The 72,089-nt window shown below is 29.6% G+C and overlaps 1 protein-coding gene across 1 annotated transcript; it reads right to left on the reverse strand.

The window, feature by feature from the left end:
* Positions 1-9,043: 9,043 nt before the first annotated feature.
* On the reverse strand, positions 9,044-57,992 carry LOC142222370 (uncharacterized). The gene is made up of 6 exons (XM_075292496.1): positions 57,921-57,992; positions 10,569-10,678; positions 10,288-10,403; positions 10,031-10,218; positions 9,797-9,959; positions 9,044-9,717 (listed from the first exon to the last, which is right to left on the reverse strand). Exons 1-6 carry the CDS (start codon positions 57,990-57,992, stop codon positions 9,245-9,247), a joined length of 1,122 nt encoding a protein of 373 aa, XP_075148611.1. The 3' UTR covers positions 9,044-9,244.
* Positions 57,993-72,089: the final 14,097 nt, after the last annotated feature.

Consider the following 72,089-nt stretch of genomic DNA (forward strand, 5'->3'; position numbering starts at 1 on the left):
AAGTTCGACAAAAATTTCCAGAGAAATAAAATTTTGACAAGAATTTCAATAAAAATAAAATTTTGAAAAAATTTTCTTTAGAAATAAAATTTTAACAAAATTTTCTATAGAAGTAAAATTTTGACCAAATTTCCTATAGAAATCAAATTTTGACAAAATTTTCCACAGAAATAAAATACTGACAAAATTTTCTATAGAAATAAAATTTTGACAAAATTTTCTATAGAAACAAAGTTTTGACAAAATTTTCTATAGAAATAAAATTTTGACAAAATTTTCTATAGAAATAAAATTTTGACAAAATTTTCTTTTGAAAGAAAATTTTGACAAACTTTTCTATGGAAATAAAATTTTGACAAAATTTTCAATAGAAATAAAATTTTGACAAAATTTTCTATAGAAATAAAATTTTGACAAAATTTTATATAAAAATAAAATTTTGACAAAATTTTCTATAGAAATAAAATTTTGACAAAATTTTCTATAGAAATAAAATTTTGACAACATTTTTTATAGAAATAAAATTTTGGCAAAATTTTCTGTAGAAATAAAATTTTGACAAAATTTGTTTAGAAATAACATTTTGACAAAATTTTCTTTAGAAATAAAATTTTGACAAAATTTTCTTTAGAAATAAAATTTTGACAAAATTTTCTATAGAAATAAAATTTTGACAAAATTTTCTATAGAAAAAAAAATTGACAAAATTTTTTATAGAAATAAAATTTGTTGTTGTTTTTTATTGCAGCTTAAAACCATACATTGACTAAACTAAAGGGTGATTCTTTTGAGGTTAGGATTTTCATGCATTAGTATTTGACAGATCACGTGGGATTTCAGACATGGTGTCAAAGAGAAAGATGCTCAGTATGCTTTGACATTTCATCATGAATAGACTTACTAACGAGCAACGCTTGCAAATCATTGAATTTTATTACCAAAATCAGTGTTCGGTTCGAAATGTGTTTCGCGCTTTACGTCCGATTTATGGTCTACATAATCGACCAAGTGAGCAATACGTAAATAAGCAAAATTGCCGCATTTGGAGTGAAGAGCAACCAGAAGCCGTTCAAGAACTGCCCATGCATCCCGAAAAATGCACTGTTTGGTGTGGTTTGTACGCTGGTGGAATCATTGGACCGTATTTTTTCAAAGATGCTGTTGGACGCAACGTTACGGTGAATGGCGATCGCTATCGTTCGATGCTAACAAACTTTTTGTTGCCAAAAATGGAAGAACTGAACTTGGTTGACATGTGGTTTCAACAAGATGGCGCTACATGCCACACAGCTCGCGATTCTATGGCCATTTTGAGGGAAAACTTCGGAGAACAATTCATCTCAAGAAATGGACCGGTAAGTTGGCCACCAAGATCATGCGATTTGACGCCTTTAGACTATTTTTTGTGGGGCTACGTCAAGTCTAAAGTCTACAGAAATAAGCCAGCAACTATTCCAGCTTTGGAAGACAACATTTCCGAAGAAATTCGGGCTATTCCGGCCGAAATGCTCGAAAAAGTTGCCCAAAATTGGACTTTCCGAATGGACCACCTAAGACGCAGCCGCGGTCAACATTTAAATGAAATTATCTTCAAAAAGTAAATGTCATGGACCAATCTAACGTTTCAAATAAAGAACCGATGAGATTTTGCAAATTTTATGCGTTTTTTTTTTAAAAAAAGTTATCAAGCTCTTAACAAATCACCCTTTACAAGTGTAGCTTAACAAACAGAGGAAAAGAATGTTTGTCAAATTTATTTGGGCAAAGCCCTATAGACTGCAAGATGGTTGGATGGACGCACGTTTCGGAATTACCACATTCCTCATCAGCATCATCCACTTGCAGCAAAACTATCAACCAATTATCAGAATAAATTCAGGCAGTTTATTAAACCCAACAAAAACCACACTTGAACCCTCCGAAAAATATAATAAAGTTTTGACAAAATTTTCTGTAGAAATAAAATTTTGACAACATTTTCTATAGAAATAGATTTTTTACAAAATTTTCTATAGAAATAAAATTTTGACAAAATTTTGTACAGAAATAAGATTTTAACAAGATTTTGTATAGAAATAAAATTTTGACAAAATTTTGTATAGAAATACAATTTTAGCAAAATTTTCTATAGAAATAAAATTTTGACAACATTTTCTATAGAAATAAAATTTTGACAAAATTTTCTATAAAAATAAATTTTGACAAAATTTTCTATAGAAATAAAATTTTGACAAAATTTTCTATGGAAATAAAATTTTGACAAAATTTTCTATGGAAATAAAATTTTGACAAAATTTCCTATAAAAAAAAATGACAAAATTTTTTATAGAAATAAAATTTTGACAAAAGTTTCTATAGAAATAAAATGTTGGTCAAATTAACCATAGAAAAAATTGACAAAATTTTCTATAGAACAAAAAATTGATAAAATTTTTTATAGAAATAAAATTTTGACAAAATTTTCTGTAGAAATAAAATTTTGACAACATTTTCTATAGAAATAAAATGTTGAAAAAATTTTCTATTTTTTATAGAAATAAAATGTTGAAAAAAATTTTTCTATACTTTTACAAAAAAATGTTTATTTTGTTGCGAGCCTCACTGACGTTTTGGCAGAAACATAATCAATATTAGTATTTCAGCCCTATTTAAATTCTTTATAGCCCTTGGACATACAAACAAAATTTTGCTGCAGTTCAATTCAATTAGATTGACTTTTTTGTCTCCTTTATAATCTGATGACTTTGCCGCAATTTCCCTCTTACTGGCATTCGAGTTATAATGAAAAAAGAAATTATTTACAGCATTTCACAATAATATTTCATGCAGAAGGTTTACCCAATTGTGTAGGTTGTACCAAGTTTTCTGAGAAAACGAGAAGAACAATAAAAATGGACAATATTTGAACAAAACTAGTTTCCGTAACTAAATTCACACAAAGATGTCCTTTATGACGAAGTGCATACCAAGATTTTACCACTACACTGCCCATTATTAAGGAATCCTTTGATTTCAACAAAGAGGAAAACAAAAATACATAAATTTGAGACTCTTGTTTTTGTGTGAAAGACAATAAAGTTCTACTAATTAGAAAAAATTGTAAAACAAAGGAAACTAAATCTAAAGAAGAAATATTTTCTTTGATAAAATTGGTTGGCCTTAGTGACTTGTAATTCCGCAATTTTTAAGAAGTTATTTCAATATGATATGGTTTACTGTTGAAGGGGAAATTATGAATTTTCCAAATGTATTGGGAGTACCCAAAATGAAATGAGAAAAACATATACGCAGGAAAAAATATTCCAAAAAAACAGGCCAATTAAAATGTTTTACTGCAAAACACGTGGTCCTATTAAAAATTGTTTAACATTTTAATTACATCGAAAAAGAAATTTATAAAAATAAATTCTTACTTTAATTTTTAAAAATGATTTTAATGAAGTAAACACATGCACCGAGGCATTCAAGCGTGATAGTGTGCTTGATGGAAAATCACAATTGGCTATCGTTAGAACTATCCTTCCAGCATTTAAATGTGAATGAATCTTTTGATGTTCGTATCATTGTTCGTTACCGTGATGCAGACAGTGTTGCATTGTGAAGCCATTCCAAATGGAGCAGTATATGAACAAACAAAATGATCGGGGTTATTTGCCAAAGAAGCCAGTTGAAAATATACACCATCGATTGGCTACCAGAACTCAAGCGCTGCCGGGGGTAATGACGTGGACCAAAATATTTCTCAGCCCAAGGCTTCAATACTGCCTTAAAACATTTTCCCGATAATAATCGGCATTTATTTATTTAACCCTACACTGAAAAAAAGCATACCCGGTTCCAAAAATTTTGTCTTTACTTTAAAAAATTTGGTATTGATTCCGAGCCAAAGAAGCGGAGAAGACAAGTAAGGATACTTTTAAGACACAATTCTCTTTTAAAATCGGGTTTTGTGTACTTGCTTCTAGGAAGCAAATTTTAATTTTTCGCATTTTCAGCTTTTTTTCTTCATATGCTATCAAAGTCCTTTAAAAACAAGTTAACGACGACTTTATTTTCCAAATTAAGACTCGACTTCTAGAAGAAATTATGCTGTGTTTCAAGTAAAAAACGTCTTTAAAATAAAGTGTTGAAAAACATGTCCTATATTTGAACGATTTTTTGCTTTGTAGTCAAGATGCAAAAAGACAACAAATTTAAAGACAATTTCATTAAATTTAAAGATTTTTTCTAAATTACTAAAGTCAAGTTGACCTTAGCCCAAACATTTTTTCTTTCATGTTATGATATCCATTTTTAAATCAAATCACTTAATTATAAGGACAATACGACTTCAGTGAAAAGTTTATCGACCTTTGGTCAAGGAAAAAACTTTATACTAGCGAAATGCGTCTTCTATGCTAAGCAAAATTTGCATTCGTATCTTAAAGACATGAAATCTTTGACCTCACGACAATATTTTTTTCAGTGCACGCTCGAGTCAATACGAGTGAGCGAGAGTTCTGGTGGCCAATCGAAGGTGTACAGTTTGATCTGGCCTCTTTGGCAAGTAGACCCAACATTAATGTCAACATTTTTTGGAACATTACTTCTCAGTCAATTCGCCACCTCTCTTAACATATTGCTAATTTTTCAGTCGGAAAAACACTACAGAGTTTAGGTAATCTTTTCGCTATTCGAAGTTCCAGATCTTTAGAATATACTCCGAAACCCAGTTGGCCATCCAATTTGGAGCCATCAGTGTAGAAATCTATATATCTTTTATTCCCCGGGGTCCGTGTACACCACGCCTCACTGTTGGGAATTAGAGTCTCAAACTTTTTGTCGAAAAGTGGACTCGCCAAAGTGTAGTCCACTACGTTAGGCACATCTGGCATTATTTTGAGGACCGAACTGTGACCGTAAATTTTTTCCGACTACAGCGATAGCTCGCGCGACCACACAGCCGTTGTTGAAGCTGACTGTTTGGCCAAAATGTCTAAAGGCAATAGATGCAGCATGACATTAAGGGAATATGTTCCTGTCCAAAATAACGCCAAGGTATTTTGCACACTCACCAAAGGGAATTTCAATACCCCCTAAGGAAATGGGCCTAACCGTGGGAGTTTTGCGATCTTTGCAGTATATGACTAGTTCTGTCTTTGCAGAATTTACCCCAAGACCATTATCGTTCGCCCATTTCTCAGTCATCCGAAGGGCTCTCTGTATAATATATCTGATTGTGGATGGGAATTTTCCCTTGACTGCTAGCGCCACATCATCTGCGTTTGCCACCACTTTTATCCTTTCTTTTTCTAGGGAAACCAGAAGGTTGTTTATAGCAACATTCCAAAGAAGAGGTGATAGAACTCCTCCTTGGGGAGTGCCTCTGTTCACATACCTTTGTATGTTTGCTTGTCCTAGTGTGGCTGAAATACGTCTCTTTGTTAGAAGTTCGTCTAATCGAGCAGGGATGGATGTTGTTGAACGCCTCTTCGATGTCTAGAAACGCCACGATTGTGTATTCTTTGGCAGATAGTGAGCTTTCAATAAAGCTGACTAGTTCATGTAAAGCGGTTTCAGTAGACCTGCCCTTCGAGTATAAATGCTGTCGTTTCGATAGCAAACTTGAATCGACGCTAGTTCTAAGATAAATGTCTATCATCCTCTCCAGAGTCTTAAGTAGGAATGAAGCGGAAATCCGACCAATCAGCTAAGTATACATCATTTATATATCACCGTCAACCAGGGGATAATTCTTTCAGTCACTGCTTGTAACTCCTCGGGAGTAATTCCGTTAGGTCCGGGGGATTTGAATGACAGAAAGCTATTTAACGCCCATTTTACCGCTGAGCCACTGTGGCATGGCCAGAACATGGTTCAACCGTCTGCTTCACAAGAAAATGTGTGTCCAATAGTGCCTCCAGCGTCTCCTCACTGGACGTTGTCCAATTGTCCTCCGATGCTTTAATGAAACCTGGAGCGGAGTTAGTGGATGCTAGTACCGTCCGTAGTCTGGAAGCCTCGGACGTATTATCAATACTGCTACAGTAAACATTCTAAGAGTTATGCTCAGCCTTTCTCAGTTCTCGCTTGTATCCTCCCAGATTCTACTTGTAAGCGTCCCATTCCTCAGGAGCTCTGGTGGACTTTGCTTTGTTAAAGAGAAGAGCTTCCTGCAGGATTTCTTCATATTACTTAACTCCGTAGACCACCATGGTGGTCGATTTATGGGGTCTTCCGAACAAAACATGCTATCGACTTGAAACTTGGCACAAGTAGTTGTTATTGATGTAGGTAGGATGGTATTGCAAATGGGCCATATCGGACCACGTTTACGTATAAACCGATCCCCAGATTTTGCTTGCGTATCCTCTTGGAGGGGCAAATTTCATCCGATCCGGTTAAAATTTGGTACGTGATGTTAGTACGTGACCTCTAATACCCATGCAAAAATTGGTCCATATAGGTCCATAATTATATATAGCCCCCATATAAACCGATCCCCAGATTTGACCTCCGGAACCTCTTGGAGGAGCAAATTTCGTCCGAACCGGTCAAATTTTATCCGAAGATGTATCCATATCGGTTCATAATTATATATAGCCTCCATATAAGCCGATTCCCAGATTTGACCTAGGGAGGCTCTTGTATGAACAATTTTAGTGCGATCCCCAGATTTGACCTCCGGAGCCGTTTGGAGGAGCAAATTTGGTCCGATGTGGTCAAATTTTATCCGATTCGCTTGAAATTTTCCATGTTATGGAATTGTATAGCCACTAACAACCATGCAAAGACGTATCCATATCGGTCCATAATTGCATATAGTCCCCATATAAGCCGATCCCCAGATTTGACCTCTTGTATGAGCAATTTTAGTGCGATCCCAAGATTTGACCTCCGGAGCCTTTTGGAGGAGCAAATTTGGTCCGACCCATTCAAATTTCATCCGTTTCGCTTGAGTTTTTCCATGTTATGGAATTGTATAGCCACTAACAACCATGCAAAGATGTATCCATATCGGTACATAATTATATATAGCCCCCATATAAACCCATGCCCAGATTTGACCTACACGCAAAGAAAAAAAAACGTTTGGAAAACGTGTACCGAAAACGTTTTTCTTTTGTTAGAGTTTTTTGAATTGCTTCGAAAATTTTAAACTTTTATCACCAAAAAAATTAGTTTGTTACAAAATTTTTATTTTTTCAATAGAAAAAATTATTTTTGAAACAACAACACAGTCCATTTCGTTTATATCAAACACTGTTCTTTTCTGACTTTAGGTCTTTAATAAGACACATTTTACAGTTCAAAGTTTAATATACTACAATGTAATGTTGAACATTTTTTCGGAATCTTCCGAACATATCTGGAATATATGTAAAAAAAAAATTGGTCGAAGCAGGGATCGAACCCACGACCCTTGGCATGGAAGTCGGACGTAGCAACCATTGCACCACGGTGCTAAACTAAATGTTTGTTTCTGTTAAATAAACTTTGTTTATTCGGTTCGTGGGCGCCGCAAGCTATGCTATATAAATATAACTTATATGGATATTTATCTAATGATGACCATAACAGGTACATAGCTCAGTGGTTAGTGTGTTGGCTTACAAAGTGCATGGTCCGCGGTTCGATTCTCCGTCCAGGCGAAAGGTAAAAAAATTTAAAAATTTATAAAATCGTATAATTTCTTCTACATTGTTGGTATCACAGGAAAAGGTGTTAAGAACTAAAAACCATCGTGGATGTGAGAAAGATGTGAGGGAAAATGCAATTAGAGGGAAATGCAATTTTTTTTTTAATTTGTCCTTATGAATTTGTTTTTACATCCTGGAAAAGAATAAACGTTTATCACAAAAAGTATATACTTTTCTCCCAAATACACTTCCTTACAGCGAAAAGCAAATGAGAAACGAACTTTGTTTGTCTAAAATTTCGTTTGGGAGGAAAGAATTATTTTTTTTGCGTGTAGGAAGCCTCTTGTATGAGCAATTTTAGTGCGATTCGGTTAAAATTTTGTACGTTATATTACTCGTAGTATATGGTCTGGAACAACTATGCCAAACATGGTTCATACACTAAGCGAAAAATGTTCGTACTATTTACGATTTTGATCGTTGTATTCACGAATCCTGACGTTAATATTGAACCAACGTACAAATTCGTTGATACAACGAAATGCGTTACGTTGTATTTACGAACAGGAATTAGTCGTAAATACAACGATTTATGTCGTTGTATTAATGAAGTCTGTTCATTGTATTGATGACGCTCGTTCGTTGTATTGATGATGCTGAATCGTTATATTAATGAAATCTGATCGTTATATTAATGATGCCTGATCGTTATATTAATGACACCTGGTCGTTATATTAATGACGCGTGTTCGTTGTATAGATGATGCCTATTCGTTATATCAATGAAACCTGATCGTTATATTGATGACACTTTATCGTTGTATTAATGATGCATGATCGTTGTATTAATGATTCATGATCGTTATATTAATGATGCACGATCGTTGTATTGATGATGCCTAATCGTTATATTCATGAATCCTGATCGTTATATTGATGACGCCTTATCGTTGTATTAATGAAGTCTGATCATTGTAATTACGACGACTGATCGTTGTATTTATGATCAGTGATTGTATTTATTGATACATTTTCGTTGTCATATACTTACTAAAAATCCATAACAAAAGGAGTGTATTTAATTTTAATAATTGTAATTTTTTATTTACATTTTCAAGTATTTCTTGTGCTACAATAAAAACTTTACACATATAATCGCTTAAATCAATGAGTATAAAATTGTAGGTCATAAAGGAATATTGAGTTTTAATAATTCAGAGTTTTTCATACAAATACTTTTCATCGTTTAATAAACTAATTACACGTATAATCTTTTAAATTAGTGAGTAGAAAAAAAGTTTTAATAAAGAATTTTTATTTCTACAATTTTATTTTAATAATTCAGAATTTTTCATTGCTATTATCACAAAACTTGTGTAGTATAAAAAAATAACATTTATATTCGTTTACATGAATTACTATAAATAGCATAAAATGTTTTCGACCATAGGAACTTTTACGTTTGAAATTGAATTTTATTCACTTTTTCAAAAATAAGTTTAATTGTATTACAAAAATAATGTCTCATATAATGTTTGAGTTAGTTACTTCATTTTTTTAGAATTTTTTAGAATAATAGGAACTTTTGTATTATAAAGAAACTATTTTTAACCTTTTTGGTCACATTAAACTGAAGAGATTTCTGATAACAATGAAGTGACCTTGGAATTGTTGTTTCCATTTTCGATATTATAGAGATATTTTTCTATAAAAGTCCAAAATGGTAAACAAGCTTGCGGATATTGAACATTAAACAAGTGAAAAGATTTAAAGCACAAATCCATAGCTCGACAAAAAATTGTACAAGGGAGAAAATATCCATCCAAGTATACGTAAAATTTGTTAATTTTAAAATTGTCTTTGTTTCCTTCTGCGACAATAAATGGTTGGATTGGCTCACCTCTTTTTATTAAGAAATCCACATGTTCTTCTATGGCCTGCAAGTTTTCGTTCACATAAATAAACGACTCTTGTGAATCCTTTATAGAATAACGGCCATGTGAAATTTTCCCATCACTTCCTTTTCGTTGAAATTTTTTGGTGGGATATAAATATCCATGAAGGCTCCATAACAACTTTAAGACGCATTCATCTTTTTCTATATTAAAATTAAGAAAAGAAATTATGTAAATAAAATTCAAAACTATATTATATTTTAGAGCATTATTTTACTTTACCTTCATTGAAATGGTGTTTTTCAATCGATCCTAACACCTGCTTCGACCGTTTGTTATAAATAGCCAAATGGTTCTTCATGTATTCGAGGAGTTTCTCCATCTTTTCATCAAAATCCACCATGTGTGAAGCATTTTTCTGTACAACAGCAAAGTCTAGATCAATCTAAATAAATTCCAAATTGTTTGGTAAATAATTTCAGTTATTAACTTTTTCTTTTAATAAATTTCACTTACCAATTGACAGCCCAATGGTTTTTTGTATTGAGGCCATAATTGTAAAGCCTTCGATATATTTTCACATTCGTTGTGAATTTGATTAATCCGGAAGTTTGAACAACCGATCCAAGTAATTTTAAAATTTTCCGGTGGAAGGTCGTCGTACTGAAGGCTTTGGATACAGCTTAGAGCATCATTTTCAGGAACTACGGAGAAAAAATTAGTAAGTAATAAAACATAATTAAACATCTATGAAGCAAATTCCATTAACTTACCGAATTCAAATTTAGATCCAGAGGTACTAGGTTTGTCGTTTTTGTTAATATCCAAAGATTTTACACTTTTCTTATTATTGTGATATTTTATGTAGAGTTTACCTCTTCCATCAGTCCTTTATGACTCTAATTTTTCCGTTGGAAAAATTTCCAATATTTCAGACTATAGACGGTGGCAAGTTTGAAGGCTCATGTGGATATTGTTGAAATCAAAGTATTGTATTATAATATTTATTAACATTATTCGATTTTCTTCAGTAATTGTGTTTGTCTTCTCATACTGTGTTAGAATTTTTGCAGCAAAAAATGTGGCATGGTGTGTTCGTATGTGTCTTTTGAAACACGAAGAGTTTTGGTATGCACTACCACAACAACGATAGATATCATCGCACTTCAAGAAATGAAAATATTTTAAATGCATAAAATATTTATTTTCGTTCACAAATTTTTGGTCACACAAAAAACAATTCATAATTTAAATTACTCACAGACACTATGTAACTTTTTTTTTTCACTTAAAAACAATTAATAATTTCAATTGCCGAACTTGAGCTCACGACCGTACGCTTGTATTGACATTTACCAACTAAACGGCTTATTCGATTTGTGTCTGCCAATATCAGTGATGGCAAAAGTGTTTGAGTGATGGCAAGAGTGTACCAATTTTAATACGAAACTTTAGTCCTTCTTCCTTGGTACGGCAATATCAGTTACTTTGTAATAAAAATTTTAAGCAAAGATTTTTTTCATATTGGAATATTTTAACTTCAAAATTTAATATAAAGTAAAAAATAGAAAAAGCGATTTTTTAATTTGTGGAAACTAATATGTTTTAGTTACAATTTCGCCAATATGAGAGTTTCCCTCGCGTAATAATGTTTCATTTGGTTAAGTTTTTTGAATTAAAAGTAATAAACAAATCCAATTGCACAAAGAATTCCCCAAACAAAATTAAATGATAAAACTAAGAAATAAATTTGTAAATTTTTAGAAATGTTAACACTAAGTTATTTTTTAAAAATAAGAAGTTTTCCTAAGGTAAATAAATTTATTATTATTAGTGTATTTAAAATCATAATAAATTATGAAAATAAATACAAAAATAAAGGTATTAACAACTAAGGTTTTCGACTCAATAAATTAATCATATAAATTATATATTATATATAAATTAATTATATCTTATTAAATTTTCTTGAATTCGTCGAAATATTTACTTACTTAATTATATTGGTGTTTTGTTAAAATTTCTAAAATTACGCTTCAAGTTTTTTTCTGTTGGGTTGACTTTTTTTAAATGAATAATGGATCAATATGTGACTTAAAGTTAGCCCTTTTAATAAAATATATTACAAGTGCCGATATAAGAAACCGAAGTTAACATATTTATACATATTTAAGAAATTTATTAAATCTAATTAACATTTCCTTGTATGAGAAAAGTTCGTATTTAGAAAAAATGTACTTAGAATTTGTAAAAATATCTTATACTAGTAGCGACATAAAAGGTTAAAAGTTTTAGTTGAAGGCTTATTGGCTAAAAACTGGATTATTAAAGAGACATAACCGTAAAAAATTATTATTTTTTGCACTATAATGCGAATTTATTAGGGTTCATTCGCCATAATAATCGTTGGATGAAGGTAGAACATGATTTAGTAACACAAACCCCATCTTTAGCACAATATTTCTAAATCCCATCACTGATGTTTTCTATTCTACGCTTTTTGGATTTGCAACTAGACAAAAAGGCAATGTGCATGAACAAAACCAAACACTCATAGTCGTTATATTCACAATGTGTACAGTTTGTTTGCTTGTGTGCGTCAAAATAAGATGACATTGTCTCATAGAAGCCAATGCTTAGCTACTCAAACATGCAACAGTAAAGAAAAATGTACAGTCTTAACATCAAATTTAGGGGTTGATAACAATAGAATAAAAGCAACGATTGATATTCGTTATATTAACGTACATTTTTCATCAAGGTTTGTATATAAGGTTTAAGTATAAAGCAAGGTAATGTTCAACTCTTAAATATTAAAGAAATGAAACACATACCTATTGTTTTACAAAATAAGCAATATTTTCCAATATTTTCTTAACAAAATCGATATCAAATGTTCGTATTATTAATGAACATGGTCTCGTAAATATAACGATTTACGAAATTCGACAAAACATCGTCAACGATCATAATCGTTATATTAACGTATATTTTTCATCAAAGTTTGTAACATAGTAATGTAAGGTAATATCCAACACCCAAATTTTAAGAAGTAATACACATACATTTTATTTTTGTTAATAAGCGAAATTTTCTGCAAAAAATTTTATCAAAAGTAGCTATTGTTCGTAGTATTAACGAACATAGATTCGTAAATATAACGATTTACGAAATTCGACAAAACATCGTCAACGACTCATAATCGTTATATTAACGTACAGTTTTCATCTATGTTTGTAACATAAGGTTTTGGTGTAATGTAAGGTAATTTTTAACCCCAAAATGTTAAAGAAGTAAATCATATAGCTATAGGTTTTCAAACTAAAATAGATTTTCCAACAATTTTCTTGACAACAGCGAAAATAAATGTTCGTAGTATTAACGAACCTGGATTCGTTAATACAACGTCCTACGAAATTCGAGAAATCATCGTCAACGATTGGTTTCGTTGTATTAACGTAAATTTTCGTTGTATTAACGTAAAATTTCGTTGTATTAACGAACTTAAGTCAACGAACACCGTTCGTTAATATTACGATCGTTTTTTCTACCAGTGTATCGGTCTATATTATATATAGCTCTCGGGAGCCTCTTGGAGGAGCAAATTTCATCCGATTCGTACGTTATATTAGTATATGATCGCTAACAACCATGCCAAAAGTGATCCATATCGATCCATAGTTATATGTACCGCCCAGATAAACCGACCCCCTGATTTTACTTCTTCCTGGATACGTAAATTTCATTTGGTCTTGCTAAAATTTCGTACTAATCACACAAAATTGGATCATAAAGGTCATAATTGTATATGTTATATCCCCCATATAAACCGACCGCCATATTTCACAGGGTATAATTTAGTCGGCCCCGTCCGACTTTAGACTTTCCTTACTTGTTCTCAAATGGATTTTGGCATTTTTTTTCGATAAAATTTAAACAATTTGTACCATTTTATTAAATCTTATTCTGTTTTTAACTTACTAGAAAAAAGTTAAAATTACTTATTAAAAATATTAAAAAAGTACGTTATAAAAATTGAATTAAAAACACTTCCTCTATAATTAAAATAAAGAACATCTTTGGGAGGACATTTTTGGAAGTGCTTTCAAAAGTTGTGCCTTTGTAAGCATTGAAACAATAAAATTATTTGTCACCCGAATATAATTCTCAGCTGTCAGGTTAGCAATTCAGAAATAATAACAACCTGAAGTTGTTTGCAATACCAAGATCTGCCAAACTGTATTTTAAGGACAAGAAATCATTGGGCTCACTTAATGTCTGTGCTGAATGCCTTATATTTGGGCTTTTGTATGCTGTACAATATGAGCTTTAATGCTTATGCGGTTTACTACTATCCTAAGTTGATTTCTGTATAGAGATTTCAAAACTACTTTCGGCATTTTTTAATTATATATTCGTTTGTGTGCAATTTTACGAAATAAGGCATTTATCTGTTACCAGTTATTGTCCAATGCACTGACTGAAAATGACATTATCACCCTCTCTCTCTACAACTTTAGCATTTTCTCATTGTGCGTATTTTTGGCAAATCTATGTGGTTAAGACATTCTTATGCATCTTGGTAAATATTGTGGCAAACTTAAGCAAATATTTTGTTGTGGTTTTTCGTCCTTTGCTCTTTGGTCATATTAGTGAAAACTTTTGCTGCGCCAGAAACTCGCATCCCAAAATAGAATTACAGAGCATCAACCAACTTTAATCTTACCACAAATGTTTGTGGATGTTTTGACAAACAGACAACTTTTTCTACATAGGTAGATAGAGAGTTTTGTGTAACCAAACATACGACTTTTTTAAATTTGTTTTGGGTTAATTAAAGAACATGGCAGATGTAAGTTGTAATGTAGGTAAATTAATATCACACAAAAATCTCGGTTTTAGAAAAAAATTCAAATTTGTTTTTAGAATTTTATGTAAAAATATAAAGTAGTGCTTTAGCCGTAATTTCGGGTGTTCTCAAGTTATTTATTATGTTCGAATAGTAATAAACTTATGGTACGGTGACACTTGGCAAATGTTTGACAGTTTGATCGTCGCCACAGTCAAACCACACAAAAAAAACAAAAGTTTCATATTTTGTTAAGATCTTTATAAATGGGCATCATATGTTAGGGGCATACGAAGCGAAATAAAAAAAATTAAAAATGAAATTTGACGTCGGAGTCAAAAATTACCAATGCACGAAATATATCCCCTGATCAACCACGATCAATCGGACTTCAAATGACGACACAGTACAATAAATTGTATTTCGGGGGATCGTAGGGTGCACGGAAACAAATTTGGTGTTCTGAAATTGTCTTCGAATATGCTACAAAAACTGGGGAGTGACCGCATCAACTTTTTTTCGTGACCCTATCTAGTGACCATCCCTTAGTTTTCTTTATAAGGCACACGTTAATGAAACAGATGGGCTATTTTGCAGGCATTTATTTTTCGGGCTTTTTATACCCACCACCATAGAATGGTGACGGGGGTATAATAAGTTTGTCATTCCGTTTGTAACACATCGAAATATCGATTTCCGACCATATAAAGTATATATATTCTTGATCAGGGAGAAATTCTAAGACGATATAACGATGTCCGTCCGTTTGTCTGTCTGTTGTAATCACGCTACAGTCTTCAATAATGAAGCAATCGTGCTGAAATTTTGCACAAACTAGTCTTTTGTCTGCAGGCACGTCAAGTTCGAAGATGGGCTATATCGGTCCAGGTTTTGATATAGTCCCCATATAAACCGACCTCCCGTTGTTATCCAATATGCCTGAAATTTGAAATCAAGAGGTATTTTATGACCATAAAGAGGTGTGCCAAAAATGGTGAGTATCGGCCCATGTTTTGGTATAGCCCCCATATAGACCGATGTCCCGATTTTACTTCTTGGGCTTATAGAAACCGCAGTTTTTATTCAATTTACCTGAAATTGGAAATCTAGAGGTATTGTAGGACCACAAATACGTGTGCCAAAAATTGTGAGTATCGGTCCATGTTTTGGTATGGTCCCCATATAGACCGATCTCCCGATTTTATTTCTTGGTTATAGAAGCCGCAGTTTTTATCCAATTTACCTGAAATTGGAAATCTAGAGCTATTGTAGGACAACAAATACGTGTGCCAAAAATTGTGAGTATCGGTCCATGTTTTGGTATGGTCCCCACAGAAAACGACCTCCCGATTTGGGGTCTTGGGCGTATAGAAACCGTAGTTTGTATCCAATTTGTCTGAAATTGGAAATCTAGAGGTATTTTCGGGTCATAAAGAGGTGTGCCGAAAACGGTGAGTATCGGTCCATATTTTAGTATAGCCCCCATAAGAATGATCTCCCGATTTAACTCCTTGGATTTCTAGAAACCGTAGTTTTTATCTGATTTGCCTGAAATTGTAAATATTCTGGTATTTTAGGCTCACAAAAATGTGTATCGGATTAAGTTTTTATCGGTCCTTTTGCCTCCATATAGACCGACTTCACCTCTTGAGGGAAGGCGCACTGATCATGAAAATTGCTTGAAACTCAATGTAAAATTTCCAGATTTTACTTCTACAGATTTAAGATTTCAAATCAAGACGAACAAACCTTTATATATAGCACCCAACACATTTGACGGATGTGATATGGTATCGAAAATTTGGATCTACAAAGTGGTGCAGGGTATAATATAGTCAGCCCCGCCCGACTTTAGACTTTCCTTACTTGTTAGTTCAGTTTTTCTTCTATGAGAGGGTATAATTTCGTGTGTTGTAGTTTAAAGGATACCATGTTTTTAAGATTTCCTGATTTTAACAACGCTTTATGGAAATCTCAAAATGTGGAGTATAATTTAGTTCAATTATCCCTCGAGGCAGTTCATTCTTGCTCTAAAACATCTTTAATTTTACTCAATTGTTGAATATATCTTCATTTCACGTGATTTGAAAGTAAAGTTTTCCAGTTTTTTTTATTTTATGCCATCATTAAAAATCATGGAATATGCCACGAATTTTAACCACATAACCAAAACAAAAAAACATTTGTTGCAATTATTTAATTTTTGCCTACAGTTCGCCGTCAGTAATAATTGCGGAACTTTTTTTTAAAGTAAAGTTTTCCAGTTTTTTGGTTTATTTTATGCCATCATTAAAAATCATGGAATATGCCATGAATTTTAACCACATAACCAAAAAAACCTTTTTTGCAAATATTTCATTTTTTCCTACAGTTCGCCGTCAGTGATAATTGCGGAAATTTTTTTGAAAGTAAAGTTTTCCAGTTTTTTTTTTGGTTTATTTTATGCCATCATTAAAAATCATGGAATATGCCACGAATTTTAACCATATAACAAAAAAAAATACATTTTTTGTAAATATTTAATTTTTGCCTACAGTTCGCCATCAGTAATAATTGCAGAAATTTTTTTGTGGCAGTATTTTGTTTTTTTTTTCTTCTTTTTTCTAATGGTTAATTTTCTGGATATTTATGAGTTTGGTGGTTTTACAAGCTTCACGCTGCATGTTATTCCCCAAGGCATTTTTAGAAAAAGCAAATATTAAACTTTTAAGAAGAAGGTGTTCGGCCAACATGACAGATGATATTATAGGGATATGGGTCTTTGAATGAATGGTGGAAAAATCTACCGCAGGCATTTTATCGACCCCTGGAAAGAGATTTAGTATAATGGAAAATTGAATGGGATGTGATTCATGTGGCAAAAAGGCAAGGCACGTTTTTGAAAAGCTTTTGAGAAGCACTTAATTAAATTATTGTGTTGAAATATGAAAATTGGAATAATAAGGTCGATAAAGTCAAAAATCTTCAAGATAAAATCTTGCAAAATGTCTCCCATTTTTTAATGTTTTTCTTTATAGCCAAATTTCAAAAAAAATTTCTATAGAAATAAAATTTTGACAAAATTTTCTATAGAAATAAAATTTTACAAATTTATATAGAAATAAAATCTTGACAAAATGTTCTATACAAATAAAATTTTGACAAAATTTTCTATAGAAATAAAATTTTATTAAGATTTTCTATAGAAATAATTTTTTAATAGAAATACAATTTTGATAAAATTTTCTATATAAATAACGTTTTAAACAAATTTTCTATAGAAATAAAGTTTTTACAAAATTTTCTATAGAAATAAAATTTTGACGAAATTTTCCATAGAAATAAAATTTTGACAAAGTTTTCCATAGAAATAAAATGTTGACAAAATTTGCTATAGAAAAAAAAATTGGCCAAATTTTGTAAAGAATTTAAATTTTGACAAAATTTTCTATGGAAATAAAATTTGGACAAAATTTTCTATAGAAATATAATTTAGACAAAATTTTCCATAAAAATAAAATTTTGACAAATTTATATAAAAATAAAATTTTGACACAATTTTCTATAGAAATAAAATTTTAAACAAATTTTCCATAGAAATAAAATTTTGACAAAATTTTCTATAGAAAAAAATTCGACCAAATTTTCTACAGAAAAAAATTTGACCAAATTTTCTATAGAATTCAAATTTTGACAAAATTTCCTATGGAAATAAAATTTGGACAAAAATTTTCTATAGAAATATAATTTAGAAATACAATTTTAGCTAAATTTTCAAATGAAATGAAAGACCATAGATTAGAAATAAAATTTTGGCAAATTTTTCTATAGAAATAAAACTTTGACAAAATTTTCTATAGAAATAAAATGTTGACAAATTTCTATACAAATAAAATTTTAACAAAATTTTCTATAGAAATAAAATTTTAATAAAATTTTCCATAGAAATAAAATTTCGACAGAATTTTTTAATAGAAATACAATTTTAATAGAATTTTCTATTGAAATAAAATTTTGACAAAATTTTCCATAGAAATAAAATTTTGACACATTATTCTATAGAAAAAATTTGACCACATTTTCTATAGAATTCAAATTTTGACAAAATTTTCTATGGAAATAAAATTTGGACAAAATTTTCTATAGAAATATAATTTAGAAATACAATTTTAACTAAATTTTCAAATGAAATAAAAGACCATAGATTAGAAATAAAATTTTGGCAAATTTTTCAATAGAAATAAAACTTTGACAAAATTTTCTATAGAAATAAAATGTTGACAAAATTTTTCATGGAATTAAAATTTTGACAAAATATTCTATAGAAAAAAAAATTGACCAAATTTTGACAAAATTTTCTATGGAAATAAAATTTGGACAAAATTTTCTATAGAAATATAATTTGTTGTTGTTTTTTATTTCAGCTTAAAACCATACATTGACTAAACTACAAGAGTAGCTTAACCAACAGAGGAAAAGAATGTTTGTCAAATTTATTTGGGCAAAGCCCTATAGACTGCAAGATGGTTGGATGGACGCACGTTTCGGAATTACCACATTCCTCATCAGCATCCTCTACTTGCAGCAAAACTATCAACCAATTATCAGAATAAATTCAGGCAGTTTATTAAACCCAACAAAAACCACACTTGAACCCTCCGAAAAAAGGTTTTACATTGATAGCCGGCTTATGCCGAAATAAATTCGAAACAAACATATCTCTTTTCCTATGCCACTGTCAAATCATCGATTTGAATTCACATGGCTGGGTTTATTTTGAGCGTGCCTCCTCTTCTTTTTAAAATATCCTATGGAAATAAAATTTGGACAAAAATTTTCTATAGAAATATAATTTAGAAATACAATTTTAGCTAAATTTTCAAATGAAATGAAAGACCATAGATTAGAAATAAAATTTTGGCAAATTTTTCTATAGAAATAAAACTTTGACAAAATTTTCTATAGAAATAAAATGTTGACAAATTTCTATACAAATAAAATTTTAACAAAATTTTCTATAGAAATAAAATTTTAATAAAATTTTCCATAGAAATAAAATTTCGACAGAATTTTTTAATAGAAATACAATTTTAATAGAATTTTCTATTGAAATAAAATTTTGACAAAATTTTCCATAGAAATAAAATTTTGACACATTATTCTATAGAAAAAATTTGACCACATTTTCTATAGAATTCAAATTTTGACAAAATTTTCTATGGAAATATAATTTAGACAAAATTTTCTATAGAAATAAAATTTTAGCACAAATTTCAAACGAAATAAAAGACCATAGAATAGAAATAAAATTTTGACAAAATTTTCTACAAAAATAAAATTTTGACAAAGTTTTCAAATGAAATAAAATTTTGACAAAATTTTCGGTGGAAATAAAATTTTCACAAAATTTTCTATGGAAATAAAATTTTGACAACATTTTCTATAGAAATAAAATTTTGACAAATTTCTATATAAATAAAGCTTTGACAAAAGTTTCTATAGAAATAAAATTTTAATAAAATTTTCCATAGAACTAAAATGTTGACAAAATTTTCTACAGAAAAAAATTTGACCAAATTTTCTATAAAATTTTAGCAAAAATTTCAAATGAAATAAAAGACCATAAATAGAAATAAAATTTTGACAAAATTTTCTGTAGAAATACAATTTTAGCAAAATTTTCAAATGAAATAAAATTTTGGCAAAATTTTCGGTGGAAATAAAATTTTCACAAAATTTTCTATGGAAATAAAATTTTGACAACATTTTTCTACTGAAATAAAATTTTGACAAAATTTTCTATAGAAATAAAATTTCAATAAAATTTTCCATAGAACTAAAATGTTGACAAAATTTTCTATAGAAATAAAATTTTAATAAATTTTTCCATAGAAACATGTTGAAAACATTTTCTATAGAAAAAAATTTGACCAAATTTTCTAAAGAATTCAAATTTTGACAAAATTTTATTTCTAAAATTGCGACAGAATTTTTTAATAGAAATACAATATTGATAAAATTTCCTATATAAATATAATTTTAAACAAATTTTCTATAGAAATAAAATTTTGATAAAATTTTCAATAGAAATGAAATTTTGACAAAAATTTTCTATAGAAATAAAATTTTCTATAGAAATAAAATTTTGATAAAATTTTCTATAGAAATGAAATTTTGACAAAATTTTCTATAGAAATGAAATTTTGACAAAATTTTCTATAGAAACACAATTTTAGCAAAATTTTCAAATGAAATTAAAGACCATAGATTAGAAATAAAATTTTGACAAAATTTTCAAATGAAATAAGATATTGACAAAATTTTCTATGGAACTAAAATTTTGACAAAATTTTCTATAGAAATAAAATTTTGACAAATTTCTATAGAAATAAAATTTTGACAATATTTTCTATAGAAATAATATTTTGACAAAATTTTCGATACAAATAAAATTTTGACAAAAGTTTCTATAGAAATAAAATTTTGACAGAACTTTTTAATAGAAATACAATTTTGATAAAATTTTCTACAGAAATAAAATTTTAAACAAATTTTCTATAGAAATAAAATTTTTACAAAATTTTCTATTGAAATAAATTTAAATTTTGACAAAATTTTCCATAGAAATAAAATTTTGACAAAATTTTCCATAGAAATAAAATTTTGACAAAATTTTCTATAGAAAAAAAAATTGAGTAAATTTTCTATAGAATTCAAATTTTGATAACAATTGCTATGGAAATAAAATTTGGACAAAAATTTTCTATAGAAATATAATTTAGACAAAATTTTCTATAGAAATACAATTTTAGCAAAATTTTCGAATGAAATAAACTACCCTGGATTAGAAATAAAATTTTGACAAAATTTTCGATAGAAATAAAATTTTGACAAAATTTTCTATAGAAATAAAATGTTGACAAAATGTTTAATAGAAAAAAATTTGACCAAATTTTCTATAGAATTCAAATTTTGACAAAATTTTCTGTGGAAATAAAATTTGGACAAAAATTTTCTATGGAAATAAAATTTTGACAAATTTCTATAGAAATACAATTTTGACAAGATTTTCTATAGAAATAAAATTTTGACAAAATTTTCTATAGAAATAGAATTTTGATAAAATTTTCTATAAAATAAAATTTTGACCAAATTATTGCCGAAAATACTAGCCTCTATATCGTCGCAGTCTGGCCACAGCGTGGCGAAGGGTATAATCATTTTTAAGTCGAATCACGTAAAACTAAGGTCAATACGCCTTCAATGAAACATTTACGTTTTTTTATAAAAAATACGACCACATTTTACGACGATATTTTTGTCCAATGGATAAACATAAAATCTCCCTTTTTTGCATTTATCAAGTGTAAACATTACATAAAACTGTTGACAAAATAGTGACAATCAATGGCAATTTTCTTCACGTTCAGCAAAGTCAATCAAACTGAACTAACGAGCATTTATGCATTGCTGCCAGGAAACGTGAACAATTCAAGTCACCATGGAAAATCTTAGAGTATGCACATTATCGAAAGTATCGTTAGTGGTCGCCCGTGTTGAATGTAGTAACACTTGAATAGGTCCTTTCATGTGGTCTTTTTACTTCCTATTCATGTTTTTGACATCTCTTTGTTGAGGTCTAGGTCTAATTGGTATGCAATGCCATATACATCTGGTTGCTCGTTTTGGTTTATGGTGATTTAACGATATTGTGACGAGACTTAAAATTTCAAGAATACTGAATATTTTTCTTATATTTTATTGCAGAGATTGTGATTTAAGAGTAAACGAATTTCTTGACATTCGTTATGTGGTTGGTTTGGGTTTTTTTCCATTAAGGGAGTAGAATAGCTGTTGTATTTCCCTACACCTGTTACAAATGATTTTGATGTGAACATTTTCCTTTTACAAGAAAATGCATACGTTTTGCTTTTAAGAAGAAACTTTCCATTTAATATACATGTGCTTTTGTGTTATATATGTTCACTTTTCCTTTAAATGTTAACTTATTTCTTGACAAGCCATTAACGAAGTTATAGTCATGAAGAGTGGCAGCTCTGAAATCTCAAACTATGTTGGTATGGTTGGTAGTTGTTATTTATGGCCCATCATTAGTTGGGGAGGTATAATAAGTTTGCCTTTTCCTTTGAAACAAAATAGATTTCACATTAGTCATTCCGTTTGTAACTCATAGAAATATCGATTTCCTACTACATAAAGTATACATATACAAATTCTTCATCATTGAGAAATTCTAAGACGATATATCCATGTCCGTCTGTCTGTCTTTCTGTTGTAATTTCAGTAAGATAGTTTCGTTATTGAGGACTAATGCAGCTATCTTGCTGAAATTTTGCATAGACTCATCTTTTGTCTATAGGCTGCTCAAGTTCGAAGATAGCCTATATCGGTACAGAATTTGATATATGTTAGTCCCCATACTGAATTTCAAAATCTAGAGGTATTTTGGGTACACACATAAGTAAACCGAATATGGGGCGTATCGATCCACATTTTGATATACCTCCATTGAATTGCAAATGCTATACGATTTTACCTTGCACTAAAAAGGAAAAGTTACTACTTCTACAATAAAGGAGAACTTACTCACGATGGATTTGGATTTTGCCACGAAAATTAAAATTTATAAAGATTTATATGAATTTATAGAAAATTTTGAAAATATTTAACTTCTATAGAAATTTTTGTCAAAATTTTTACTTCTATAGAAAATTTTGGCAAAATTTTATTTCTATAGAAAATCTCATAAAAATTTTATTTCTATCGATAATTTTGTCAAAATTCCATTTCTATAGCAATTTTTTTAAAATTTTACTTCTTTGGAAAATGTTCTTACAATTTAATTTCTATACAAAATTTTACCAAAATTTTACTTCTATAGAAAATTTTGTCAAAATTAATTTCTATAGAAAATTTTCACAAAATTTAATTTCCATAGATTTTTTTTTTAAATTTTACTTCTCACAATTTAATTTCTATACAAAATTTTACCAAAATTTAACTTCTTAGAAAATTTTGTGAAAATTTCATCTCTGTAGAAAATTTGTTCAAATTTTATTTCTATAAAAATTTTTGTCAAAATTAATTTCTATATAAAATTTTCTCAAAATTTTATTTCTTATAAAATTTTCTCAAAATTTTATTTCTATAGAAATTTTATTTTTAAGATTTTATTTCTATGGAAAATGTTCTCACAATTTCATTTCTATACAAAATTTTACCAAAATTTAACTTCTTAGAAAATTTTGTCAAAATTTAATTCCTTTAGAAAATTTTGTCAAAATTTTATTTCTATAGAAAATTTTCTCAAAATTTTATTTCTATAGAAAATTTTGTCAAAATTAATTTCTATATAAAATTTTCTCAAAATTTTATTTCTATATAAAATTTTCTCAAAATTTTATTCCTATATAAAATTTTCTCAAAATTTTAATTCTATAGAATTTTTTTTTTTAAATTTTATTTCTATGGAAAATGTTCTCACAATTTCATTTCTATACAAAATTTTACCAAAATTTAACTTCTTACAAAATTTTGTCAAAATTTTACTTCTATAGAAAATTTTGTAAAAATTTTATTTCTATAGAAAATTATGTTAAAATTTTATTTCTATAGAAAATTTTGTCAAAGTTTAATTTTTGTAGAAATTTTTTTTCAAAATTTTATACCTACAGAAATGTTTGTCTAAATTTTATTTCTATAGAAAATTTTGTCAACATTTTATTTTCATAAAAATTTTTGCCAAAATTATATTTCTATAGAAAATTTTGTTAACATTTTATTTTCATAGAAAATTTTGTCAAAATTTTATTTCTATATAAAATGTTATCAAAATGTTATTTCTATATAAAATTTTGTCAAAATTATTTTTCATGTTAGCCTGATACTGAAACAGGCAATTAACATCCAAATGCATTATATCTAATTTTACAATTATTAATCGAGCTTTATGGACAAATTTAGATTAAGGAACTTGATTAAGAGAGTCATTGAAAAGAAAAAGGCAGATACAAATCTATATACGATTAGACTGTCATGTTTCGGTTCGGGCGAATGAACCTTTCCACAGCCTTTAGTATAGATCTGGCTGGGATAGATAACTCAATTTTGGGCCCATTATGCTAACTCCTTATGGAGAAGACATGTTGGAATTTTGTCAAAATTTTATTTCTCTAGTAAACTTTATCAAAATTTTATTTCTTTAGAAAAATTTCTCACAATTTCATTTCTATACAAAATTTTACCAAAAATTAGAAAATTTTTTTTCCAAATTTCTACTTCTATCAAATATTATGTCAAAATTTTATTTCTTTTGAAAATTTTCTCATACTTTTATTTCTATAGACAAATTTGTCAAAATTTTATTTCAATAGAAAATTTTCTCAACATTTTATTTCTATAGAAAATTTTGTCAGTACCTCTTAGTTGGAGAGCACTATTTTACAAAATCTACCAAAACTTCAAGAATTCTACCAAACAGTAAAAAATTGTTGATAGAATTCTACCAACTGTGATAACCGAGCTTCATTGTCGAAATTTGAATTAAGTTAATCGATGCACTGCTATAGAGTTAATCTACGTCGAAAGTTGTAAAAAATAATTGGCCGAGATGAATTTTTAAAGTTAGCTGAAAAACAACACAAGTAGCACTCGTATATCAAAACGTTCTGAGCACGTATAATCTGAAAAATGTCAAGCTTTACAGTAGAGCTGTTAGTTGGCAGATAGCAGCACTGGGGTAGCAAAATCCCGGCATATATAAGACTAGCCTCATATATGCAATAGATGAAGTTGGGTATTTACGATTCTAAGTTAGAGACAGTGGCAGCGCCCTAATTCAGGCTCACTTAGACCATCCAGTTCATTGTAATAACACAGTGGTGAACTTCTATTTTATCTCTGAGTACTGAGTATCCTATTTCGGGTTGAGCTCAATGACAAGCGACCTTATTTTCGGAACGGCATTTTATATTACGGTGAACCCACTTAGAGACAGTTTTAAACACTCAGAAATGTCAAGAGTATAACTGCAAGGGGTTTAACCTCCGTCGAAAATCTGTTGAATAATCAATAGAAAATGAAATTGAACCCATGGCCGTTTGTATGAAAAGCTGGTAAGCTAACCTTTGCATCACGGGGGCTCTCTTTGATCTTATATACTTTCTTGTTTTTATTATAGAATTTAGAATCCAATAAAAATATATTTTGTGTACATCCAAAATATTCCCAACAAAAATCTTTGCCCACCCCTCTCTCTCGCTCTCCATCTGGGTAGTAATATCTCAAGTGTTATTTTTACTCATATTTAACATTTCCTAATGTTTCTCAGCATGCAACAAAAGCAACCTGCCGATTTACAAGGAAGTAAATTCACACTTGTTGTTATTGTGACTTTTGCTGGTTGTGGCTTTTAGATATACGATTTCACTATCTTCATGGAAGTAACCCCTGGAGCTATGGTGTCGTTTATGGTAACATGTGTGTGTAAGTGCTACTAGGAAATATATTCCATAGATTTTATATTATGGAATAATGGTGGAGAGAGAGGGAGAGAGAGAATTATTGTGTGAGCCATGGTGTATCTGCAGTGAACTGACTTTATCTTTTGGATGACCCAATGGAATACATATCAATATTTTATGGAAAATATATGATTTTTGTTAGCTCATAGCAAACTGAGAATATGGGCAATATTAAATGTTTAAATTGTTTCTGGTTGATATTAGAAAATTTATAAGCAAACTAGCACAAGGAAATTTTCTATAAAAAAAAACTGGAGTTAGAAAAAGAAACGTTGTACGTATGTTACACAATTGAGTATACAAAAGTAAGATATTTTTTTTTATCTACTGTTCAAAGTTGTCCTCTCAAAGTTCGAGAGGATTCACTTTATATCAATCATATATATATATATATATATATATATATATATATATATATATATATATATATATATATATATATATATATATATATATATATATATATATATATATATATATATATATATATATATATATATATATATATATATATATATATATATATATATATATATATATATATATATATATATATATATATATATATATATATATATATATATATACATTCTTGCCGGTTGTGTCTTAATTTAAATACCAATTAAAATTAAAATCCATATGCCGAGGATCAGAAGAAGGAATAGTTAGATCTAGCCTTACAGTGGATGTTCTGGATAGATTCGTACAAAAAAATATCTTAGTGTAGATATTTTTGCTAGGCCAATTTTCAGGTGTATAGTAAATTTTGTCCCCTGCACAGAATACAATTTCACGAAAATTTTTCCAATTAAAGTTTTAATTAAGTTTTAAAAATTTTTTAATTGAAACTGAAATCAAAATTAATAGTATTAATTAATATTTTAATTGGATCAATTAATTTTTTAATTTACTTTCAATTAATTTTTTTTATTGATACTCATTTCATGTCATTTCTGTGATTGAAGACATTTCAATTAAAACAAGTATATACGGCCGTAAGTTCGGCCAAGCCGAAGCTTATGTACCCTCCATCATGGATTGCATAGAAACTTCTTCTAAACACTGCCATCCACAATCGAATTACTTAAGTTGCGGTAACGCTTGCCGATGGCAAGGTATCTTAAAACTTCCTAACACCATCTTCTAAATTGTATGTAAGTCCATACGTGGTATATATTAAATCAAAAAAGATCGATCCAATACGTACATAATTCAGTTTGACAAAGTAGACATGAAATTTTGACAAAATTTTCTACAGAAATAAAATTTTAACAAAATTTTCCATAGAAATAAAATTTTCACAAAATTTTCTATAGAAATAAAAATTTTGACAAAATATTCTATAGAAAGAAAATTTTGACAAAAATTTCTACAGAAATAAAATTTTAACAAAATTTTCTATAGAAATAAACTTTTGACAAAATTTTCTATAGAAATAAAATCTTGGTAGATTATTTGTGGCTCGAGTGGCAACCATGATTATGAACCGAATAAAATTTGAATAAAATTTTCTATAGAAATAAAATTTTGACAAAATTTTCTATAGAAATAAAATTTTGAAAATGATGAAAATTTTATTATGAACCGAATAAAATTTTAACAAAATTTTCTCTAGAAATAAAATTTTGGTAGATTATTTTTGGCTCTAGTGGCAACCATGTTTATGAACAGATATAGACCAATTTTTGTGTGATTGGACTAATTTTGGTATGGTTGTTAGCGACCATATACTAACACCACGTTCCTAATTTGAACCGGATCGGATGAATTTTGCTCCTCCAAGAGGCTCCGGAGGTCAAATTTGGAGAACGTTTTATATGGGGGCTATATATAATTATGGACCGATATGGACCAATTCTGGCACGGTTGTTAAAGATCATATACTAACACCATGTTCCAAATTACAACTGGATTGGATGAAATTTGCTTCTCTTGGAGACTTCGCAAGCGAAATCTGGGGATCGGTTTATATGGGGGCTATATATAATTATGGACCGATGTGGACCAGTTTTTGCATGGTTGTTAGAGACCATATACCAATATCATGTACCAAATTTCAGCCGGATCGGATAAAATTTGCTTCTCTTTAAGGCTTCGCAAGCCAAATCTGGGGATCGGTTTATATGGGGGCTATATATAATTATGGACCGATGTGGACCAATTTTTGCATGGTTGTTAGAGACCCTATACCAACACCATGTACCAAATTTCAGCCGGATCGGATGAAATTTGCTTCTCTTTTAGGCTCCGCAAGCCAAATCTGGGGATCGTTTTATATGGGGGCTCTATATAATTATGGACCGATGTGGACCAATTTTTGCATGGTTTTTAGAGACCATATATCAACACCATGTACCAAATTTCAGCCGGATCGGATGAAATAGGCTTCTGTTAGAGGCTCCACAAGCCAAATCTGAGGGTCCCTTTATATGGGGGCTATACGTAAAAGTGGACCGATATGGCCCATTTTCAATACCATCCGACCTACATTGATAACAACTACTTGTGACAAGTTTCAAGTCTATAGCTTGTTTCGTTCGGAAGTTAGCGTGATTTCAACAGACGGACGGACGACCCAGAATATATATACTTTATGGGGTCTTAGAGCAATATTTCGATGTGTTACAAACGGAATGACAAAGTTAATATACCCCCCATCCTATGATGGAGGGTATAAAAATTAATTGGATCATTAATTGATCGTGACTGAATCAGAAAATCTTTTGTTGTATGTTGTCAGATAAGGGTTTGTGGTATAGTAACGAAACTTTTTTATACCCTTCACCACTACTGTGGTACAGGGTATAATAAGTTTGTGCACTTGTATGTAACGCCAAGAAGGAGTAATCATAGACCAACCTTTTAGTATACGGATCGGCTTAGAATTAAATTCTGAGTCGATTTAGCGATGTCCGTCTGTCTGTCTGTCTGTCCGTCTCTCTGTTTGTCTGTTGATGTATTTTTGTGTGCAAAGTACAGCTCGCAGTTTTAGTCCGATTGTCCTAAAATTTAGTATAGGGTCGTGTTTCGGCTCAAAGACGATCCCTATTGATTTTGGAAAAAATTGGTTCAGATTTAGATATAGCTGCCATATATATTTTTCACCGATCTGGTCATAATTGGCGTGTATATCAACCGATCTTCCTCAAATTCCGTACATCCGAATATTTTATGAGTCTCGAAAAACTTGCCAAATATCAGCAAAATCGGTTCAGATTTAGATATAGCTTCCATATATAGCTTTCGCCCGATTTACACTCATTTGCCCACAGAGACAAATTTTTTGCTCCGATTTAGTTGCAATTTTGCATAGGGAGTAGAATTAGTGTTGTAACTATGCGTGCCAAATTTGCTTGAAATCGGTTCAGATTTGGATATATCTCCCATATAAAGCTTTCGCCCGATTTACACTCATATGACCACAGAGGCCAATTTTTAACTCCGATTTAGTTGAAATTTTGCACAGGGAGTAGAATTAGCATTGTAGCTATGCGTGCCAAATTTGGTTGAAATCGGTTCAGATTTAGATATAGCTCCCATATATATGTTCCTCTGATTTCGACAAAAATGGTCAAAATACCAACATTTTCCTTGTAAAATCGCCACTGCTTAGTCGAAAAGTTGTAAAAATGACTCTAATTTTCCTAAACTTCTAATACATATATATCGAGCGATAAATCATAAATAAACTTTTTCGAAGTTTCCTTAAAATTGCTTCAGATTTAAACGTTTCCCATATTTTTTTACTAACATTGTGTTCTACCCTAGTGCATTAGCCGACTTAAATTTTGAGTCTATAGATTTTGTAGAAGTCTATCAAATTCTTCCAGATCGAGTGATATTTAAATGTATGTATTTGGGACAAACCTTTATATATAGCCCCCAACACATTTGACGGATGTGATATGGTATCGAAAATTTAGATCTACAAAGTGGTGCAGGGTATAATATAGTCGGCCCCGCCCGACTTTATACTTTTCTTACTGGTTATGAATATCCGTATGCAATATTGAAATTATATTTCGTTTACTAATATTTTAGGCTTTAAAAATTAACTATTCGAAACATTTTTTGTATTAAATTTTTAACAAATTTGACATGTCTTTTGTTTGCACTGAAAATATTAACATATTATCCAGTTTTTATATGGCTGACCAAGCACTCCAATAATTCGAACAGAAAGCGATAGAAACCAAGGACATATAGACACAATAGGAAATGTTTTTGTTTTTTTCGTAGTAGGATAAAACGATTTTATTGAAAAAGTGTTTGTAAAAATAAATTTGCATTTCTATGACATTTCATATCGTTTGTACACAAAGCATAAAAAAATATTTGCATTGCAATACTCGTACAAGATTTGGCTGTGATGACGTAAATTTAACCAAAACTTCATACAGTTCCAACTAACGGTCTGGAAGATTTTTTTTTTTTTAATTTTCGGCAGGGCCGAATCTCAGATAATGTTTCCTTTCAAAACTATTCATAGCGGGTTATATGAAAATATATAGAGGGGCTTGATGGAAGATTACTTCCGAGGTATAGTATGGATCGATAACCAATCAAATTCGGCACTTCTACTTACGGACCTAAAATACCTCTAAATTTTCTCTAAATAATATAAATAAAATAAATCAAGTATATACGGCCGTAAGTTTGGCCCGGCCGAATATTATGTATTATCCACCATGTATTGCGTAAAAACTTCTACTAAAGACTGTAATCCACAATCGAATTACTTGGGTTGTGATAACATTTGTCGATGGCAAGGTGTCTTTAAACTTCTTAACATTGTCTTCTCAATTGGGGTATATTTTTTTAGAATAAAAAACAGATGAAACCTAAATAATTCAATTTTTGATTGGTCTGATGAAATTTGCTCCTCCGAGAGGCTTCGAAAGTCAAATCTGGGGAACGTTTCATATGGGGGCTATATATAAAAATCTGCGTGGTTGTTAAAAGGCCATACACTAATACAACGTAAAAAAATATAAACCTAGTCGGATAAAATTCGCTTCTCCAAGAGGCTCCGGAGGTATCAAATCTGGGTATCACTTTATATGAGGGATATATATTTAATTATGGACACTGTGGAACAGGGTATTATAAGTTAGTGCATATGTTTTCAACACAACAGACGAGATAGACACATGGTTTCTTTGGCAATAAATCGCAGGATGGACCCCTGAGCGGGGCCGACTATAAATCCAATCCACATTTTCGATAGTATATCAAATCCGTCAAATGTGTTGGGTGCTATATATAAATGTTTTTGTCCAAAACACATACATTTAAATCTGACTCCATCTGAACAAAATTTATAATCTATAGACTTAAAATTTAAGTCGGCTAATGCTCTGGGATGGTACACTATGTTAGTCAAAAAAAATATGGGAAACATTTTAATCTGAATCAATTTTGAGGCAACTTCGCAAAAGTGTATTTATGATTTATCGGTCGATAGATATGTATTAGAAACGAAGGAACATTTGAGTCACCTTTACAAGTTTTTGACTTAGCAGTGGCGATTTCATAAGGAAAATGTGGATATTTTGGCCATTTTTGCCCAAATCGGAAAAACATATATATGGAAGCTATATAAAACTCTGAACCGATTTCAACCAAATTTGACATGCATACTTAGTATTTCAATTCTACTCCTTGTGCAAAATTTCACGTAAATCGGACCACAACTTTGACTTCTGTGGTCATATGACGGAAAATCGGGCGAAAGATATATATGGGAGCTATATCTAAATCTGAAACGATTTCAATAAAATTAAGCACAATTGACTACACTACTAATAGTACTCCTAGTGCAAAATTTCAATCAAATTGGGCTAAAATTCTGGCTTGTGGGCCCATATATGTCCATATCGTGCGAAAGATATATATGAGAGCTATATCTCAATCTGAACCGATTTTTAGCAAATTTGGCACACCTGACTATAGCACTTATTGTTCTCCTGGTGCTAAATTTCAAACAAATTAGGGTAAAACTCTGGCTTCTGGAGCCATATAAGACCATATCGGGCGAAAAATATATATGGGAGCTATCTGTAAATCTGATCCGATTTCAATCAAATTTTGCACACTTGATTATACGACCAAGTGTTATGCTTGTGCAAAATTTCAAGCTAATCAGGGTAAAACTAAGTGCATATCGGCCGAAAGATATATATGGGAGCTATATCCAAATCTGAACAGATTCTGACTCAAAACAGGAACTTGTGCCAAATTTGAAGGCGATTGGACTTAAACTGCGACATAGACTTTGATCACAAAAATGTGTTCACAGACAGACGGACGGACAGACGGACGGACATGGCTAGATCGACTCAGGGGCACACCCTGAGCATTATTACCAAAGACACCACGTGTCTATCTCGTCTTCTTCTGGGTGTTGCAAACATATGCCCTAACTTATAATACCCTGTTCCACAGTGTGGCGCAGGGTATAACTAGAGAACAAAAAAAAATTGTGATTTTGTCAAAATTTTATTTCTTTAGAAATAAATGTCAAAATTTTATTTCTATAGAAAATTTTGTTAAAATTTTATTTCTATAGAAAATTTTGTTAAAATGTTATTTCTACAGAAATTTTTCAAAATTTTATTTCTGTAGAAAATTTTCTCAAAATGTTTTTTCTATATTTTTTTCTATAGAAAATTTTGTTAAAATGTTATTTCTATAGAAAATTTTGTCATAACTTTATTTCTATAGAAAATTTTGTAAAAATTTTATTTCTATAGAAAATTTTGTAAAAATTTTATTTCTTTAGAAGATTTGGCCAAAATTATATTTCTATGGAAAATTTGGCTAAAATGTTATTTATATAGAAACTCTTGTCAAAATTTTATTTCTATAAACAATTTCAATTCTATAGAAAATACTGTCAAAATTTTATTTCTTTAGAAAAAAATTTCAATATTTGTGTTTCTAAAGAAAATTTTGTCTAAATTTTATTTCTATAGAAAAAGGTGTCAACATTTTATTTCTATAGAAACTTTTTGAATTTTCTTTCTATAGAAATTATTTTCAATATTTTATTTCTATAGAAAATTTTGTCAAAATTTTTCTTCTATAAAAAATTTTGTCAAAATATCAATTCTATAGAAAAACATTTTACTTCTGTAAAAGAATATTTGTTAAAATTGTCCTTTCTATAGAAAACGTTGCCAAATTTTTATTTCTATAGAAAATTTTGTCAAATCTTTATTTCTGTAGAAAATTTTGTCAACATTTTTGTTTCTATAAAATATTTTGTTAAATTTTATTTCTATAGAAAATTTTGTCAAAATTTTTGTTTCTATAAAAAATTTTGTTAAAATTTTATTTCTATAGAAAATTTTGTTAACAATTTATTTCTTTAGAAAATTTTATTAAAAATGTATTTCTATAGAAAATTCTGTTAAAAATTTACTTCTATAGAAAATTCTGTTAAAAATTTGTTTTATAGAAAATATTGTCCAAATTTTATTTCTATAGAACATTTGTGAAGTACCTCTTACTGGTAGAAGAATATTTTGCAAGATCTACCAAAACATCAGAAATTCCACTAATATACCAAACAATAAAAAATCTACCTTTTTTGGTAGAATTCTACCAACTGTGGCAACCGTGCCCCTGAGCCTATCTAGTCATGTCCATCTGTTCGTCTGACTGTCTGTCTGTGAACACATTTATGTGATCAAAACCTATGTCGCAGTGTTATTACAATAGACTTCAAATTTGGCACAAATTTGGGTCAGAATAGAACCTTATTGAAGAAGTAGGTTCAGATTTAGCTATAGCTCCCATGTATATCTTTCGCCTGGTATGAACTTATATGACTTCAGAAGCAAATTGGAGAAAAAAAAAATTATGTGAAATCTTACACAGGGAGTAGAATTAAAATTCCAACTGTCCATGTCAAATTTGGTTGAAAGAGATTTAGATATAGACCCATATATATGTTTATTTCCGATTTGGGCACAAATGGAAAAAAATATCCACATTGTCCTTATAAAATCGTTACTGCTAAGTCATAAAATGCCTCAAATTTTCCTAAACCGCAAATACAAATCTATCGACCGACAACTCTTATAGACACTTTTGTGAAATTGCATAACGATGGCTTTAGATTTAAATATTTCTCATATTTTTTATTAATATTGTGTTCTGCCCCAGGGCATTTGCCGATGTAAAATTTGAGTCTAGAGATTTCGTAGAAGTAAAAAAACATTTTTTCCAGTCGCTCCAGATTTAAATATGAAGAATTTGAGATGGTATCAAAAATTTAGATCTACGAAGTGGTGCAGGGTATAACAAGTATATACGGCCGTAAGTTCGGCCAGGCCGAATCTTATGTACCCTCCACCATGGATTGCGTATAAACTTCTACGAAATACTGTCATTCACAATCGAATTACTTGGGTTGTGGTATCTTAAACCTTCTTAACATCGTTTTCTAAATTGTTAGTTAGTCCATACGTGGTATATATTAGACAAAAAGTTATGTATAGTTAAGTCAAATAATTACGAATCGATATGGACTTTTTGCACGGTACGTAGAGCCAGAATTGAAATATGGGGATCGCTTATATGGGGGCTATATACAATTATGAACTTGATATGGACCAATTTTTGTGTGATTGGGGATCGATTTATCTGAGGGCTATATATAACTATAGACCGATATGGACCTAGTTATGCATGGTTGTTAACGGCCATATACTAGCACAATGTACCAAATTTCAACTCATTCGGATAAAATTTGCTCCTCCAAGAGGCTCTAAAACCAAATCTCGGGATCGGTCTATATGGGGGCTATATATGATTATGGACTGATAGGGAGCACTTTTGGCATGGTTGTTAAATATCATATACTACCACCACGTACCAAATTTCAACCAGATCGGATGAATTTTGCTTCTCCAAAAGGCACCGGAGGTCAAATCTGGGGATCGGTTTATATGGGAGCTATATATAATTATGGACTGATAGGAACCAATTCCTGCATGGTTGTTGGATACCATATGCTAACATCACGTACCAAATTTCAACCGAATGGGAAGAATTTTGCTCTTCCAACGGGCTCTGGAGGTCAAATCTGGTGATCGGTTTATATGGGGCCTATATATAATTATGGACCGATATCGACCAATTTTTGCATGGGAGTTTGAGGCCATATATTAATACCACGTACCAAATTTCAACTGAATCAGATGAATTTTGGCCTTCCAAGAGGTTCAGGAGGTCAAATCTGTTGATCGGTTTATATGGGGTCTATATATAATTATGGACCGATGTGGACCAATTTTTGCATGGTTGTTAGTGACCATATACTAACACCATGTACCAAATTTCAGCCGGATCGGATGAAATTTGCTTCTCTTAGAGGCTCCGCAAGCCAAATCGGGGGATCGGTTTATATGGGGGCTATATATAATTATGGACCGATGTGGACCAATTTCTGCGTGGTTGTTAGAGACAATATACTAACACTATGTACCAAATTTCAGCCAGATCGGATGAAATTTGCTTCTCTTAGAGGCTCCGCAAGCCAAATCGGGGGATCGGTTTATATGGGGGCTATATCTAATTTTGGACCGATGTGGGTCAATTTTTGCATGGTTGTTAGATACCATATATTAACATCATGTACCAAATTTCAGCCGGATCGGATGAAATTTGCTTTTCTTAGAGGCTCCGAAAGCCAAATCGGGTGATCGGTTTATATGGGGGCTATATATAATTATGGACCGATGTGGACCAATTTTTGCGTGGTTGTTAGAGACCATATACTTACACCATGTACCAAGTTTTAGCCGGATCGGATGAAATTTGCTTCTCTTAGAGGCCTCGCAAGCCAAATTTGGGGGTCCGTTTATATGGGGGCTATACGTAAAGGTGGACCGATATAGCCCATTTGCAATACCATCCGACCTACATCAATAACAACTACTTGTGCCAAGTTTCAAGTCGATAGCTTGTTTCGTTCGGAAGTTAGTTTGATTTCAACAGACGGACGGACGGACATGCTCAGATCGACTCAGAATTTCACCACGACCCAGAATATATATACTTTATGGGGTCTAAGAGCAATATTTCGATGTGTTACAAACGGAATGACAAAGTTAATATACCCCCATCCTATGGTGGAGCGTATAATAAAGGGTGATTCTTTTGAGGTTAGGATTTTCATGCATTAGTATTTGACAGATCACGTGGGATTTCAGACATGGTGTCAAAGAGAAAGATGCTCAGTATGCTTTGACATTTCATCATGAATAGACTTACTAACGAGCAACGCTTGCAAATCATTGAATTTTATTACCAAAATCAGTGTTCGGTTCGAAATGTGTTTCGCGCTTTACGTCCGATTTATGGTCTACATAATCGACCAAGTGAGCAAACAATTAATGCGATTGTGACCAAGTTTCGCACTCAGCTTACTTTATTGGACATTAAACCAACCACACGAATGCGTACAGTGCGTACAGAAGAGAATATTGCGTCTGTTTCTGAGAGTGTTGCTGAAGACCGTGAAATGTCGATTCGTCGCCGTTCGCAGCAATTGGGTTTGTGTTATTCGACCACATGGAAGATTTTACGCAAAGATCTTGGTGTAAAACCGTATAAAATACAGCTCGTGCAAGAACTGAAGCCGAACGATCTGCCACAACGTCGAATTTTCAGTGAATGGGCCCTAGAAAAGTTGGCAGAAAATCCGCTTTTTTATCGACAAATTTTGTTCAGCGATGAGGCTCATTTCTGGTTGAATGGCTACGTAAATAAGCAAAATTGCCGCATTTGGAGTGAAGAGCAACCAGAAGCCGTTCAAGAACTGCCCATGCATCCCGAAAAATGCACTGTTTGGTGTGGTTTGTACGCTGGTGGAATCATTGGACCGTATTTTTTCAAAGATGCTGTTGGACGCAACGTTACGGTGAATGGCGATCGCTATCGTTCGATGCTAACAAACTTTTTGTTGCCAAAAATGGAACAACTGAACTTGGTTGACATGTGGTTTCAACAAGATGGCGCTACATGCCACACAGCTCGCGATTCTATGGCCATTTTGAGGGAAAACTTCGGAGAACAATTCATCTCAAGAAATGGACCGGTAAGTTGGCCACCAAGATCATGCGATTTGACGCCTTTAGACTATTTTTTGTGGGGCTACGTCAAGTCTAAAGTCTACAGAAATAAGCCAGCAACTATTCCAGCTTTGGAAGACAACATTTCCGAAGAAATTCGGGCTATTCCGGCCGAAATGCTCGAAAAAGTTGCCCAAAATTGGACTTTCCGAATGGACCACCTAACACGCAGCCGCGGTCAACATTTAAATGAAATTATCTTCAAAAAGTAAATGTCATGGACCAATCTAACGTTTCAAATAAAGAACTGATGAGATTTTGCAAATTTTATGCGTTTTTTTTTAACAAAAAAGTTATCAAGCTCTTAACAAATCACCCTTTATAATCGGACCCGACCGACTTTAGACGTTCCTTACTTGTTTACTATTGGCCAAACTCTCCAATGATTCGGATAGAAAGCAATAAAAACGAAGGACAAATGTGCATAATAGGAAATCCTTTTTTGTTTGTACATATGTGGTAGGATAAAACGATTTTATTATGAAAAAGTGTTTGTTAAAATATTTGTTCATTTCCATAGAAATTTCATATCGTTGATACGCAAAGCATTGAAAAACCATTTGCATTACAATAGAAGACTTAATTGTGATGACGTACATTTTTTTGTCTTGTTATATAAAAAGGAATATTAAATACCCACATATATAGACCACTTTTATTGATTGAGGCTTCGGAAGTAAGATCGGGGGCCGGTTTATTTTGGGGCTATATCGAAAAGTGGTTCGATATGGCCCATTTGCAATACCATCCAATCTATATTAAAAAGAAATAAGAAGTTTCAAGTCGATAGTTCGATTCTTTAGGAAATTAGAGTGATTTCAAAAGACGGTTGGACAGCCGGAAGGACGGACGCACTTCGTTAGATTTACTCAGAATTTCACAACGACCCAGAATATATATTTTGTACGGTCTGAGATCAATATTTTGATGTATTACAAACGGAATGACAAAGTGATTATACCCCCCATTCTATAACGAAGGTTATAAAAACCAATTTTGGTCACATCCAACTTAGAGACATTGTCATTTGCCTTCATGTTAAATTTCCTTCGAATTACTTTTCCATTATAGTAATTGCCCTAAATTAAATTACTGCAGTTCCTGTTTCAAGAACATACAATTGCAACAAAATGTTAATGTTTACATTTTGATAATTCAACTTGACTTCACTTGTGACTCTGTAACCAAATTGAAGAAAACTTTTATTGCACCATAAGTTGTCCTTTGGCACACATCTTAATTTTCATTTTATTGACATTAAAATGTTTACCCAGGCTATTTGTGCCAATTCAAGAGGCAAATTACACTAATGGGAGTCATTACAGGGAAAACTTTTTGCAACATTACCCAGAACATTTCAACTGAAGATGAATTGCAAATATTGTAAAAAAAAGTTTTCTTGTTTGTCGGTAATTTAATTTCTGCATTTATCATTGATATGTACGTGTGAAATCATGGAAAATTTGTATGGAAACTGTTTATAGAGAGAGAGAGAGCATCCTTTAACGGAGTCTGTAGCCGGTATGACTATTAGAGCTGGAAATGTAAATGGTGTAGGAAAGTTTTGTTTAAGTAAAAATAGCATATAGCACATAGCCAAATACTGATTTTCTTGGAAATTATATTTTTAAACAAACTATGCTCTACCAAGCAAACATATGTATATACGAGTACCAACACATGGAAATCGGAATACTAAACTTATGGGGCTATACCAAACACGACACGATCCATGTCATATTCGATACACCTAAAATACCTTTAAATTTTAAATTTAGTATAAAAATTGCGTTGTCTAGAAGCCCAAGAAGTTAAATCGGGAGATCGATTAATATATGAACCGACACACCCTATATTCGGCATATTTATGTTATGTGTTGTACCCAAAATATCTCTAGATTTTGAATTTTAGGTACATCAGAAACAAGTAAGGAATGTCTAAAGTCGGGCGGGGCCGACTGTATTATACCCTGCACCACTATGTACATCTAAATTTCCTATACCATATCACATCCGTCAAATGCGTTGGGTGCTATATATAAAGGTTTGTCCCAAATACATACATTTAAATATCACTCGATTTGGACAGAATTTGATAGACTTTTACAAAATCTATAGACTCAAAATTTAAGTTGGGTAATGCACTAGGGTGGAACACAATTTAAGTACAAAAATATGGGAAACATTTAAATCTGAAGCAATTTTAAAGAAACTTCACAAAGGTTTATTTATGATTTATCGCTCAATATATATGTATTAGAAGTTTAGGAAAATTAGAGTCATTTTTACAACTTTTCGACTAAGCAGTGGCTATTTAACAAGGAAAATGTTGGTATTTTGACAATTTTTGTCGAAATCGGAAAAACATATATATGGGAGCTATATCTAAATCTGAATCGATTGCAACCAAATTTGGCACACATGACTATATTACTAATTGTACTCCTAGTGCAAAATTTCATCCAAATTGGGCCAAAACTATGGCTTCTGGGGCCATATAAGTCCATACCGTGCGAAAAATATATATTTAAGCTATATCTAAATCTGAACCGATTTCAATCAAATTTGGCACACATGACTATACTACCAATTGTACTCCTTGTGCAAAATTTCAAGCTAATCGGGATAAAACTCTGGCTCCTGGGTCCATATAAGTGCATATCGGGCGAAAGATATATATGGGAGCTATATCTAAATCTGAATCGATTGCAACCAAATTTGGCACGCATAGCTACAATACTAAATCTACTCGGTGTGAAAAATTTCAAGCTAATCGGGATAAAACTCTGGCTTCTGGGTCCATATAAGTGTATATCGGGCGAAAGATATATATGGGAGATATATCTAAATCTGAATCGATTTCAACCAAATTTGGCACGCATAGCTACAATGCTAAATCTACTCCCTATGCAAAATTTCAAGCAAATTGGGCCAAAACTCTGGCTTTTAAGACCATATTAGTCCATATCGGGCGAAAGATATATATGGGAGCTATATCTAAATCTGAACCGATTTCAATCAAATTTTGCACACTTGACTATACTACTAATTGTACTCCTATTGCAATATTTCAACCAAATTCGGCCAAAAATCTGGCTTCTGGGGCCATATAAGTGCATATCGGGCGAAAGATATATATGGGAGCTGTATCTAAATCTGAACCGATTTCAATCAAATTTTGCACACTTGACTATACGACTACGTGTTATGTTTGTACAAAATTTCAAGCAAATCGGTATAAAACTCTGGCTGCTGGGTCCATATTAGTGCATATCGGGCTAAAGATATATATGGGAGGTATATCTAAATATGAACCGATTTCTTCCAAAATCAATAGGGTTCTATTCTGACCCAAATTAGGAACATGTGCCAAATTTGAAGGCGATTAAATTGCGACCTAGAATTTGATCACAAAAAAGTGTTCACAGACAGACGGACGGACGGACGGACAGACGGACATGGTTATATCGACTCAGGGACCCACCCTGAGCATTATTGCCAAAGACACCATGTGTCTATCTCGTCTCCTTCTGGATGTTACAAACATATGCACTAACTTATAATACCCTGTTCCACAGTGTGGCGCAGGGTATAAAAATTGTGATATCTAGATGCTCAAGAGGTCAAATCGGGAGATCGATCTATATGTGGGAAATACATAAACATCAACCGATACAAATTATCTTGGGCACACTTATGTGTGGACCTAAAATACTTCTAGATTTCCGAATTCAGGTAAATCGGATACAAATTTCCGTTTCCAGAAGCCCAAGAAGTCAAATCAGGCCTTATGGGGGCTATAACGAAACATGGATCGATGCACCCCATCTTCGGTACATTTGTTTATGAACCCAAAATGCCTCCAAATTTTTTTAATTTCAGGCAAATCGGATAAAAATTGCAGTGTCTAAAAGACCAAGACGTCAACTTGGGAGGTCGGAATATTTGGGGGCTATACCGAAACATAGACCGATGAACACCATCTTCGGCACACTTATTCATGGACCCAAAATACCTTTAGATTTTCAATTTCAGGCAAATCGGATACAAATTCGGATGTGTAAACTCTCAATAAAAGTAAATCTGGAAATCAGGCTATATAGAGCTATATATTTATGTGGACCGTATCACACCATATTCGACGTACTTATATCTAGACCCAAAATACCTCAAAATATTGAATTTCAGGCAAATCGGATAAAAATTGCGGTGTCTATAAGTCCAAGAAGTCAAATCCAGAGATCGGTATACACAGTCTCACACAAGTTTACATAGGCCTGAGTTTTTTACCTCTTAACTAAACCTGTTTCTTGTTTTTGTTTATAATCCACACCAAAAAAATCTTCTTGAAAATTTACAAATACTTTGTTTTTCAAAATAATTTACTAAAACTAAAGGATATATATGTATACTTTTTAAAATTTTATTATTTAAAGAAAATATAAATTTTTTAACCGTATGTAAACTTGTGTGAGACTGTGTATATGGGGAGTATATCAAAATATGGACCGATATGCACCATATTCGACGTACTTACGTATAGACCCAAAATACTTTTTGATTTAGGTTAGGCTAGGTATAGTGGCAGCCCGATGTATCAGGCTCACTTAGACTATTCAGTCCATTGTGGTACCACATTGGTGATGAGAGAACTCTTATCACTGAGATCTGCCCGATTCCATGTTAAGCTCAATGACAAGGGACCTCCTTTTAATAGCCGAGTCGAACGGCGTTCCACATTGCAATGAAACCACTTAGAGAAGCTTTGAAACCCTCAGAAATGTCACCAGCATTACTGAGGTGGGATAATCCACCGCTGAGAAACTTTTTGGTGTTCGGTCGAAGCAGGAATCGAACCCACGACCTTTCGTATGCAAGGCGGGCATGCTAACCATTGCACCAAGGTGTCTCCCTACTTTTTGATTTAGAATTTAAGGCAAATCGGATTGAAATTGCGGTGTCTAGAAGCCCAAGAAGTCAAATCAGGAGATTGGGCTATGTGGGGGTCATATCGAAACATGGACCAATGCACACCATCTTCGACACACTTGTTTATGAACCCAAAATACCTCCCAATTTAAAATCAGGAGATCGATCTGTATGAGGGAAATACCAAAACATAGACCGAGACACACCAATTTGGACACATTTATGTGTGGTTCTAAAATACTTCTACATTTCCAATTTCACTTAAATCGGATACAAATTGCCGTTTCCAGAAGCCCAAGAAGTCAAATCAGACTCAAGGCACACTTGTTTATGAACCCAAAATACCACCAAATTTTTAATTTCAGACAAATCGGAGAAAAATTGCTGTGTCTAAAAGAACATGAAGTCAACTCGGGAGATCGGGATATATGGGGGCTATACCAAAACATGGACCAATATACACTATAGTCAGCACACTTACGTATGGACCCGAAACACGTTTAGATTTTAAAATTCAGGAAAATCGGCTATCTATATCCAAATGTGGACCGAATCCCACCATTTATGAACCCAATATATTGCAGTTCAGGAAAGAAGTCAAAACGGAAAATAGGTATATATGGAGGGTTTATCAAAATATGGACCAAATCCCACCACATTCGGCACATTTGTTTATACACCCAAAATACCTCTAGAATTTTAAATTCAGTCAAATTGGATAAAAATTTGGAAATCTAGACGCTTAAGACCCTAAATCGGGAGATCGGTTTGTATGGGGACTATATCATAATCTGGATCGATATAGCCCATCTTGGAACTTGTCCAGCCTTCAGGAAAATATGCTAAATTTTAGCACGATAGCTTCATTATTGAAGACCGTAGCGTGATTAAAACAGACAGACAAATAAACCGAATTGGTTATATCGTCTTAGAATTTCACCCAGATTAAGAATACACAGAAAAAATTTTCAAGAAAATTGTTCCAATTAAAGTCTTAATTGAGTTTTAAAAAATATTCAACTAAAAATTTAATTGATTCAACAAAATTTTTAATTGAAACAAAAATCAATCACAAAAATTAATAGTAGCAATTATTTGTTTAGTTGGATCAATTAATTTTTTAATTGACTTTCAATTAATTTTCATTTCTGTGTTTGATGACATTTCAATCAAAAATTTTATTGGATCAATTAATTTCGTGATTGAATCAGAAAAATACTTTTTGTGTGTATATATACTTTATGTAGTCGGAAATCGATATTTCGAATGGAATGACAAACTTATTATACCCCCATCACTAAGTTGGTAGAGCAACAAATAAAAGCTCTATATTTTTTAATTTTTTTATATCCTAAACCCCATAGGGGTTAGGGTATTATAACTTTATTATTATTAACCGATTTAGGTGAAATTGTGTACAGAATGTTTCTTCGGCACAAGGGGGAAGGGTTTTGAATTTTCGGTCACATTTAGATATAGCCCCCACATATATATATCACCCGATTGCAACAAATGTGACCATTTTGAACGTATTTACTAACCGATATCTTTCAAATTTCGACAGTGTTTTCGACAATTTTCGGTTCAAATTTAGATATAGCTACCATATGTATGTGTTGCCCGATTTTCACAAATTTGGCCAAAATATCCCTATATAGCCCGATTTTCAGAAATTTGGCAACATTACCCACACTAATTGAATATACTCCTTAATTTTCTTAAATGCGGAAATACGGTTTATCTACCAAACTTATTTTAATAATACCCCACAAATGCTTATGTTTACCAAATCAGTAGGTTTGGGTTATGATTCTACTTAACTCACCTGTTTTTTATTCAATTGTTTTTGTTACAAGTGGCCCTCCTCTACCATAAAGTATTCTCGTCCAATCTAAATTAAATTTTGTGTCTACACTACTATCCTGAAGGACTAACTTTGGAGTATGTTTAATACAAATCGAAATTCGTGGGATCTACAAGTTAAATCCCATGACATGGACTAACCCATATATGTATATATCAAATGCATATCTAATTATACAATTATTATTCGAGCTTTATGGACAGATATAGATTAAGGAACATGGTTAATAGAGCCATTGAAAAGAAAACGCCAGATACAAATCTATACACGCCGGGACTGTACATGTTTCGGTTCGGGCGAATGAACCTTTCCACAGCCTTTAGTATAGATCTGGCTGGGAGAGATAACTCAATTTTGGGCCCTTTATGCTAACTCCTTATGGAGAAAACATTTGGGAAATTTCCTCTTACAAATTGAATCATCTTTTCTCCCACTGTACATCATCTTTTCATATAACTTACAAGTCCCTTAATCTTATTTTTATTTCGTTTTGTTACATAGTAATGCAACAACACGAAATTTATTTTTAGAAAGCTTATTTGTTAGAATTCATCTAAGTGGTGAACAGTCGAACAATGCTTATTGTTTCTACAGTCAACTACAACATATGACAATTAACAGAAACTGGTTTCCAGGAAACAACAACAATTCTAACACGTACATTAGTCGTGTTTTTCCTAGTTTTACGACGGGCTCATCGTTGCTTATTATATTACATGTTAGCCTGATACCGAAACAGGCAATTGACGTCCAAATGCATTATATCTAATTATACAATTATTATTCGAGCTTTATTTCTTTTCTTTTCAATGGCTCTATTAACCATGTTCCTTAATCTATATCTGTCCATAAAGCTCGAATAATAATTGTATAATTAGATATAATGCATTTGGACGTCAATTGCCTGTTTCGGTATCAGGCTAACATGTAATACAAATGCATATATATATTTATTATTTAACTAAAATTTTCTTTAAAGCTTTTGTCTTTTGTTGGGAATGCATTTAAATGTTTCGTAAGTCTTTAATTACCCAAATCATTTTTACCCCAAGCTTTCTATTTTCTAAAGCAATTTCTACTTTGTTTTCAAGTCATGAGAGAACATTGTGCAAAAATTCTCGCACATCAACAAAATTTATGGCTTAAATTTCCTTAGCAAATTTTACAAACTTTTCACAAATGGACCTTATGGTAAAGGCAAAATGGCACATAGCACAGAAATGCAGTTTTATTTTACGACATAAAGCAAGCTAGGAAACTTTTGAAAACAACATGGAAAAACAAACTATTTCGTTTATTAAATAAATTGTAACACTAGAATTTTAAACATGGTTGAAAAGTGGTATTTTCTAATGATTAAAGCAATTGGTATTTCATAAAGCAAAAATAAGCAACAAACCAAAAATAAAACAAGTAAGAAAAGTCTAAAGTCGGGCGGGGCCGACTATATTATACCCTTCACCCCTATGTAGGCCAAAATTTGTGTTACCATCTCAACTACTTCACATTTGCTGGAAGCTATATAACATAAAGGAGACAATTTTTTTACTTCTACAAAATCTCTAGAATTAAAATTTAAATCGGCTAACGCTATCCAGTTAATTGGAGGAAACTTCCATTGAAAATGGGTCTAAAATGTGTAACAGTCTACCATATTTCCCCAACTCTGGTGTACGTATATATGGGAGCTATATATAATCTGAACCGATTTTGACTAAATTTGACATGTATAGTTAGAATAAAAATTCTCCAATCTATGCGAAATTTCACGTAAATGGGAGTATAACTTTGGCCCCCCTGGTCATATGAGTGCAAATCGGTCGGAAGATATATATGGGAGCCATATCTAAATCTGAACCGATTTGAACCAAATTTGACACAATTACCGATATTACTAAACGTCCTCCTTGTGCGAAATTTGAAGCAAATCACGGTAAAACCCTGGATTTTGAGGCCATATAAGTTCAAATCGGAAGAAAGATATATATGGGAGCTATATCTAAATCTGAATCGATTTTGACCATATTTGGCACATATAATAGTATCATTAAAAGTACCGCTTGTGCAAAATTTGAAGTAAGTCAGGGCAAAACTCTGGCTTTTGAGACCATATAAGTCAAAATGGGGCGAAAGATATATATGTGAGCCATATCTAAATCTGAACCGATTTTAACAAAATTTGACACACTTAACGATACTATTAAACGTACCCCTTGTGCAAAGTTTGAAGCAAATCACGGCAAAACTCTGGCTTTTGTGGCCATATAAGTTCAAATCGGACGAAAGATATATATGGGAGCTATATCTAAATCTGAACCGATTTGGCTGATATTTTGCGAGATTTTCGAGATTCATAAAATATTTGGATGTACGGTATTTCAAGAAAATCGGTTGATAAACACGCTAACTATGACCAAATCGGGGATAAATATATATCACAGCTATATCTAAATCTGAACCGATTTTTTCCAAAACAAATAGCGATTGTCTCTGTCCCAAGAAACGGCCCTATGCCAAATTTGAGGAAGATCGGACTTAAATTGCGAGCTGTACTTTGTGCACAAAATTACATATACAGACAGACGGACGGACAGACAGACAGACAGACGGACATCGCTAAATCGACTCAGAATTTAATTCTAAGCCGATCGGTATACTAAAAGATGGGTCTATGACCACTATTTCTTAGCGTTACATACAAATGCACAAACTTATTATACCCTGTACCACAGTAGTGGTGAAGGGTATAAATATAATAATTGAACATTTTGAGAAAAAATTTCTACAAAAATAAAATTTTGCCAATATTTTCTATAGAAATAAAGTTTTCAGAAAAATTTCTACAAAAGCTAAGAGGTACTAAAATTTTGGCAAAATTGTCTATAGAAATAAAATTTTGACAAAAATTTCTATAGAAGAAAAAATGTTGACAACATTTTCTATAGAAGTTAAATTTGTACAACATGTTCTATAGAAATAAAATGTTGAGAAAAAATTCTACAGAAATACAATTTTGTAAAAAAATGTCTACATAAATAAAATTTTGGCCACATTTTCTATAGAACAAAACATTTTGACAACATTTTCTATAAAAATAAAATTTTGTTAAAATTGTCTATATATTTAATATATTTACCCCCATGTTCATGAAGCTCCGTTAGTGTTCCGTTAGCTAGAGAACTTTTAAACCGTGCTATGGATATATCTGTCGTCTTGCCTATATATTCCATATTGCACTTAGGAGCTTAACTGCTGAAAATTTTTCAGTTATAATTAACCGGAGAGAAGATATTTCCATTTTATTTTCTGTTAACTGACAGTTAAACCCTAACGGAGATTCCTGAAAATGGGCGTTAAAAACTTTAATTTTCGTGTTAGATCATAATATCAAAATCCATTGTAAGTTCTCCTTTGTTATAGAAGTATTAACTTTCTTTTGGTGGTGGAAGCTAACATCCTTATAACATTTAAAATTCGACACATTTTCAATTCAAACAATATTTATACTCCCAAAAATTGTCGCTTGTCGTTCGAAGGAAAAAAATTTGATCAAAAAACCTCAAAATAAGATTTTTTAAATTTGGTAGATTTTTGGTAAAATTTTCCTAAAATTTTGGTAGATTATTTTTGGGGCGAGTGACAACCATGATTGTGGTACGTACAAAGGTTTTACGGTGTAAATTTGATATCAAATTAAAGGAAATTTTATGTAAATAAGTTTTTAGTGGGGAGAAAATAGAATATTGACGTTGTCGTGTTAGTTATTTGTTTCGTTGTGTGTGTGTGCATTTGGCTTTTGTTATGCTGGCATGGGGAAGTATGTTTGAGAATCATTGGAAGAGCAGTGTTTGCTGAGCAAGGGAGTGTGTTAAAACATTAACAGTAATAGGCAGCTACTATTTGGCTTTTGTTATGCTGATGTGGGGAACTAAGTTTGAAACTCAATGGGAAAACACTGTCTGCTGAGCAAGAGAGCGAGTTAAACCAATATCACTAATAAGAGTCTGCTTTGAATATATTACAGTAGAGTGAGTTGGAGCACAGAAAAAAATATCACCAAAAAATTTCCAATTAAAAAGTTAATTGAAATTGAAAATTTTTTCAATTAATAAATTAATTGATACAATTAACTTTGTAATCGTGATAGAAACATTAAGTTAATTAAGTCAATGATGGAAAATTTTAAAATTTTTATTAAAAAAAATTGATACAATTAACTTTTTAATCAAATTCGGAAGACTAATTCAGTTAAAAAAAGTGCTGATTTTTTTTTTAAATTTTTAATTAAAAATGTATTTCAAACAATCATTTGTTAATCCAAATAAAAACTCTAAGCCAATTCAGAAAGTAATTAAAAATAGTTACCTTTTTTAATTGATAAATTAATTGAGTTTTGCAATCAACATCAATTAAATTTTTAATTGAATCAATTAAAAAATTAATTGAAATTTGCTGAAAAAATCAATTAATTTTTTAATCAAGAATTTTTTCTATGCCCAATTAAAACTGTGATTGATACTATCATTTTCGTGATTGAAGACATTTCAATTAAAAAATTAATTGGATCAATTAATTTGGTGATTGAATCAGAAAAAAATTTTTTTGTGTGAGAGTATAGTGGTGGATTGGATTTTGTAGTTGTTAAAATGATCAGATAACTGGATATTTTTCTAAAACCGTTCAAAATATTAATAATACCAATATTAATAATACCAATGACGTAAACTATAAATCTACCTTTACCATTGAAATTTCTTCGATAAACGATATGTAGGTATTCAAATAGGGATGCCACATAAGGATCACGGTTGACACTCGAGCCAAAAATAATCTAAAAAATTTGGAAAAATCTTATTTTGTCAAAATTTTATTTCTATAGAAAATTTTGTCAATATTTTGTTTCATTAGAAAATTTAGCCAAAATTTTATTTCTGTAGAAAATGTTGTCAATATTTTATTTCTATAGAATATTTTTATCAAAATGTTATTTCTATAGAAAATTTTGTCAAAATTTTGTTTGTATAGAAAATTTTGTCAAAATTTTATTTCTACAGAAAATTTTGTCAAAATTTTATTTCTATAGAAAATTTCGTCAAAATTTTAATTCTATACAAAATTTCGTCAAAATTTTATTTCCATAGATTTTTTCAACATTTTATTTCTATAGTTTTATTTCTATAGGTAGTTACATATGAAAATAAATAAATTAAATTAAAATTTTGTCAAAATTTTATTTCTATAGAAAATGTCGTCAAAATTTTATTTCTATAGAAAATTTGGTCAAAATTTTATTTTTATAGAAAAATTCGTCAAAATTTTATATCTGTACAAAATTTTGTCAGAATTTTATATCTGTACAAAATTTTGTCAGAATTTTATATCTATACAAAATTTTGTCAAAATTTTATTTCTATAGAAAATGTTGTCAACATTTTATTTGTATAGAAAATTTTGTCAAAATTTTATTTCTATAGAAAATGTCGTCAAAATTTTATTTCTATAGAAAATTTGGTCAAAATTTTATTTTTTTAGAAAAATTCGTCAAAATTTTATATCTGTACAAAATTTTGTCAGAATTTTATATCTATACAAAATTTTGTCAAAATTTTATTTCTATAGAAAATGTTGTCAACATTTTATTTGTATAGAAAATTTTGTCAAAATTTTTTTTTTTACAAAATTTCGTCAAAATTTTATTTCCATAGAATTTCTTTTCAAAATTTTATTTCTATAGAAAATTTTGTCAAAATTGTATTTCTATACAAAATTTTGTCAAAATTGTATTTCTATACCAAATTTCGTCAAAATTGTATTTCTATAGAAAATTTTGTCAAAATTTTATTTCATTGGAAAATTTTGTCAAAATTTTATTTCTATAGAAAATTTTATAAAAATGTTATTTCTGTAGAAAATTTTGTCAAAATTTTATTTCTATAGAAAATTTTTATCAAAATGTTATTTCTATAGAAAATTTTGTCAAAATTTTATTTCTACAGAAAATTTCGTCAAAATTTTATTTCTATAAAAATTTCGTCAAAATTTTATATCTGTACAAAATTTTGTCAGAATTGTATACCTATACAAAATTTGGTCAAAATTTTATTTTTATAGAAAATTTTGTCAAAATTTTGTTTGTATAGAAATTTTGTCAAATTTTTATTTCTATACAAAATTTCATCAAAATTTTATTTCCATAGAACTTTTTTCAAAAATTTATTTCCATAGATTTTTTTTCAAAATTTTATTTCTATAGAATATTTTGTCAAAATTTTATTTCTATAGAAAATTTTGTAAAAATTTTATGTCTATAGAAAATTTCGTCAAAATTTTATTTCTATAGAAATAAAATTTCGTCAAAATTTTATTTCTATAGAAAATTTTTCTAAAATTTTATTTCTATAGAAAATTTCGTCAAATTTTATTTCTATACAAAATTTCGTCAAAATTTTATTTCCATAGATTTTTTTTCAAAATTTTATTTCTATAGAAAATTTTGTCAAAATTTTATTTTTATACAAAGTTTCGTCAAAATTTTATTTCCATAGATTTTTTTCAAAATTTTATTTCGATAAAAAATTTTGTCAAAATTTTATTTCTTACAAAATTGTGTCAAAATTGTATTTCTATAGAAAATTTTGTCAAAATTGTATTTCTATAGAAAATGTTGTCAAAATTTTATTTCTATAGAAAATTTTGTCAAAATTGTATTTCTCTAGAAAATGTTATCAAAACTTCTACCAAAGAGTACAAAATCTACCAGTTTTGGTAGAATTCTACAAACTGTGGCAACCGTGATAATGATATGTAGTTGTTTTAAGACGAAATTAATAAGATTTCGCAAATTTGGCTAACCATCATTGAAGGATTCTATTGCCTTGAAATTAAAATTACGGTAGTCGGATTATACATGTTTATGTTTACGAATTCCAATTTTAAGGACAATTGGGTCGAAATAACGCTGTATCTTACAATGAAGCATGACAAAACCATATCAAAATCGGTATGTACAATAGAGGTGTCATATAAGGATATTTGGTTCAATTGATTACCTCTATGTGTAACTGAAATTGCAGTGATTTGCCAATTTTCCCCATATTTGGTGGTTTCTGTAGTCATTTTTCAAATTTTTCGAAAAATTAAAAATTAACGGTAATCGGATTACACACGGTTAGCTCAGTTGGTAGAATTCTACCAAAAATGGCAGATTTTTTACTGTTTGGATCAAATTCTACGTTTCTAAAATTTGAATATTCATAATTTCAGCATCATTGATGACCAATAGCCTTTAATGTTACTGATGGTTCATTAATTTCTAGTAAATATAATAATCGAAGAGAAAGAAAAGCAATGAATAATAAAATTTGCAAAATATGTTCTCAAAAAATAAAATTTTGATAAAATTTTCTATAAAAATAACATTTTGACAAAATTTTCTATAAAAATAAAATTTTGACAAAATTTTCTATAAAAATAAAATTTTGACAAAATTTTCTATAAAAATAAAATTTTGACAAAATTTTCTTTAAAAATAAAATTTTGACAAAATTTTTTATAAAAATAAAATTGTGAAAATTTTTTCAATGGAAATACAATTTTGAAAAGTTTTTCTATGGAAATAAAATTTTGATGAAAGTTTCTATAGAAATAAAATTTGGACAAAAATTTGTATAGAAAATATACAAAATTGTGTATAGAAATAAAATTTTGATAAAATTTTCTATAGAAATAAAATCTTGACAAAATTTTCTATAGAAATAAAATTTTTGACAAAATTTTCTATAAAAAAAAATTTGACAAAATTTTCTATTTTGACAAAATAAGATATTTTTGTTTGGTAGTTTGTTTTGGTAAAATTTTCTCCAAATTTTGGTAGATTATTTTTGGTTCGAGTGGCATGGTCATACAATCTGGCATGGCTAAACCAATTCAAAATTCGAATCGGAGTCGTTCGGTATGTGGTCGCAACTCAAATAGAAGTTTTGAACTAAAAAAATTTTAATATGCCGTAGGAATTGTATTAATCAACGTACCACTTCTACAATGCAGTCGAGTTCCAAGTGCATGATAGGCTATTTTGTCTTAAATATTACAAAATTTCATTTTTGTCTATCAATGTATTGCTCATATAGTCCCATGTTGTGATTTAGCCCATATAGTATATATGGATTCCACTCAACGTTTATTTATATCATGCAATAAGCAATTACCAATTTTTTTTGTGTTTGGCAATTGTTTAAATAATTCAATTTATATGAAATTCTTTATTTCCTTTGATAGAAATAAGTTTTTGTTGTTTTGTGTCATTATTCTATGCTGGTACTTTATCATGTCAAAAACATTAAAAGTTCTGCATCATTGTCAGTACTAAGGCACTTGAGAATATTCTCTACGATTTTCCCAATAGAGTTTAAAATGTCAGCAATCAATGGCAGAAATGTTAAACGATAGTCCCTTGTTTTACGAAAATGCGGAAAAGTCAAAATCCCAAGCAGATAAAATATATTTGGCATGTTTTTTTTTTCAAGTGGAATTCATTCAATTACAATTCATTGTACAAGTATCTGTGTGCACAGATATACAATAAGAGGGAAATTGCAAAAAAAAGTATAACAAGATTTAAAAAAAGCCAAAATTTGGCCGGGACGAATTTTGTGTAGCCTTTACCAAGAAATACATAAAAAAATTGTAATAAAGGCAGTCAACCACAATCGTTTTTTAAAACTACTTATGATTGTTTTCTATTTTAAAAGATAGTTCGGTGTCGCAAATTGTCATTCGATTTTGATGGTAAATGTTAACCTAACCAGGATGGTTTATATTTTCTTTATATGATGGGAAAACGGTATTTTGATGTGTAACAAACGGTATGTTAATGTGTATAATATAAAAAAAAAAGAAAATTAAAGTTCTGATTAGATATACGATAAAACTTTATCGACCATGCAATATTTTATTTAAATTAATGATTACTTTCGTTGTTAGAGTACTCTACCTTGCTACATTATGATACAATAAGATTAGAAAATTAAAAAAAAAAAACACAACCTATTTATCCCTAAATTTTATTGTTTATGTTGAACATATAAAAACAAGACAATAACAGTATTTTTCCTAAAATATAAATTTTCTTGAGTTATTTGTTTTAAATGAAAAATTCTTCAGAATTTCATCTTTATTTCACATGAAACCGCATATAAAAAGGCAAAACTCTGGATAAGCCATCTTAAATGTATTTTTTTTTTCTCTCATTGAGGAAAGTTTGTGAGTGTATCTAAGACTAAGAAGATTTAATGAAATGTTTGTCTACTTTTATTAATACATCCGTTTTCCTCTGAACCCAATAAACCATGAGAATATCAACAGATGGTTGGCCACTTTTCTTGGGATTTAATGTGTAAGCCTGGAAAAAGGTGGAATTTTGTCTATATCCCTAGCTGATGCCATTGTTGACCAAATGGATTTGTTGGTTGTTTTTTTTTTTTTTTTTTTTTTGCGGTTTAAATATAGAAAAAGGCAATTTGCCAGAGGGCCGGTGATACTTAAATAATTGTAAGAAAAAAATTGGAACATATTTTAAAAGTACAAAAATAAAAAAACAAGTATATACGGCCGTAAGTTCGGCCAGGCCGAAGCTTATGTATCCTCCACCATGGATTTCTTACACGCAAAGAAAAAAACGTTTGGAAAACGTGTACCGAAAACGATTTTCTTTTGTTAGACTTTTTTGAATTGCTTCGAAAATATTAAACTTTTATCACCAAAAAAATTCGTTTGTTACAAAATTTTTATTTTTTCTATAAAAAAAAAGTTATTTTTGAAACAACAACACAGTCCATTTCGTTTATATCAAACACTGTTATTTTCTGACTTTAGGTCTTTAATAAGACACATTTTACAGTTCAAAATTTCATATACTACAATGTAATGTTGAACATTTTTTCGGAATCTTCCGAACATATCTGGAACATATTAAAAAAAAAAAAAAAAAACTTTGGTCGAAGCAGGGATCGAACCCACGACCCTTGGCATGCAAGTCGGACGTAGCAACCACTGCTCCACGGTGCCAAACTAAATGTTTGTTTCTGTTAAATAAACATTGTTTATTCGGTTCGTGGGCGCCGCAAGCTATGCTATATAAATTTTGGCTTACAAAGTGCATGGTCCGTGGTTCGATTCTCCGTCCAGGCGAAAGGTAAAAAAATTTTAAAAATTTATAAAATCGTATAATTTCTTCTACATTGTTGGTATTACAGGAAAAGGTGTTAAGAACTAAAAAACCTCGACGATGTGAGAAAGATGTGAGGGAAAATGCAATTAGCAAGAAAACAATGTTTTTTTTTTTTTTGAGTTTGTCTTTATGAAATTGTTTTTACATCCTGGAAAAGAATAAACATTTATCACAAAAAGTATATACTTTTCTTCCAAATACACTTCCTTACAGCGAAAAGCAAATGAGAAACGTTTGTCTAAAATTTCGTTTGGGAGGAAAGAATTTTTTTTTTGCGTGTAGAAACTTCTACTGAAGACTGTCATCCACAATTACTTGGGTTGCGGTAACTTTTGCCGATGACAAGGAATCTTAAAACTTCCTAATACCGTAATATATACCACGTAGTCCATACGTGGTATATATTAAACTTAAAATGGCCGATTAAATACGTATATAATTAAGTTTGACAAAATTTTCTATAGAAATACAATTTTGACAACATTTTCTATAGAAGTAAAATTTGGACAAAATTTTCTATAGAAATACGATTTTAACAAAATTTTCTATAGAAATAACATTTTGACAAAATTTTCTATAGAAATAAAATTTTTACAAAACTTTCAAACGATTTAAATTTTTGACAACATTATCTATAAAATTAAAATTTTGACAATATTTTCTACAGAAATAAAATTTTGCCAAAATTTTCTATAGAAATAAAATTTGACAAAATTTTCCATAGGAATAAAACTTCGACAAAATTTTCTATAGAAATAAAATTTTGACAAAATTTTCTATAGAAATAACATTTTGCTAGATTTTTTTGCTCGAGTGGCAAGTATGATTATGAACCGATATGGACCATTTTTTGTGTGATTGGGGATCGGCTATATATAACTATAGACCGATATGGACCAATTTTGGCATGGTTATTAGCGGCAATATATTAACACCACGTTGCAAATTTCAACCGGATCGGATGAATTTTGCTCGTCCAAGTGGCTCCGGAGTTCAAATCTGGGGATCGGTTTATATAGGGGCTATATATAATTATGTACTGATATGAACCAATTTTTGAATGATTCTTGGAGACTATATACTAATACCATGTACCAAATTCCAGCCGGATCGGATGAAATTTGCTTCTCTTAGAGGATCCGCAAACCAAATCTGGGAATCGGTTTATATGGGGGCTATATATAATTATGGACCGATATGGACCAATTTTTGCATGGTTGTTAGAGACCATATACTAATACCATGTACCAAATTTGAGCCGGATCGGATGAATTTTGCTCCTCTAAGAGACACCGGAGGTCAAATCTGGGGATCGGCTTATATGGGGTCTATATATAATTATGGACCGATGTGGACCAATTTTTGTGTGATTGGGGATCGGCTATATATAACTATAGACCGATATGGACCAATTTTGGCATGGTTATTAGCGGTCATATATTAACACCACGTTGCAAATTTCAACCGGATCGGATGAATTTTGCTCGTCCAAGTGGCTCCGGAATTCAAATCTGGGGATCGGTTTATATAGGGGCTATATATAACTATGGACTGATATGGACCAGTTTTTGAATGGTTCTTAGATACTATATACTAATACCATGTACCAAATTTCAGCCGGATCGGATGAAATTTGCTTCTCTTAGAGGATCCGCAAACCAAATCTGGGAATCGGTTTATATGGGGGCTATATATAATTATGGACCGATATGGACCAATTTTTGCATGGTTGTTAGAGACCATATACTAACACCACGTACCAAATTTCAACCGGATCGGATGAAATTTGCTTCTGTTAGAGCAATCGCAAGCCAAATTTGGGGGTCCGTTTATATGGGGGCTATACGTAAAAGTGGACCGATATGGACCAATTTTCGCATGGTTGTTAGAGACCATACACTAATACCATGTACCAAATTTCAGACGGATCGGATGAAATTTGCTTCTCTTAGAGCAATCACAAGCCAAATTGGGGGCTCCGTTTATATGGGGGCTATACGTAAAAGTGGACCGATATGGACCAATTTTTGCATGGTTGTTAGAGACCATATACTAACATCATGTACCAAATTTCAGCCTGATCGGATGAAATTTGCTTCTTTTAGAGCAATCGCAAAGCCAAATTTGGGGGTCCGTTTATACGGGGGTCTATACGTAAAAGTGGACCGATATGGACCAATTTTTGAATGGTTGTTAGAGACCATATATTAACACCATGTACTAAATTTCAGCCGGATCGGATGAAATTTGCTTCTCTTAGAGCAATCGCAAGCCAAATTTGGGGGTCCGTTTATATGGGGGCTATACGTAAAAGTGGACCGATATGGACCAATTTTTGAATGGTTTTTAGATACCATATACTAACACCATGTACCAAATTTCAGCCTAATCGGATGAAATTTGCTTCTTTTTAGAGCAATCGCAAGCCAAATTTGGGGGTCCGTTTATATGGGGGCTATACGTAAAAGTGGCCCATTCAATTCAATACCATCCGACCCACATCAATAACAACTACTTGTGTCAAGTTTCAAGTCGATAGCTTGTTTAGTTCGGAAGTTAGCGTGATTGCAACAGACGGACGGACGGACAGGCTCAGATCGACTCGGAATTTCACCACGACCCAGAATATATATACTTTATGGGGTCTTAGAGTAATATTTCGATGTGTTACAAACGGAATGACAAAGTTAATATTAGAGGTCTGCACAATTCCATTTGTAAATGCAGAGTACACGTGTACTTGCTAAATGAGTACATCTATTTGAGAGAGTCGCAAAACAATTGGTACACATTTTAATGAACACCAAAAGCCACGAGTACCTTCTTGTTGCTACTCCGATGTCTTCACTACCAACAAACACATATTCCTCTTTCTCTCTTATTGAAGTGTACTCAGAGTGATCACGTCGAGTATGTTGCGAGAACAAAACTTCATAGAGTACTCCATGTACAACGTGCAGTTTCAGAAATACAAGAATACAGTTACTCTTCATAATATATGTTTTCGGATTGATATAAAGAACGGCAAACGTTAAGGTAAGTGTGTGACATACATAAATATATGAAATATGTGATATACATACATATCTATGATTAATAATAATGGAAAGTTTTGCTTCGCACATAACTGAGCAATATTTGTGGTACCACGTGAAGTGAAGAGAATCCATGTTGTACTTTTTCTCAAGTACTTACATTTTTATTGTTCCTTTTTTTCGGAACACATATTGTTTTGGATAAGTACTTGGTGGTATTTGACAAGCAAGTGTTCTCTTCACTTCACTACTTGCGCTCTGAGAGAAAGACAGTGTATGTACTATATTCGACAGCGAATTGCATACATGTAGTGAAAAGTTATTCGATGCAGACCTCTAGTTAATATACCCTCATCCTATGGTGGAGGGTATAAAAATTAGAAAAGTTTAATGTTTAAGTAGATTTTTATATAGACTTAACAGTAGGGGCGGAATGTTTGACAACATAAAAAAATGTTAACTTAAAAATAAGAACAAAACCACGTCACTTAACACTTGTCATAACAATGACATTGGTAATTCTTCACTTGTTTCCTTTTCTCATTAAGTATTATAGCTCATATTTAATTAGATTGGTTAGAATCGCTAGGGCTAAATTTTCTTTTTGTTTTCTCCTTAATAGACTTTAGATAATTTTTCCTTCTCTCTAATAATATTCCTTTAGCTTATTTAGTAAGCATAATAAATTAACCTTAACATCTCTTTTTTGATATTAAATTTGGAATTTTCCTTAAATGAAATATAAAAGAGGAATAAAGGAACCCCCTTCCGATAAAAACAAAAAATCCTCTTGAAACTTTAAAACAACAGTACCCAGTTATAGGATTTTTGGGTAAACCGCAAATATTTGAAAGTCACCAAAGGTCAAAGGACTAGGCCTTTGCTGGTTGAAATCATCATCCTCATCCATGGGTGGTTTGCCTTAATGTAAAACAAAACCTAATGGTCCTTTTCGACTCTGCAATTGTTTTTTCTAGGTAAAAATACAAAAAAAAGCTCCTAGCATGCCTTCCACAACCAGTTGTCGGCTTATGTCGGATATAATAAATCATAAAGAATATTATTTACATAGCACGAAGAACGAACGAAGTTTTCAATTATTTGCCTATGTTTCCTCTTGAAACATAAAATTGGTTCTAGGTAATGGGTAGGGGAGGGAATATTTATATGAATAAAAATCAGTGTAAGCTAAAGCCACAATTCATCTATAAGGCCACACAGTTTAATTACAATTAAGTCAAATGGTTTTAAAATATTTGTAGTGCCAAGGGGTGAAAGGGTAGCAGTTGTACAAATGGTCCTTGCGATAATATCCATATATAAAATTGTGCCGCAAGTGAATGTAGCATTCCAGCGATTTTTTTTTGTTGTCGAAATTTAATTGTTTTTTCAATTAACCAGTAAAAACAAATGTGAATGTTTTGGGAAATAAACCGTATTTCCTTATTTAAAAAAAAAAAACAATTAAAGGGTACATCTTTATGAGAGCTTTATCTCAATATGAACAGAAACTCCTTATATTAGCTACTGCTTTACTAGATTTTACACCTGCAGAGTTAGCAGGCCACTTATATTAAATCCATTATTCAAAAAGACGAAATCGCTCAAGTGGTGGGAGCTATTGTAGACAAATTTGTGAAAATCGAGCAATATATTTATGTAAGAGCTACATGTAGGTTCAGATACGATCGGCTTATACATCAAAATTTGAAATTTGAGTAGCATTGGTTAATAAATAAGAGAGTTATGGCCAAATTTTGTAAAATAGAGCGATGCATATATATGGGATCTATATCTAAATCTGAACCAATTTAGATAATATTTTAGGTGTTCAGTTGATACTACAGAGGATACCCTTGTGCTAAATTTAAGTAAGATCGGTTAATAAATAAGGCTATTATGGTCGAAATTAGGCTTACTAGGAGATTTTTTTTTTGAAAATCTGGCTATACATATATATGGGATCTATATCTAAATCTGAATTGATTTGGGTGATATTTTGGAGATTTGGTTGATAAATTTGAATAAGATCGGTTACAAAATGAGGCCACTATGGTCAAAAATAAAGTTATTAGGGACAAATTTATGGGAGCTCTGAACCGATTTGGATGATATTTGGCAGGTATGGATGATAGCACAAAAGGTTACCTTGTGTCAAATTTAAGTAAGATGGGTTAACAAATAAGGCTATTATGGTCAAATTTTGGGAAATCGGGCGATGCATACATATGAGAGCTATATCTAAATCTGAATCGATTCGAACGGACGAACGGGACAGCAAGAGCTACATCGATTCAGAAGGTGATTCTGAGTCGAGCGGTCTATATTTTATGGAATCTTAGATCACTATTTCTGGTAGACACTTTTTTTTAGCAGATCAAAGTTATTATACCCTGACCCCTACGTAGTTTAGGGTATAAAAATGGGTCTTCTAGAGCATCCTTATGTGGGATCTTGTTCCCAAAGAAATAGGCTCTGCTGTGAGAAATCAATAATAATTTGAAAATTTAAAAAAAGTTGTTTAAAACTTAAATATTAATTGATACAATTTTTTGTTTTGTAACTAATTTGTGTTTTCAAATAAAAAATTTTTGGTTTGGTAGATTGGTAGAATTCTTAATATTTTGGTAGATTTTGCAACCAATTAAGAGGTACAATTTTCTACACACAAAAAAATTTCACGTAAATTTTTCCAATTAAAATTTTAATTGAGTTTTAAAAAATATTCAATTAAAAATTTAATTGATTCAACAAACTTTTGTAATTGAAACAAAAATCAATCACAAAAATAATAGTATCAATTAAATTTTTAATTGGATCAATTAACTTTTTAATTGACCTTCAATTATTTTTTTAATTGATACTATCATTTCTGTGATTGAAGACATTTCAATTAAAAATTAATTGGATCAATTAATTTCGTGATTGAATCAGAAAAAAAATTTTTTGTGTGTATAGAAATAAAGTTTTGACAAAATTTTCTATATAAACAAAATCTTAACAAAATGTTACTATAAAAATAAAATTTTCTATAGAAATAAAATTTTAACAAAATTTTGCTATAAAAATAAAATTTTCTATAGAAATAAAATTTTGAAAAAATTTCTATAACAATAAAATTTTGACAAAATTTTCTCTAGAAATACAATTTTGACAAAATCTTCTTAAGAACTTAAATTTTGACAAAATTTTCTATAAAAATAAAATTTTGACAAAAGTTTCTAAAGATATAAAATTTTGACAAAATTTTCTGTAGAAATAAAATTTTGACAAAATTTTCTATAGAAATACAATTTTGACAAAATTTTCTGTAGAAATAAAATGTTAACAAAATGTTCTATAGAAATTAAATGGTGACAAATTTTTCAATATAAATAAAATGTTGACAATATTTTCTACAGAAATAAAATTTTGACAAAATTTTCTGTAGAAATAAAATTTGGACAAAATTTTCTGAAAAAATAACATTTTGACAAATTTTTCCATAGAAATAAAATTTTGACAAAATTTTCTATAGAAATAAAATTGGGAAAAATTTTTCTATAGAAATAAAATGTTGACAAAATTTTCTGTAGAAATAAAATGTTGACAAAATTTTCTATAGAAATAAAATTTTGACAAAATTTTCCATAGAAATAAAATTTGGACAAAACTTTCTTTAGAAATAAAATTTTGGCAAAATGTTCTATACAAATACAATTTTGACAAAATTTTCTATAAAAATAAAATTTTGACAAAATTATCCATAGAATTAAATATGGACAACATTTTCTTTAGAAATAAAATTTTGACAAAATTTTCTTTCGAAAAAAAAATTCAAAAGAAAAATTCTTTAGAAATAAAAATTATCTATAGAATAACATTTTGAGAAAATTTTCTATAGAAATAAAATTTGGACAAAATTTTCCGTAGAAATAAAATTTGGAAACATTTTCTATAGAAATAAAATTTTGACAAAATTTTCTATAGAAATACAACTTTGACAAAATTAAAATTTTACAAAATAAAATTTTTACAAAATTTTCTATAGAAATACAATTTTGACAAAATCTTCTTAAGAACTTAAATTTTGACAAAATTTTCTATAGAAATAAAATTTTGACAAAAGTTTCTAAAGAAAAAAAATTTTGACAACATTTTCTATAGAAATAAAATTTTGACAAAATTTTCTATAGAAGTAAAATTTTGACAAAATTAAAATTTGACAAAATAAAATTTTGACAAAATTTTCTAACGAAATAAAATTTTGACAAAATTTTCTATAGAAATTAAATTTGAACAAAATTGTCTAAAAAAAAAAATTTTTGACAAAATTTTCCATAGAAATAAACGTTTGAAAAAAAAAACTTATAGAAATAAAATTTTGGCAAAATTTTCTATAGAAATAACAATGGCAAAATTTTCTATAGAAATCAAATATTGACAAAATTTTCTATTGAAATAAAATTTTGACAAAAACATTTTATAGAGTTAAAATTTGGTCACAATTTTCTATCGAAATAAAATTTTGGGAAAATTTTCTTTAGAAATTACATTTTGACAAAATTTTCTTTAGAAATTAAATTTTGACAAAATTTTCTTTAGAAATTAAATTTTGACAAAATTTTCATTAGAAATAAAATTTTGACAAAATTTTCGTTAGAAATTAAATTTGGACAAAATTTTCGGTAGAAATAACATGTTGACAAATTTTTCTATAGAAATAAAATTTTGACAAAATTTTCTACAGAAATAAAATTTGGACAAATTTTTCTATAGAAATAAAATGTTGACAAAATTTTCTATAGAAATAATTTTCCATAGAAATGAAATTTGGACAGAACTTTGTTTAGAAATAAAATTTTGACAAAATATTCTATATAAATAAAATTTTGACAAAATTTTCTATAGAAATTAAATTTTGACAAAATTTTCCATAGAATTAAATTTGGACAACATTTTCTTTAGAAATAAAATTTTGACAAAATTTTCGTTAGAAATAAAATTTTGAAACAAAAAAATTTTTAGAAATAAAATTTTGACAAAAATTATCTATAGAAATAACATATTGACAAAATTTTGCTATAAAAATAAAATTTTCTATAGAAATAAAATTTTGAAAAAATTTCTATAACAATAAAATTTTGACAAAATTTTCTCTAGAAATACAATTTTGACAAAATCTTCTTAAGAACTTAAATTTTGACAAAATTTTCTACAGAAATAAAATTTTGACAAAATTTTCTGTAGAAATAAAATTTGGACAAAATTTTCTGAAAAAATAACATTTTGACAAATTTTTCCATAGAAATAAAATTTTGACAAAATTTTCTATAGAAATAAAATTGGGAAAAATTTTTCTATAGAAATAAAATGTTGACAAAATTTTCTGTAGAAATAAAATGTTGACAAAATTTTCTATAGAAATAAAATTTTGACAAAATTTTCCATAGAAATAAAATTTGGACAAAACTTTCTTTAGAAATAAAATTTTGGCAAAATGTTCTATACAAATACAATTTTGACAAAATTTTCTATAAAAATAAAATTTTGACAAAATTATCCATAGAATTAAATATGGACAACATTTTCTTTAGAAATAAAATTTTGACAAAATTTTCTTTCGAAAAAAAAATTCAAAAGAAAAATTCTTTAGAAATAAAAATTATCTATAGAATAACATTTTGAGAAAATTTTCTATAGAAATAAAATTTGGACAAAATTTTCCGTAGAAATAAAATTTGGAAACATTTTCTATAGAAATAAAATTTTGACAAAATTTTCTATAGAAATACAACTTTGACAAAATTAAAATTTTACAAAATAAAATTTTTACAAAATTTTCTATAGAAATACAATTTTGACAAAATCTTCTTAAGAACTTAAATTTTGACAAAATTTTCTATAGAAATAAAATTTTGACAAAAGTTTCTAAAGAAAAAAAATTTTGACAACATTTTCTATAGAAATAAAATTTTGACAAAATTTTCTATAGAAGTAAAATTTTGACAAAATTAAAATTTGACAAAATAAAATTTTGACAAAATTTTCTAACGAAATAAAATTTTGACAAAATTTTCTATAGAAATTAAATTTGAACAAAATTGTCTAAAAAAAAAAAATTTTGACAAAATTTTCCATAGAAATAAACGTTTGAAAAAAAAAACTTATAGAAATAAAATTTTGGCAAAATTTTCTATAGAAATAACAATGGCAAAATTTTCTATAGAAATCAAATATTGACAAAATTTTCTATTGAAATAAAATTTTGACAAAAACATTTTATAGAGTTAAAATTTGGTCACAATTTTCTATCGAAATAAAATTTTGGGAAAATTTTCTTTAGAAATTACATTTTGACAAAATTTTCTTTAGAAATTAAATTTTGACAAAATTTTCTTTAGAAATTAAATTTTGACAAAATTTTCATTAGAAATAAAATTTTGACAAAATTTTCGTTAGAAATTAAATTTGGACAAAATTTTCGGTAGAAATAACATGTTGACAAATTTTTCTATAGAAATAAAATTTTGACAAAATTTTCTACAGAAATAAAATTTGGACAAATTTTTCTATAGAAATAAAATGTTGACAAAATTTTCTATAGAAATAATTTTCCATAGAAATGAAATTTGGACAGAACTTTGTTTAGAAATAAAATTTTGACAAAATATTCTATATAAATAAAATTTTGACAAAATTTTCTATAGAAATTAAATTTTGACAAAATTTTCCATAGAATTAAATTTGGACAACATTTTCTTTAGAAATAAAATTTTGACAAAATTTTCGTTAGAAATAAAATTTTGAAACAAAAAAATTTTTAGAAATAAAATTTTGACAAAAATTATCTATAGAAATAACATATTGACAAAATTTTGCTATAAAAATAAAATTTTCTATAGAAATAAAATTTTGAAAAAATTTCTATAACAATAAAATTTTGACAAAATTTTCTCTAGAAATACAATTTTGACAAAATCTTCTTAAGAACTTAAATTTTGACAAAATTTTCTATAAAAATAAAATTTTGACAAAAGTTTCTAAAGATATAAAATTTTGACAAAATTTTCTGTAGAAATAAAATTTTGACAAAATTTTCTATAGAAATACAATTTTGACAAAATTTTCTGTAGAAATAAAATGTTAACAAAATGTTCTATAGAAATTAAATGGTGACAAATTTTTCAATATAAATAAAATGTTGACAATATTTTCTACAGAAATAAAATTTTGACAAAATTTTCTGTAGAAATAAAATTTGGACAAAATTTTCTGAAAAAATAACATTTTGACAAATTTTTCCATAGAAATAAAATTTTGACAAAATTTTCTATAGAAATAAAATTGGGAAAAATTTTTCTATAGAAATAAAATGTTGACAAAATTTTCTGTAGAAATAAAATGTTGACAAAATTTTCTATAGAAATAATTTTCCATAGAAATAAAATTTTGACAAAATTTTCCATAGAAATAAAATTTGGACAAAACTTTCTTTAGAAATAAAATTTTGGCAAAATGTTCTATACAAATACAATTTTGACAAAATTTTCTATAAAAATAAAATTTTGACAAAATTATCCATAGAATTAAATATGGACAACATTTTCTTTAGAAATAAAATTTTGACAAAATTTTCTTTCGAAAAAAAAATTCAAAAGAAAAATTCTTTAGAAATAAAAATTATCTATAGAATAACATTTTGAGAAAATTTTCTATAGAAATAAAATTTGGACAAAATTTTCCGTAGAAATAAAATTTGGAAACATTTTCTATAGAAATAAAATTTTGACAAAATTTTCTATAGAAATACAACTTTGACAAAATTAAAATTTTACAAAATAAAATTTTTACAAAATTTTCTATAGAAATACAATTTTGACAAAATCTTCTTAAGAACTTAAATTTTGACAAAATTTTCTATAGAAATAAAATTTTGACAAAAGTTTCTAAAGAAAAAAAATTTTGACAACATTTTCTATAGAAATAAAATTTTGACAAAATTTTCTATAGAAGTAAAATTTTGACAAAATTAAAATTTGACAAAATAAAATTTTGACAAAATTTTCTAACGAAATAAAATTTTGACAAAATTTTCTATAGAAATTAAATTTGAACAAAATTGTCTAAAAAAAAAATTTTTGACAAAATTTTCCATAGAAATAAACGTTTGAAAAAAAAAACTTATAGAAATAAAATTTTGGCAAAATTTTCTATAGAAATAACAATGGCAAAATTTTCTATAGAAATCAAATATTGACAAAATTTTCTATTGAAATAAAATTTTGACAAAAACATTTTATAGAGTTAAAATTTGGTCACAATTTTCTATCGAAATAAAATTTTGGGAAAATTTTCTTTAGAAATTACATTTTGACAAAATTTTCTTTAGAAATTAAATTTTGACAAAATTTTCTTTAGAAATTAAATTTTGACAAAATTTTCATTAGAAATAAAATTTTGACAAAATTTTCGTTAGAAATTAAATTTGGACAAAATTTTCGGTAGAAATAACATGTTGACAAATTTTTCTATAGAAATAAAATTTTGACAAAATTTTCTACAGAAATAAAATTTGGACAAATTTTTCTATAGAAATAAAATGTTGACAAAATTTTCTATAGAAATAATTTTCCATAGAAATGAAATTTGGACAGAACTTTGTTTAGAAATAAAATTTTGACAAAATATTCTATATAAATAAAATTTTGACAAAATTTTCTATAGAAATTAAATTTTGACAAAATTTTCCATAGAATTAAATTTGGACAACATTTTCTTTAGAAATAAAATTTTGACAAAATTTTCGTTAGAAATAAAATTTTGAAACAAAAAAATTTTTAGAAATAAAATTTTGACAAAAATTATCTATAGAAATAACATATTGACAAAATTTTCTATAGAAATAAAATTTGGACAAAATTTTCTGTTGAAATAAAATTTGGAAACATTTTCTATAGAAATGTAGTTTTGACAAAATAAAATGTTAACAAAATTTTCTATAGAAATAAAATGTTGACAAAATTTGCAATATAATTAAACTTTTTCTATTTTCTATAGAAATAAAATTTTGACAAAATTTTCTATAGAAATGAAGTTTTGACAAAATAAAATGTTAACAAAATCTTCTATAGAAAAAAAGAATTGACAAAATTTTCCATAGAAATAAACTTTTGAAAAAAATTTTTATAGAAATAAAATTTTGGCAAAATTTTCTATAGAAATCAAATGTTGACAAAATTTTCTATAGAAGTCAAATGTTGACAAAATTTTCTATTGAAATAAAATTTTGACAAAAACTTTTTATAGAATTAAAATTTGGTCACAATTTTCTATGGAAATAAAATTTTGGCAAAATTTTCTTTAGAAATTAAATTTTGACAAAATCTTCTTTAAAAATTAAATTTTGACAAAATTTTCTTTAGAAATAAAATGTCGACAATATTTTCTATAGAAATAAAATTTTCACAAAATTTTCTTTAGAAATTAAATTTGACAAAATTTTCTAGAGAAATAAAATTTGGACAAATTTTTCTATAGAAATAAAATATTGACAAAATTTTCTATAAGAAATAAAATTTGGACAAAACTTTCTTTAGAAATAAAATTTTGACAAAATATTCTATATAAATAAAATTTTGGCAAAATTTTCTATAGAAATAAAATTTTGACAAAATTTTCCATAGAATTAAATTTGGACAACATTTTCTTTAGAAATAAAATTTTGACAAAATTTTCTTTAGAAATAAAATTTTGAAAAAAAATTCTTAAGAAATAAAATTTTGACAAAAATTATCTATGGAAATAACATTTTGACAAAATTTTCTATAGAAATAAAATTTGGACAAAATTTTCTATAGAAATAAAATTTGGAAACATTTTCTATAGATATAAAATTTTGACAAAATGTTCACAACAACAAAGTTTTACAACATTTTCTTTCGAATAAACCAACATTTCTTTATACTAACCAAAAAAATTTGAGCGACAATTTCAAACTAAATAACTAATTTAAATATGTACACATCTGTATAGAAATAAAATTTGGACAACATTTTCTGTAGAAATAAAATTTGGAAACATTTTCTATAGAAATAAGATTTTGACAAAATTTTCACAACAACAAAGTTTGACAACATTTTCTTTCGAATAAACCAACATTTCTTTATACCAAAAAATTTTGAGCAACAATTCCAAACTAAATAACTAATTTAAATATGTACACATCTGTTGACAATTTCATATTACCATTTTTTTTGTAGCGTACTCATTAAATATTTTTTAACTCACTATTCCCGATGATTTCAAAAACTATTACCAATGAGTGGTCTACAAACAAATATACACATGGTAATGGGAATAAATCTAAATGACATTACTTATTCTACAGACACACATGCACAATGAGTGATGATTGTTCCGAATGCTATTACCATACACAATGATTCTGGCAATGGCTTATAGTAGATAACGACGATAAATATTGTCACTACTGGTGCATAAGTATGTGTGTATACAATCAACAACGACACATTAAATGGATAACGGCGGAATGAGATGTAATTTTGTTCTCTGCTAAACGGATATAGATGGCTATGCTATTATTTACAATGAAAGTTTTATCTCAAACCTAAAATGGAATGACAAATATGGAAATTGGAGTATTAATTGGATTTACAGAAAAAAATAGATAAATGTTTAAAAATATTGACATAAGAAATCAATTGATTTAAGTTTACAATTTGAATATAAGGACTATAAATAGGGATTTACCAGAGCCCAGAGTTCGATTCAGAATCTGATGATTTTGCTGGAGTCGGAGTCGAAAAAATTTTGCTCTACTCCGACAATTTATTCCCCATTTTATATTTCTCTTTTAATCTTACTCAAAGCAAATATTTTATATTTTTTATTTTCATTTGATGCAATAAAATCATGATCTTTTGGAATGTATTAATCTTCCCACAATGGTAACCCTATATTTAGGTAAACTTTGATTTGACTCATCCTACTGTTTGTACACTTGTCAATGGCATTCTATTCTATATAAGAGGCAGAAAGAGAAGTTTTATTGAATTACAAAAAAATTCCTGATTTCCTGCATGGCGAATGTTTTCAATGAAATGTGTTTTCTATATCATTAGCCTTCCAAGAATTTATTTTTGTTTTAGATTCCTCATTTTTATTTTTATTCAAAGCAAATATATTAGATTCTATAGAATTTTATTTTCATTTGCTGAATACATTTATTATTTATGCAAAACCATGACTGGGATGAAGAAACCATGATTTTTGATTCTGAATTTATTAATCTGCCACACAATAATAACTCTGTGGTTACAAAAGCTTCGTTTTGGCTTATCCCACTATTTGATGTGCTCTTCAAATGAATTCTAGTCTATAAAAAGGAGAAGGAATTGTATAGAGTTATAAAATAATTCCTGAATTTAATATTTGTTTTGAAAATATAACGAATATTTCCAGAGAAATGTATATATAATATATAATAAGCCTTCTATGGACTTTACCAATAATTTATTCCCGTTTTTATATTCCTCTAGTAATCTTCGAATCAAATCAAATATTTTTTGTTCTATAGAACTTTATTTTCATTCGATACATAAATTTATAACATGTTATATTTGTTATGCTATTATTTGTTAATATATCATTAGGATACTGGGAGAAAAAATTTTTTTAAACATTTAATTTTCTTGGGGAATGAAAACAAAAAATCTTATAAATCATTCATTGATTGTGGAATATTCATTTCCCTTCAAATGTTGATTTCATTTAAAACTTTTAACAAATCGTGAAACAGCAGCTGTTTGTACTGATGTCTTATTAGAAAACTTTGTGCAATTAGTCAGATGTCTTAGAAGTAATTGATACAAATGTGACATTTCAAAAGAGAACAACATTTGAAAAATAAAAATTAATTCTACCCTCATTTTAAATAGATCTATTTTAAACTTACCACAAAGTGATCATATGTACTATCTCCTATAACTGCAAATAATCATTTATATATTTTTTATATAACCGCAAAAAAGTAAAATGTTTTATAAGAAGAATGAATTAACTCGTACGAAAATTGCATTCCACATTTTGAGATTATACAAAGTGTTGTTAAAACCAGGAAAATTGAATGCCCTGTTGTACTTTTTAACTGCAGTTCCCGAATTTACACCCTCTCATAGAAGAAAAAATTAACTACACGTAACGAAAAAAATCATTGGCGCCAATACATGATCATTTTAACCCTACAATGGTTCATTCTTTTTCTTTTGGGAATAGTACAAAAAGTTGCTTTTGCTTTAGTTCATATTGAAGGAATGTGTACAGTCATTGAACTTTTTTAGCCACGATTAGTAAAATTTCGTTAGGCTGTAGAAATGTTAAACAAAAATTAAAATTTAACTACCCAACAAAAAAAAAGTTGGAAGTTCTTCTAAAGGCACAACTTTAAGAGCACTTCCAAATATGTCCTCTCAAAGTTGTTCATTATTTTAACTGCAGTTAATTTTTTATAACTCGCTTTTCCATATTTTTAATGGCTAATTTTAACTTTTTTCTTTGAAATAGGTTAAAAACAAAATAAAAACAAGTATATACGGACGTAAGTTCGGCCAGGCCGAATCTTATGTACCCACCATGGATTGCATAGAAACTTGTTCTAAAGACTGTCATCCACAATCGAATTACTTGGGTTGTGGTATCTTAAAACTTCTTAACATCGTTTTCTAAATTGTGAGTTAGTCCATACGTGGGGACTTATATGGGGGCTATATACAATTATGAACTTGTTGTGGACCAATTTGTGTGTGATTGGGGATCGATTTATCTGAGGGCTATATATAACTATAGACCGATATGGACCTAGTTAGGCATGGTTGTTAACGGCCACATACTAGAACAATGTACCAAATTTCAACTGACTCGGATGAAATTTGCTCCTCCAAGAGGCTCCAAAACTAAATCTCGGAATCGGTTTATATGGGGGCTATATATGATTATGGACTACTTTTGGTTTGGCTGTTAAATATCATATACTACCATCACGTATCAAATTTCAACCAGATCGGATGAATTTTGCTTCTCCAAAAGGCACCGGAAGTCAAATCTGGGAATCGGTTTATATGGGGTCTATATATAATTTTGGACTGATATGAACCAATTCCTGCATGGTTGTTGGATACCACGTACCAAATTTCAACCGAATCGGATGAATTTTGCTTCTCCAAAAGGCACCGGAGGTCAAATCTGGTGATCGGTTTATATGGGGGCTATATATAATTATGGACCGATTTCGACTAATTTTTGCATGGATGTTGGAGGCCATATATTAACACCACGTACCAAATTTCAACTAAATCAGATGAATTTGGGTCTTCAAAGAGGCTCCGCAAGCCAAATCGGGGGATCGGTTTATATGGGGGCTATATATAATTATTAACCGATGTGGACCAATTTTTGTATAGTTGTTAGAGACCATATACTAACGCCATGTACCAAATTTCAACCGGATCGGATGAAATTTGCTTCTCTTAGAGGCTCCGCAAGCCAAATCGGTGGATCGGTTTATATGGGGGCTATATATAATTATTAACCGATGTGGACCAATTTTTGCATAGTTGTTAGAGATCATATACTTACACCATGTACCAAATTTCAGCCGGATCGGATGAAATTTGCTTCTCGTAGAGACTCCGCAAGCCAAATCGGGGGATCGGTTTATATGGGGGCTATATATAATTATGGACCGATGTGGACCAATTTTTGCATGTTTGTTAGAGATATGCTGACACCATGTGCCAAATTTCAGCTGGATCGGATGAAATTTGCTTCTCTTAGAATCCCCGCAAAGCCAAATTTGGGGATCCGTTTATATGGGGGCTATACGTAAAAGTGGACCGATATGTCCCATTTGCAATACCATCTGACCTACATCAATATCAACTACTTGTGGCAAGTTTCAAGTCGATAGCTTGTTTCGTTCGGAAGTTAGCGTGATTTCAACAGACGGACGGACGGACATGCTCAGATCGACTCAGAATTTCACCACGACCCAGAATATATATACTTTATGGGGTCTTAGAGCAATATTTCGATGCGTTACAAATGGAATGATAAAGTTAATATACCTCCCTCCTATGGTGGAGGGTATAACAAATAAAATGGTACAATTTATTTAAATTTTGTCGAAAAAAATTCTTAATCCGTTCTAGAAAAATTGGGATTTTTTGAAATTATTTGAGATCAAACGTTCCAAACAAACAATGAAGTGGATTGAAAATCATAAATTATAAAAATTATTTATCAGGCCAAATCTGTCCTATGACTAACCCATGTTAAATTCATCACTTCTGCGCCAATTTGGCACCTCCTTATAAACCGACCTCTTTGAGCATCTAGATACATCAATTTTTATCCTATTTTCTTAAAACTGAATACTTAGAGGTATTTTGGGTTCGTAAATATGTGTACCGAATAGATGGTGAATCGGTCCATGTCTTGGTATAGCTCCATAGTTTTAATAAAGTATCGAATTATTTTTCCTATTGAATTTTTTGTCACAATAAAAAGATTTTCCTTTTAAAATTACGTGCTTAAAGTTAGGTTAGGTTAGGTTAGGTGGCAGCCCGATGTATCAGGCTAACTTATACTATTCAGTCCATTGTGATACCACATTGGTGAACTTCTCTCTTTTCACTGAGTGCTGCCCGATTCCATGTTAAGCTCAATGACAAGGGACCTCCTTTTTATAGTCGAGTCCGAACGGCGTTCCAAATTGCACTGAAACCACTTAGAGAAGCTTTGAAACCCTCAGAAATGTCACCACCACCGCTGAAAAACTTTTTGGTGTTCGGTCGAAGCAGGAATCGAACCCACGACCTTGTGTATGCAAGGCGGGCATGCTAACCATTTCACCACGGTGGCTCCTGCTTAAATGAAAACCGGTTAAACTGGTTATGCCGGTTATTTATTTAAAATAACACCATTCACCGATTGTGAAAAAAGTTTGGTT

This window comes from Haematobia irritans, chromosome 1, assembly GCF_050003625.1.
Source record: "Haematobia irritans isolate KBUSLIRL chromosome 1, ASM5000362v1, whole genome shotgun sequence".
In the NCBI taxonomy this organism is placed as follows: domain Eukaryota; kingdom Metazoa; phylum Arthropoda; class Insecta; order Diptera; family Muscidae; genus Haematobia; species Haematobia irritans.

Coding starts and splice junctions, on each gene's coding strand:
- LOC142222370 (XM_075292496.1), bottom strand. CDS start 57,992: ATGGATGAGGATGATGATTTCAACCAGCAAAGGCCTAGTCCTTTGACC. Junction 10,679..57,920: donor GTGACTTTCAAATATTTGCG/GTTTACCCAAAA, acceptor CATTTCTTGAAG/TGCGATGATATCTATCGTTG. Junction 9,718..9,796: donor AAAACACCATTTCAATGAAG/GTAAAGTAAAAT, acceptor ATTTTAATATAG/AAAAAGATGAATGCGTCTTA.